This window comes from Lampris incognitus, chromosome 8 (assembly GCF_029633865.1).
Source record: "Lampris incognitus isolate fLamInc1 chromosome 8, fLamInc1.hap2, whole genome shotgun sequence".
In the NCBI taxonomy this organism is placed as follows: Eukaryota; Metazoa; Chordata; class Actinopteri; order Lampriformes; family Lampridae; genus Lampris; species Lampris incognitus.
Genome location: NC_079218.1, coordinates 56036608 through 56108696, shown reverse-complemented (window position 1 = coordinate 56108696; position 72089 = coordinate 56036608). Strand labels below are relative to the sequence as shown.

At 47.5% G+C, this 72089-nt stretch overlaps 1 protein-coding gene across 1 annotated transcript; it reads right to left on the bottom strand.

Annotated features, from left to right (window-relative positions):
* Positions 1–15497: 15497 nt before the first annotated feature.
* On the bottom strand, positions 15498–62062 carry zgc:77151 (uncharacterized protein LOC337153 homolog). The gene is made up of 12 exons (XM_056284361.1): positions 62037–62062; positions 41395–41547; positions 38731–38838; positions 31949–32153; positions 28501–28722; positions 27299–27405; positions 25949–26096; positions 24715–24767; positions 22861–22958; positions 21982–22111; positions 18677–18844; positions 15498–16985 (listed from the first exon to the last, which is right to left on the bottom strand). The coding sequence occupies exons 1-12, from the start codon at positions 62055–62057 to the stop codon at positions 15498–15500; spliced, it is 2901 nt and encodes a 966-aa protein (XP_056140336.1). The 5' UTR covers positions 62058–62062.
* Between the last annotated feature and the right edge of the window lie 10027 nt (positions 62063–72089).

The following is a 72089-nucleotide window of genomic DNA, read 5'->3' as shown; positions in this document are numbered from 1 at the left end:
CCCCCCCCCCCACCCCCCCGTTAATCCTCTCCTCAGACAAGTGTGTGCCAGGTACCTTTTCAGACAGAAGGGTTTTTGCATCCCTGCCAGCGGTGCACCCCAAGCTTCCATCCTTAACGAACAGCCATGTATACCGGCTCTTCCACTCTCTCCATCGCTGGCTGTTCCAGTTTGACAGGAGAGAGGAGCAAGAGGGGTTAGGATCGTGACCGGCCGCGGCCTCTTCCTCTGACGAGCTGTTACCTCCACCATCTTCAGCCAGAGGGGACTCTTCTTCAGCTCCTTCCTGCTGCGCTGGCACCCCGGCGGGCGGTGTGCCAACAGCGATCCCAGGGCTTGCAGCAGGTGACTCGGCCTTGCTAACATCGCTAGAACACGGTTTCTTAGTGAAACCAAAGTGAATTAAACTGCCTTGTTTCTGTTGACATGGCTAATGATGCTAACTGCGAAAAGGACATGCTAAGGACTTCCCGCGCAAATCAACGGGACTCAGCCTCCAACGTTTATATTTCTCCTACGAATCTTTGAGTTAACGTGTAAACATGAGTGGAGTTTGATTTGCACCGCAGCGCCGCCACGCCTTGGTGGTCATGACAAGAACAGCAAGTGTATAGCAAGAATAGCATGTGTAGTTATCTTTATCGAAGTGAATTGGTGTTAAATCGCCGTCATTGATGAATGACACATTCGCAATTTTACACATAATAATCCATGATGATGACGATACACAAAACTGAAATTGCATGTCAAAATAACACATTGTCAGTATTTTTAGAGACCCCCCCCCAAAAAAATTCAGAAATCACGTTTTCAGGGGAGCCCATGTCTTATCAGCTCCCCCATAGTTCGCACCATGCCCATTCCTTCAGGCTCACTAGGCTGAGATGACTGATGGGAAACGGCGACAAATTAATAATTTGTTATTCTAAAAAAATTGCCTGCATCAGCCTTAAGGGACTTCAACCTCTTCTTTCTTCAGCACCAACTTCACGTTTGTTTTTTGTTTTTTTCTCTTTTCGTTTGTCCATCTTGCTCCACACCACTACTTATCCCAATGTTGCCACTTAACAGAGACAGGAAAGGGGCAGGGCCCAGGAAACGTTAGAATGGACCGGACCAATAGTAATTGGCTTGGGGGAGAGAGGCTGACAGTGGGCCGGCAGCCCACTTGCCTCAGCCAATCAGACACACAACACTTTGGTTATTTTTATTTAGATGGGAGCCGGGGTTATTTATATTTTGAGTTGCATCGACCTCAATTGTCAAGCTCCAGCTGGCCAGATGGCCATTGCTCACGGACACGTCTCTCTAGTGGAGACAACCTATATTAACTGCAGAACAGTCATCATATATCGTCTTTGCTTTCACTGCAAATACAATAGAGCTAACTTCTAAGCTAGTCTAAACTCGAAGCTAATAACAAACACAACAGTCGTTTGAGAAAGAAAACTAGACAGTCTAGCGATAAGTGAACTAAGCACAGAACATAGCTAAATCAGAACAAATGAAGTGGTTAAGGGCAGAATATAGAGAAAAGATAGTAAGAGAATAAACAGCAGTTACAAATCTTACGAAGCCGCCTCTCATGAAGGCGGGAGGTGGAAACAGCTGGCAGTGATGAGCAGTGACGAACAGGTTTAAGAGGGGGGCGGGGTGATGATTAACGAGCAGCAGTATGGTTTCATGCCATGAAACAGTACTATGGATGTGATGTTTGCTTTGAGAATGTTGATGGAAAGCGTAGAGAAGGTCAGAAGGAGTTACAGTGTGTCTTTGTGGATTTAGAGGGTGCTGAGAGAGGAGGTGTGGCATTGCATGAGGGGAGAGGCAGAGAAGTATGTAGGAGTGGTGCAGTATATGTATGAGGGCAGTGTGAAAGTGATGAGGTGTGCGGTAGGGATGACAGATGGGTTCAAGGTGGAGGTGGGATTACATCAAGGATCGGCTCTGAGCCCTTTCTTGTTTGCAGTGGTGATTGACAGGTTGATGCATGAAATCAGGCAGGAGTCTCCGTGGACGATGATGTTCGCGGATGCCATTGTGATCTGTAGTGAGAGTAGGGTGCAGGTTGAGGGGAGCCTGGAGAGGTGGAGGTATGCACTGGAGAGAAGAGGGATGAAAGTCAGTAGGAGCAAGACAGAATATACTATATACATGAACGAGAGGGAGGACAGCGAAAGGTGAGGTTGCAGGGAGTAGAGGGGACGAAGGTGTGTGAGTTTAAATATTTTGGGTCAACTGTTCAAAGTATAACAGGGAGTGTGGAAGAGAGGTGAAGAAGAGAGTGCAGACAGGGTGGAGTGGGTGGGGAAGAGTGTCAGGAGTGATTTGTGACAGAAGGGTACCAGCAAGAGTTAAAGGGAAGGTTTAGAAGGTGGTAGTGAGACCAGCTATGTTGTATGGTTTGGAGACGGTGGTGTAACGTGCATGGATAAAGTAGACACATTAGCCCTTGGCTAACGGGTTGGACCCTGTCGTGTATCTACAGGATAACTGAATTATACAACGATCAAGGTGTATCTTGGTCTTCCTCTTTTATTTGCTAGACCGTAGTAACATTACAAAACGACTGCGTTTTGAGTGACCCTCTTGCTCTGTCTTCTTCCAAGGGCCGCGCACCAGAGTGGCGCGAGTACATTTATACAACATACACAACCAATAGACATCGAGGGTCAGAGGTCAAACATAAAATACATATTACTGCAAATAAAAACATTTGCTTTCGTGTGTATCTCCATACACTACACGCCTCCCCTGAAATCTGAACCCAGTACATTTACAGTACAACAACATTTCTTTTACATCTTTTCAACATGACATTGTTATAACAACAACTGGGTTCTCACAGATTTAACCTATCAGGCGGCTTCACATGCCGCTGCGGCCTCTGGACACCCTCGGCAACTGAGGAGGGAGCAGTCTCACTGGGTCCTTGCTGCACAACCCTCTCAGTGGATTCTGGAACGTTTACAGGCATTGATACACATGCATGTGATACATTTGGAACAACCCTCAGATCATCATCAGATTCATCTGACACGTTACAGTTCTCAATCTCAGTATTGATCATTTGATTGACATGTCTCTTGTACACCTTTCCATACACTTTCACAAGATATGTGGCAGGACCAAGTGCCTTTACAATGCACCCAGGCACCCATTTAACACCTTCCCCTCCCCTGTGGTTTCGAATCAACACCTTCTCTTTTGGTAGGAAGTGTCTGACTTGTGCCAACTTATCTGCTTGCTTGGACTGTTGACTGTCCTGTCTCTGTTGAATGGACTCTGCGAAATTAGGTTTGGTGAGAGATAACCTGGTTTTGAATTGACGTCTGAGAAACAATTCTGCAGGTGTTTTCCCTGTAGTAGACTGTGGTGTCCTCCTATAACAGAATAGGAGATTGTGTATGCAGTGGTGCAACGTCATGTTGCTACTCTTTCCCTTTTCAAGAGCTGTTTTCAGGTTCTGCACCAAACGCTCTGCAGCCCCATTAGAAGCTGGGTGGTAAGGAGAACTCTTGATGTGTTTCACCCCATTGTTTTTCAGGAATGTTTCAAACTCAGCAGATACAAATTGTGGTCCATTGTCAGACACAAGTTCGTCTGGAAGACCCCACGTGGCCAAGTATCCCCTCAAAACTTCTATGGTCTTTTCAGATGTAGTGCTACTCATCAGAGCTACTTCTGGCCAACGTGAATAGCTATCAGTGACCTCTAGGAAGTTGAACTTTCCCTTCTGAGCATAATCTATGTGTATCCTCTGCCAAGGATGGTTAGGCCAGCTCCAATTGTGAACAGGAGCTGTGGCAGGCTGGTGTCTGTTTAACTGGCATGTCTGGCAACTGTTTACCAGTGACTCTATGTCAGAATCAAGGTTTGGCCACCAAAAGTGACTACGGGCTAATGCCTTCATCTTTACCATTCCCTGGTGATTTTCATGCAATTTACGTAACATCTGTGGTCTTAACACCTCTGGTATGATTACCCGGAAACCCCACATCCCCACAGTCAGATTCAACAGTCAGTTCAGTGTTTCTTATGAAGTATGGCCTTAACTCATCTTCATTCAAATGCTTTGGCCAACCATTCAATGTGAAGTGCTTCACTCTCTGTAGTACTGCATCAGTCTTTGTCTGTTTTGCAATCTCTTGTGAGGACACTGGCACTTTATCCAAGAATGAGACCCTAAACACAGAACTATAATCTGAGTCTGCCTCTTGAGTCTGTAGTGGTAAACGCGATAATGCATCTGCATTTGCATGTTGTAAGGATGGCTTGTAACGTATATGTCATACTGGTATGCTGCTAAAATTAATGACCACCTCTGCAGCCTAGCTGCTGCCAATGTAGGCACTCCAGTCTTGGGCCCTAGTATCTTTAGGGGTGGTTTGTGGTCTGTAAGCAGAGTAAACCTTCGTCCATAGAGATAGTCATTAAACTTGGTCACCCCAAAGATGATACTAAGTGCTTCTTTCTCTATCTGAGAATAGTTGACTTCTGTTTGAGTGAGTGTCCTAGACACGTAGGCTATAGGTTTCTCACTGTTGTCTGGAAACTGATGTGAAATCACGGCACCTATGCCGTAAGGCGAAGCATCACATGCCAAAATTACAGGCAGTTTAGGGTCATAATGTGTAAGCACTAATGCGGCTACAAGCTGTGCTTTAGTACGCTCAAATGCCTCTTGACATTTTCTTGTCCAATCCCACTCTTTATCTTTATGTAGGAGCTCAGTCATAGGCTTAATCTCGCTGGACAGGTTTGGTATAAAGTTGCCATAGTAATTGAGCATGGCTAAGTACGACCTCAGTTCTGTCACATTTTTCGGCATAGGAGCTTTTTCAATAGACTCAGTTTTCTCTTTAATTGGACGCACACCTTCAGCATCAATTACATGCCCGAGGTAGGCCACACTGTTCTGAAAGAAGGTGCATTTCTCTTTGTTAAGCCTCAGCCCATGTTCTTCCAGTCTCTGTAACACTTGTTTAAGATTGCGCAGATGTGCGGTGGTGTCTGTTCCTGTTATCAAAATATTGTCTAAGTAGCATACCACGCCATCAAGCCCTTGTCATACTTCATCCATGGTGCGCTGGAAAATAGCGGGCGTGCTAGCGACCCCATATGGCAAGCGGTTGCATACATAGAGACCTCTGTGTGTATGGATGGTGAGAAACGGCTTACTTGTCTCCTCCATGTGGAGCTGAGTGTAGGCCTGCGTCAAGTCAAGTTTAGTGAAATGCTTTCCACCTGCTAAAGTGGAGAATGAATCCTGCGGTTTTGGAAGTGGGTACTGATCTACATCAAGCCACTGATTTACCGTCACCTTATAATCTCCGCAAATGCGCACTGATCCATCTTTTTGCAGAATGCACACTAGTGGCGCAGCCCATTCACTATGCTGCACAGGAGAGATCATTCACTGTTGTTCGAGTTCGACTAACTTTTTATCCACGGCTTCACGCAGTGCATAAGGCACTGGCCTCGCTTTACAACACGTTGGTACAGCATCCGGTGATACACGCAAGGATGCAGTGAAGCCTTTTGCACGGCCCAGCTCGGCGCTGAAAACTGCTCTGTGCTCTGAGCACACTTGCTCCCCTGGGTCAGATGCGGCAACGCGATTCACTTTTGACCAATCTAAGTTGAGCACTCGAATCCAGTCACACCCCATCAGCGCCGGTGCTTTACCACGGGCCACTAGCAAGGGCAGCTGTAAATGCTGCTTCCCACATTGCACATTCACTAGGATTTTACCCCACAAAGCTAACGGTTGGTCTGTGTATGTTCTCAATGTCACGTCACATGAATGCAAGTTCGACCCTTTCAGTTTGGATTTGTTCAGGCTCTCTGAGATAACTGACATGGCTGCCCCGGTATCTACCTCCATGTACATCCTAACACCACTGCATTTTACCATCACCTTGTAAGGTTTCACATACTCACACTCAGTCTTTACTGAATACAGTCTCATATCAGTTCGCTGTTCAGACCCTGAGTCCGGTTCGCGAGTTGCGTCTGCCTGGTCCACAAAGTTCACCTTCCGGGCCGCCTTTGGTCCGAGGCGGGCGGGCAGACGACTGTCCAGCAGACTGCCTCCCTTGGTCCCTACCGGTGTCGGTGCGCTGGTTCCGACAGGCTCGCTCCAGATGTCCGTTCTTTCCACATCCGCGACACCGGAAGTCTTTGAAGCGGCAGCTCCCCGGTCCGTGTCCTTTCCCGAGGCCCCTGTAGCAGTCCTGGTGGCTGTCGCTGACCTCCCTCTGGTTCCGCGCAGTCCTGGACTCTCGGTGTGGCCGCACTCCGACAGGATCCGCTCGCATATGCACAGATGACTGTCCTATCTGCATGCTTTCTAATCCAGAATTCGTGCGTTCGAAGTTGTTCGTTAATTCCACCATCTTTTGCCATGTTAATCCCACGCCAATGGCGGCATTCAGTAACTTCCGGCGCAGCTCTTTGTTAGATGTCCCACACACGAGCTGATCTCGGAGCCGCTCCTCCAGGCTCGCGCCAAAATGGCATGTAAAAGCTAATCCTTTCAAGCTAGCAAGGTAACCAGCAAGTCTCTCTAGACTGTTGTCAACGGCTTCTAAAAGCAAACCTTTCCGTCAATACCTTCTTCTTTGGCGTGTAAAAATCCCGCAACGTCTGTAGCGAGGTTGCCATAGCAACTTCACTGAACTTTTTCGGTGATATCAAGTCCTTTAGCAAGGCCAAATTCTTCCGTCCAACCACGGACAAAAATATCTTGCTCAGTTTGGTTAGCAGACAAGAGTTGCATAAGCCTTTCTTCATAATTGTCAAAGGTTTCTGCCGTTTCGTCGAACTGCAGTCCTGTATCATCTGTACTATACAGGGCCATCGCGTACGTTAGCTGCTAGGCTGCTAGCATCGTTCAAACATTACCGGTCAAGACGGGAGCAACCCGCTGCACATCAAAATAAAGAGGAAGATCCCATCCTCGTCGCCAAAACTTGTCGTGTATCTACAGGATAACGGAATTATACAAAGATCAAGGTGTATCTTGGTCTTCCTCTTTTATTTGCTAGACCGTAGTAACGTTACAACACGACTGCGTTAAGCAGGCACGAAAACACATGAGTGACCCTCTTGCTCTGTCTTCTTCCAAGGGCCTACATTTATACAACATACACAACCAATAGACATCGAGGGTCAGAGGTCAAACATAAAATACATATTACTGCAAATAAAAACATTTGCTTTGTGTGTATCTCCATACGCTACACTACCCTTTAGTCAACTGGTTAACGTTGTCGCCCGCAGTGCGGGAGATCCGAGTTCGCATCCCGGCTGTGACGGTCCGGCCGGGCGGCCCCCGAATTCTTTACAGTAGCACTGACGAAAAGACAGGAACAGGAGCTGGAGGTGGGAGAGTTGGAGATGCTAAGATTTTAACTGGAAGTGACGAAGAAGGACAGGATTAGGAATGAGTATATTAGAGGGACAGCTCAGGTTGGACGGTTTGGAGACAGAGCAAGAGAGGCAAGATTGAGATAGTTTGGACATGTGCAGAGGAGGTCAAAAAGGTTGAATCAGTTCATCTGGATACAACGAATACACGAAAACTGGCCTTGTTGTTCATAAAGACATGTATGATGACCACATACTTCATTATAAGGAGGCTCTGTCCACAGCAAAATCTTCTTATCATGCAAATTTAATTAGATCAGGTGAAGGTAACACGAGAGCCCCTTTTTCCATGGTCAACAATATTTTACAGCCACCGGACACTTGCACCTCACCTGTCTTCAATTGCTCAATGTAACACCTTCGTGACCTTTATTAAAACCAAAATTGAAAATATTCATCAGCTATTGAACTCGTCAAACAATACCGCATACAGTTAATCTTATTACCCTCCTATGTTCCCCTCTCTTCTTCACTATCTAGTTTTAGACTCCCAACTGTTGCTGAAATATCTGGTCTTATTCGCAAATCCAAATCAGCTACCTGTCAGCTAGACCCCCTCCCTGCTCAGTTAGTAAAAGCCTGTCTACCTTCTCTATCCTCTTTAATAACTGATATCATACATTCCTCCCTTATCTCTGGTCTTGTTCCCTCATCTCTCAAAAACAGCTGCAATAACTCCAATACTCAAGAAACCTGGTCCAGACCCCGACAATTTGAATAATTTTCGCCCAATCTCAGATTTACCATTTCTTTCTAAACCACTTGAAAGAACAGTCACATCTCAGGTACACGCTCACTTGATGCACAACAATCTGTTTGAACAATTCAACTCTGGTTTTTGCTCAATACACAGTATGGAGATAGTCTTGGTGAAAATCACTAATGATCTGTTGATGGCAGCTGACTCTGGGCTCTTAACCATACTTGTCCTTCTTGACCTAAGTGCGGCCTTTGATATCATCTCACATAAAATCCTCCTAGAGAGATTAGCTTCCACTGTAATAACTGGCACCCCCCTGACTTGATTAGATCATATATCTCTGGCTGCACTCAGTTTGTCCAACTTAAAATTTTGAGATCACAGTCCTTCCCTGTTACGACCGGTGTTCGCCAGGGCTCTGTATTGGGACCCCTCCTATTTATTATTTACTTATTACCTCTTGGCCACATTTTCAGGAAATTTCGCATTCAATTTCACTGCTATGCGAATGGCACCCAGCTTTTTCTATCCACCAAGCCTACCTCCACTCTTCCACCCACTCTCCTTTCTGACTGCTTGCTAGAAATTAAATCCTGGTTTTCATACCACTGCCTCAAACTTAATAGTGATGAAACCGAGGTCCTCTTAGTAGGTACTACATCTACTTTGGCTAAACCTGATAGTTTTTCCCTAACTATTGACAATTCTATAGTTCTTCCATCGCCTCAGGTTAAGAGTCTGGGTGTCATCTTGAACAGCACATTATCTTTTGAAGCTCACATCAACAATGTTACTCAGTCTGCATACTTCTACCTACGCAATATTAATCGTCTTCGCCTGTCACTTACACCTAACAGCAAGGCTATACTCATTCATACCCTGGTTACATCCTGTATTGACTTCCCCTCAAGTGTCTTTATACTCTTCAGTTGGTCCAGAATTCAGCTGCCTGTATCATTACCAGAACTCCTTCCATAGATCACATCACTCCTGTTCTTCAGCAACTCATTTGGCTCCCTGTTAAATACAGTATTGACTTCAATACGTTTCATCGCTCAACTAAGGGACATCTTCAGTCAGACTTAAGATGTCACTTAGTTGAGTTATGAAACGTATCTGTCAATAAACGTTGTATCCAGATGAACTGATTCAACCTTCTTTGATTTTCTTACCTGGATTATTGAGCATGCGTCAAGACACGTGTGGAGGAGAGATGCTGGGTATATTGGGAGAAGGATGCTGAATGTGGAGCTGCCAGGGAAGAGGAAAAGAGGAAGGCCAAAGAGGAGGTTTATGGATGTGGTCAGGGAGGACATGCAGGTGGCTGGCGTGACAAAGGAAGATGCAGAGGACGGGAAGAAATGGAAATTGATGATCCGCAGTGGCGCCCCCTAACGGGAGCAGCCTAAGTAGTCGTAGTAGCTCAGATCAGGTACAGTCATGTTCATCATGTGTCTGGGCTGCAGCTTGACTTAGTGGTCAGCAGATGTCCCTAATGTTGAATCCTCAGATCTGGTTAAAGCTGAAACAGCTCTGCGGCCTTAAATGCCTAAGGAGACACTGCCCCCTTGTGGACAGGTGTTTAAAAACATTTGGAACGAGGAAATACCGGAGACTTGGATTTTACCCACAGATTCCAATTCACAGATTTTTATTGTTTTCGTTAGTAGTTCTTCAGTTTGGCAAATTCCGGATTTCAAAACGTAAGTGTGTCATAAAGCAAGACAGAAGCTGCAGTGTGTGAAAACAGTGGATTTAACACATTTGCCTCCGACATACAGAATCAGATGTAAACATCTTATATTTTAAATCAAGAAAAAAAAAGAAGTCAACTCTAAAAAGATATTTAATAAACCAACTTAAATAACAAATGAAAAATATAAACCCTAACTAAACATGGACATCTTATATGGGATTTAGCATGCAATCTGTCTGGTTAAACATGAGAATACCCCCCCCCCCCCCAAAAAAAAGGTGTGTGTGTGTGTGTGCGACTATTTGAACTTTATGGAGAATTGTGGCACAAGTTAATTGGAAAAATAGGATTTAGCTTCAAAACAGATTTACACAAAGGGATAACTTGACAATAGCATTTGTTCTTTCTCTTTTATTAAGGCTCCCCAGACTCGATCGGAGATATTTAAAGTCACAAAACAGTCTCACTGTATCGACATGCCGTTCTGGTGGTGAACCGTCAGCTGTTTAATGCAAAATATTACTCTCAAAATCATATTTAAACAGTTATTGTGTCAAGAGGCTCTACATTATCAGGGAAAAAATTAACATTACTAAAAAGTCTGAATCCGTCAGTGCGTTTTGAGAATTTGACCCAAAAATCTTGAAGTTCGAGGCATCCGGGTGGTGTGGCGGGCTATTCCGTACCCTACCATCCCCGGGATCGCCGGTTCGAATCCCCACGTTACCTCTGGCTTGGCTGGGCGTTCCTACAGACACAATCGGCTCTGTGCGCAACTGTAGTCCACTGACTTCCGGTTTCTACTGCAGCGGTCATACCAGTTTCCTGTTGGTTGTGTGTGCTATTGACCGTGGCATATTTTTGGTGATGCCTGCAAGATTTACCATGGCTAAATGTCCACCACATGCACACAACTGTCCACACACTTCCACCTGCACCTACCAGCACACTTCCACCTGCACCTACCAGCACACTTCCACCAGGACCTACCAGCACACTCTCACCTGCACCTACCAGCACACTTCCACCTGTACCTACCAGCACACTCTCACCTGCAGCTACCAGCACACTTCCACCAGGACCTACCAGCACACTTCCACCAGGACCTACCAGCACACTTCCACCTGCAGCTACCAGCACACTCTCACCTGCACCTACCAGCACACTTCCACCTGCACCTACCAGCACATGGCTGAAACGTTTCAGGTTGTACATGTAAAGCTACGTCCACAATTCTGTCCGTCCGTCCGTCCGCTCATCGTCATAATTGTGGATGTAACTTTTCAGCCATGTGCTGGTAGGTGCAGGTGAAAGTGTGCTGGTAGGTGCTGGTGGAAGTGTGCTGGTAGGTGCAGGTGACAGTGTGCTGGTAGGTGCAGGTGACAGTGTGCTGGTAGGTGCAGGTGGAAGTGTGCTGGTAGGTGCAGGTGGAAGTGTGCTGGAAGGTGCAGGTGGAAGTGTGCTGGTAGGTGCAGGTGACAGTGTGCTGGTAGGTGCAGGTGAAAGTGTGCTGGTAGGTGCAGGTGGAAGTGTGCTGGTAGGTGCAGGTGGAAGTGTGCTGGTAGGTGCTGGTGACAGTGTGCTGGTAGGTGCAGGTGGAAGTGTGTTGGAAGTGTGCTGGTAGGTGCAGGTGGAAGTGTGCTGGTTGGTGCAGGTGGAAGTGTGCTGGTAGGTGCTGGTGGAAGTGTGCTGGTAGGTGCAGTTGAGAGTGTGCTGGTAGGTGCTGGTGGAAGTGTGCTGGTAGGTGCAGGTGGAAGCGAGCTGGTTGGTGCAGGTGACAGTGTGCTGGTAGGTGCAGGTGGCAGTGTGCTGGTAGGTGCAGGTGACAGTGTGCTGGTAGGTGCAGGTGGCAGTGTGCTGGTAGGTGCAGGTGACAGTGTGCTGGTAGGTGCAGGTGACAGTGTGCTGGTAGGTGCAGGTGGAAGTGTGTGGACAGTTGTGTGCATGTGGTGGACATTTATCCATGGTAAATTGGTGTGACCGCTTCAGTAGAAACCGGAAGTCGGAGGACCACAGTTATGCACAGAGTCGATTGGCCGTGGGAAGCCGGATGTAGGTATGTGTCCTGGTCGCTGCACTAGTGCCCCGTCTGGTCGGTCGGGGCACCTGTTCGGGGTGGAGGGGGAACTGGGGGGGAACAGCGTGATCCTCCTACGCGCTGCGTCCCCCTGGTGAAAAGAGGCGGCTGGCGACGTCACGTGTATGGGAGGAGGCATGTGGTAGTCTGCAGCCCTCCCCGGATCGGCAGAGGGGGTGGAGCAGAGACCGGGACGGCTCGGGAGAGTGGGGTCATTGGACAGGTACAATTGGGGAGAAAGAAAAAAAAAAGGGGGGGGGGGTCCCAAAAAAAAAACAAATCTTGAAATTTGGCTGACAACTTGGAGTGAACAATAACCTTGGATACACAATGTTATTCGTTAAAGTATATCTGCAAAATTACACTTAATTTTTGTTAAACCTTTTATGGCAAAATACAGAGAACATCCTTTGGGTTTGACATTAAGTTCATCTAAATATTATCTACAGTATTAAAAAAACAAAAAAAACTTCCCAACAAATTTATACACGGAAACAGGGGAAGGAAGAGTCCTGTCTCAGGACACCCAGACCCCAAACATCGGAAAACCTTCCCCTCACAGTCCACTCAGTAGACGGTCTTAAAAGCTCCGTTCTTGTTCTGCCGGAGGGGAAATGAGCTGGTAGGATGAGAAAACTTTCAGTTGTTTCCAATACGCAACTAAATCCTTGAAAGTATTTCCTTGAAATGAGGCAAAAATACAAAACCTTGCTTGATTTGAATGACACTTAAGAAGAGCTTGCAATAAGTTATGAAATTTAAATAAAGTTAATCCATCCCAGAAAGCATGTTTCAAAATTGTTTTTTGAGAAAACCAGAATTTTAAGACAAAGATTCGAAGATTAAATGACTCGCTCGAACAAACATTACTTTGCAGTGTACATAAAACTAACATTTAAATAAAAAAATACAATATGGCAACAGCTAAATATGTGGAACGTAAATGGCAGATGATCGTTTGGCATCACTTCTCAGCTCGGCTGGGCAGAACAACACGAGGACAGGGCAGGTCGTAAGAGACCGCACATATAAATACCAAAGAAAACAAACGTAAAATGATGAGACGGGGACAACCCAGGACACACCGAGACATGTCTGTCGTTTTCTTACGTGACACCAGCCGTTTGTTAGACGAGTTAAAGTAACAAAAATACTAAACGGTATAAAAAATGCTTGTGAATCATAAGAAAAAGTGATAAAATGCCTTTAACTTAAAGGTGTAATGCGTAATATTTATTTTTCTCTCATATCATAACATGTCCAGTAAATGAATAGTTAGTTAGGACTAATTCTCTTGTGTCTTTTCTCTATCCTAAATCAACAGATTTCTGCATTTCTGCAAATCACAAAAGCTGGGCCGGATGACTGGTTTCGGTGGTTTTTGACCAAAAAAGACTTCATTCATTAATTCGCAAAGCTGACCGGAACAGCTACACAACAGATGCACACAAAACACCTGCAGAACCTGAAGGGACTTGATTAACCCCATAACCATTAGATTAACTGAGTATTTCTAATCTTCCTTTCATATGAAATACCTCCCACTGTGATTTTACGGATGCTTTATAAGGTCATTTATCGGGCATCCGGGTAGCATAGCGGTCTATTCGATTGCCTACCAACACGGGGATCGCTGGTTCGAATCCCTGTGTTGCCTCCGGCTTGGTCGGGCGTCCCTACAGACACAGCTGGCCGTGTCTGCGGGTGGGAAGCCAGATGTGGGTATGTGTCCTGATCGCTGCACTAGCACCTCCTCTTGTCAGCCGGGGCACCTGTTTGGAGGGGAGGAGGAACTGGGGGGAATAGCGTGATCCTCCCATGTGCTACATCCCCCAGGTGAAACTCCTCACTGCCGGGTGAAAAGAAGCGGCTGGTGACTCCACATGTATCGGAGGAGGCATGTGGTGGTCTGCAGCCCTCCCCGGATCAGCACAGGGGTGCAGCAGCGACCAGGACGGCTTGGCAGAGTGGGGTGATTGGCCAAGTACAATTGGGGAGAAAAAAGGGGGGACCATTCCAAACACAAAAACAACAAAACAGCTTTTCATTCACAAGCAGTTGTTGCCTTCGCCCCCTCAGTCACTGTGGGGAGAAGGTCTTGTGTAAGTAAACGTGATGTATTTTATCCAGTAAGGCCACTAGGAAAGAAAGGACACAAAAAACATTTTGTTTCAAAGGTGGCTGAATGGTTGTTAGGCTGAAACGTGGTAAAGGAAGTCTGATTATTGTTAACTTCTGAACAACGTGTGATCCATGTAGTAATCTACTGTATCTCTTGCCTTATTTCACACCAAATTATCAATTTGGATGATTGACGAGTGCTTCAAAGTGCTGTCAACAGGTGAACTACAGCTTTCACTTTACTGGGCAAATAAATCTATCAACGTCTTCCTCGACAAACTGACCGGTACCTGCTGAAAGAATCAAAAAGATATGAAAAATCACAACATCAAGGTATCGTTTAAGTATTAGTAGTTCAAGGGAAGAGTACAAGTAATCACAAGCAAATTAAGGCACATGGTGTGTAGGAACAGTTTCAGTTCCAGACAATCGGTGAACTAAAACACAAGTTTAAAGAGCTCTTCACCAAGAACTCGGCATTTAAACTTCTAAAAAAAACCCTTTATCCATTAGAAAATAACTCTACAGATGTAGAGAAGAATTTTAAACAAGATAAAAAAAAAATACAATACTCTGAAGATTACTAATAAGTCTTGATGCATAGCATCATCCACTGCTGTCGTTTTGTTTTCTATGCAGTACGTTTCACATCCCGCGTTCACCTGGAACAGTGAACACCGGAACTGATAGTGTTATAAAGTGTTATGGCAGTATGTCAGAGTCACGTGTGAAGTTGTGATATCCAGGAGAAACACAAGAGGGAGAAGACTGAAAAAGGAGGAGAGTTGGAGATGGAGAGGAAAAAGACAACGGAGGAAGGACAGACGTGAGATTGTCACAAGCGACTGTGCTGTCCTGTGGACCCGCAGTGTGATTCAGGGAAAAACAGGAGGTGCTGCAGGAGCTTCCCAACAGTAAAGAAATGGGAGTTTTGAGTTTAAAATAATGTTATATGTAATGGTGGCATGGTTCAGGAGGAACAGCGGGTCGTCTAGTAATCGAAGGTCGCTGGTTTGAGCCGGCTCCTCCAGAGAGCACGTCAAAGTGTCCTTGAGCAAGACAACAAACCCCTAACTGCTCCTGATGAGCAGGTTGGCGCCTTGCATGGCAGCCTCCACCATCAGTGTGTGAATGTGTGTGTGAATGGGTGAATGTGAGGCATACACTGTAAAGCGCTTTGAGTGGTCGGTAGACTAGAAAAGCGCTGTATAAATGCAGTTCGTTTACCATTTGATGCTGAAACAAAGAATAAGAATCACATTCCTGCTCCATGTTTTCAATCAGAGGACCCGACTGGCCTTCACATTTTCATTTACTCCTCATTCCTCTTCGTTCTGGATATCTGCCGGTGTTTTAACTCCCAACGGTCTGTTGCAAATCACTTTCATCCAAAACCAGAGGCCTGACCCAGCTTCTTCTGAGACCAAAACCAATGCATGAATCTGACGCATTGTTTTGAAGCTGAGTAGGGTTCAGCTCTGCTGGACCAGTGCCAAGGGGGTGGACTGCGGCAAAATGGGGCTCGGCAGGCTGCTGGTTGAAGCCTCCGCGTCACATTCCATCTTCTCCTCATCTGGTGTCCGCTGCTCATCTGGTGTCCGCTGCTCACCAGAATTCCTGTTCTGCTCTTTGGACAGCAGCTTCTCCTCTTTACTTTGCACGTCAACCTTCTGTGAGTTGACAAGTTCCTCCTTTATGGCCACTGGCTCTTCTTCGATGGCATCCTCCTCCTCCGATTGTTTAACCATGCTGGACTCCATTTTGATAGTTATCTCATTCTCCATCTCCCCTTTCACCTTCCCCCTTTCCTCTGCTTTCTGCTCCTCCTCAGTGCTTTGGGGATTGGCAGTAGCAGGAGGTGAAAGGAATTTCCCCTTGCTAGCTTTGTTTGAGTCGTCCTCCACCTTCACTTGGAATGGTGGCAGGCCCAGCAGGAAGGCTCGGATCCTGCTGGGAGAGCTCAGGTCCGCTGGCTCCTCCTGCGCAACCATCTCCATGGCTGGACCTCCTCCACCTCTCCCTTGTCCTCCTCGCCCAGAGTGGGATCTGCCATGCAGACTCAGATCCTCAGCCTCCGCCTGCTCTGGGGCGGTGGCGGCGGCGACAATTCTAGGCTTCTTGCATGACGGCAGATCAGTGTTACCGTTCATCGATGCCTTCATTGGGTCAGGCTGGTCTGGCAGTGTCCTTTTTGCGACATCAGAGAACTTGCTGAGGTTGAGGGGCAGGGCCTGCTCAGAGGGAGGAGGGGGGGAAGGAGGAGGAGCACTCGGGGAGCAAGGGGTCTTAACGTTCAGGTCTTGGGACAGGACCTCAGAGAGACGGCGGGTGAAGCTCTGCAGTTGAGCTGAGCCCAGACGAGTCCGCATCAGCTGGCAGACTTGAACGCTGCAGTCCAGGTCCAGAGGGAGGACCCGGAGAGGAGGTAGAGGTGGCCGATTCCTCCCCTCCCGGATGACTCCCCTTTGGGTTCCCTCAGCTGTGCACCCTGAACACTGGTGGTGTTGGTGGGGAGGAAGAGGATGAACAGGAAGAGGAGGAGGTTGGGGCTGGTCAGTGTTTGGAGGAGGACAATCTGGACTTCCTGTTTTGGGCTGGGTGGCTGGTTGGTGATGGGGGAGGGGCGGGGCTGGGTCTTGGATTGTGGCAGATCTGTCCATGCCCCTTTGGAGGCCCAGTCGGGCCCTAAATACATCCAAGGGACACATGCCTTTCGTGGGACTGAAGCCACCCAGAGATCGTCCGGCGTAGCGGCCTGGCAGGGCAGACAGGACAGCGCCGGATGCAGAGGGGAGATTCAGCGACTCGCCGTTCTGCTGCTGCATTTGGTTCCTCGGTTCTGGCTGAAGGAGGAGGAGTGGGTTTGGTCTGGGAGAGACGTCCGGTGTTAGAAGTATGTTGGGAAGGAGGCTAGCTGGGTGGACAGGCAGAGGAGCAGGAGTATGGTGGAGCTGCTGGACCTACAAGGAGAAAAACATGGAGACAGTAAAACAAGCTGATGGCTGACTGGAATAAGACCAACAGAATCAAATTAAACAACGAACATGGGGGCTTGAATCACTGTGACCAACAAGAAATGGATTTGTTTGTTTCCACAAGATAATTGAGGTGAATAATAAATGTAGTATGCATTTATTATTTAGTGTGCATTAACGGCATGCAGTGGCAGTATTATGGTCTCTGCACCTTAATGGATAAAAGGCATACTACATGGCTAAAAATATGTGGACAACCCTTCTAATTAGTGGGTTTGGGTATTTCAACCACACCAATTGCCAACGGGTGCATAAAATCAAGCACACAGCCATGCAGTCTCCAGTGACAAACGTTGGCAGTAGAATGGGTCGTACTGAAGAGCTCAGTGACTTTCAACATGACTCGGTCATAGGATGCCACCTTTCCAACAAGTCATTTGGTCAAATTCCTGATATGGAAATGTCTCGGAACAGCAACAGCTCAGCCTCGAATTGGTAGGCCACACAAGTTCACAGAACGGGACCACTGAGTGCTAGAAATCGACTGTGCACTACTCACTACTGAGTTCCAGATTGCCTCTGGAAGCCACGTCAGCACAAGAACTGTTCATCTGGAGCTTCATGAAATGGGTTTCCATGGCTGAGCAGCCGCACACAAGCCTAAGATCACCATACGCAATGCCAAGCATTGGCTGGAGTTGTGTAAAGCACACAACCATTGGACTCGGAAACATCCTCTGGAAGTAATGATTGATGCTGTACTATCTGGCAGTCTGACTGACCAATCTGGGTTTGGCAGATGCCAGGAGAACACTACCTGCCCAAATGCACAGTGCCAACTGTAAAGTTTGGTAGAGGAGGAATAACGGTCTGGGGCTGTTTTGCATGCTTTGGGTTAGTTAGTTAGTTAGTTCCGATGAGGGGAAATCTTAATGCTACAGCATATAACATTTCTAGGGAATTGTGTGCTTCCAACATTTTGGGGAACGCCCTTTCCTTTTTCAGCATGATAATGCCCCCATGCACAAAGCAACGTCCATAAAGACATGGTTTGTCGAGTTTGATGTTGAAGAACTTGATTGGCCCTGAACTCAACCCCCTCCAACACATTTGGGATGAACTGGAACGCAGACTGCGAGCCAGGCCTCCTCCCCAAATTCAGTGCCTGACCTCATTAATGCTCTTGTGGCTGAATGGGAGTGAATCCCTGCAGCCATATTCCAACATCTAGTGGAAAGTCAGTAGTCATTTTAAATGAATGCCACATTATCTTAAATGTGTACCTTTGTATGCTTTTCACCTGGCTACTGCTGTAAGCCTGCATATATGGGGCGACCAGAGGGTGCCAGTGTTTTTGCTGCTGGTGTTACTTGTACCCATGTGCTGATCTGTTGTCTCTGACATATTGCTGCTTAACTGTGAATTTCTTTTTCTTTCTTTCTTTTTTTTTTTTTTTGCAGACTGGGTAGGTTGTAGAACTAGATTGCCCTTTAAGGATAAATAAAGTCATCTGAGTCTGGGTCAGAAGAGTGGAGGCTGTTATAACAGCAAAGCGGGGACCAACTCCATGGTTCTGGAATGACATGTTCAACAAGGACATATGGGTGTGATGTTTGGGTGTATACGGATGGCCATGTAGTGATTTAGTGAAGTGAGGTGGTTAGCCTGTGCAGTACCTCTTGCAGGCTGTTCAGGCTCACTTTGGCTTGCGGTCGACGGGCTGCTTTCGCTTGCTGCTGGGCTAGAAGTTTAGCCTGGGCGATGAGGGTCGCCTTGTTCCGCCGACCTGGAGGTCTTCCCCGGCCTCTCTTCACCACCACCGTGCCATCAGCATGAACCACCTGCTGGAGGGACATAAGGGACAAGATTTATTTAGAGCTAATTTCTGCAGTGTGGCAGCACTTACACACACACGGGTATGTCTGTCTTGTTTAGCATTTACACTGCGACCCACACATTCACCCCTGGACACTGTCTTGTTAGGACCACACTTCAACCAATGTAGCACTACTGTGCTTGCTCAAGGACACTTGATAAAAGTTGAGGGAGGCCAAGTGCTTGTCATTCATTTACCAAGGTCAGGTTTTCCAAGCGAGTCTGCTCAGGCGATTTGAACCTGAACAGAAGTTCCTGAGCAGGTTGAGGGTAAGATTTCGTCTCTTCCTGTCGCCCTCGCCGATTAGAAATAATGTGAAAACAAAATGGTGTTGGAAAAATGTGAATAAATTGCTTGCAGTAACTAGGTTTTACCACCAGGGAGAACTTCCAAGCTGCTAAAATGACTCAATGTCTTTAAGGGAAAATTCACAGATTTTCAACCTCATCTCTGTCTATCCTCAGCAGAGATAGCATATGAAAACACCTGCAGTGGTTCCCCGACAGTTTCTGTATCTGGCCAGAAGTAAAAGAATTGGATTTCTGCTGTCCGCCAACTGGCGTTTTGGTATCAAATCTCCACCCTAATTACGCCATTCAAAACGTCCTCTTTCTCTTGGCTGCGCTACATTTCCAACAGTGGAAATGACATCATACATTAGCACAGAGGGTTTTATGGACGCTGATAAAGAAGCTAGCGTGCACAGGGCTCCAGGGTGCCACCAAACATCTGTCAAGTCCGACTAAACATTTTCATTGGTCGCACCAGTACGCCTGAAATGTGGCAGGCGTGTATGTGTACAGCTTTATTTTTTCCCACCCACATTCTGCAAAGACATGGGCGTCCGGGTAGCGTTGCAGTCTATTCCATTGCCTACCAACACGAGGATCGCCGGTTTGAATCCCCGTGTTACCTCCGGCTTGGTCGGGCGTCCCTACAGACACAACTGGCCCTGTCTGCGGGTGGGAAGCCGGATGTGGGTATGTGTCCTGGTCGCTGCACTAGCGCCTCCTCTGGTCGGTTGGGGCAGTCCTCCCCGGATCAGCAGAGGGGGTGGAGCAGCGACCAGGACGGAGGAGTGGGGTAACTGGGGGAAAATCCAAAAAACATTCTGCGAGGACATCCTACTGCATCATACTCTGCCTCTGATTGGCCCTAAACCACCTCACTCCTCGCACCTAAACCAAACCAATCTAACCAACGAAGGCAACGAGTACTGGCCAATGAGAGGCAGAGTAGAGCGGGTCTTCAAGGAATGCAGACCGGAAAACCGTTTCAGCACCAGGCAGCGGCAAACCAAAGCAGTGAGGAATCAGACATGATAATAAAAATGAACACTGCTGACAATATAGCCAAAGAAGTGCTGCATTTTACTTAGTTTAAGCCCCAGATCATCCTTATGGAAAAGAACGGGTTAAATGTAAGCCCAGCCTGCAGCAACAGCACTGCCTGTGCCCAGTCCATTGGAGCGACCGCTGACACTTTGAAGAAAGAAAGAAAAAACACTCCTGTTCAGATTGTGGATTTGACAAAAAAGGTAACGCTTAAAATGCATTATTGTGGTGAAACATTTTGGGTGCACCTTAATTATCTGCTGCTGCACCTAAATGAAAAAGTTGGGCGCACCAGTGCAACCAATGTAAAGTTAGTCTGGAGCCCTGGTGCAGCAATGCATTCTGGTACATGTAGGTCCTGTGGGAAAGACTGTGAGCAGGGCAACACTGATATACACTGATTTACAAACACTGATTTCTCCACCAATATAGTACACCGAGGAACTTATTGCTTCAATCCACTACACTACCCATCAGTACTGATGGCACATTAACAAAACCACTGGCAAAATGTTCTTTAATGTTACTTCAAAGCTACAATCCTGGGGATTTCCATGCAAAGGATATGCTTATTATTATTTAGAGAAAAAATAAATAGCATTTAAATAAATTACATTTTATTTTTAATTTAAAACGTAAATTAAATTTAAATAAACGCATATTAGCATTTAGCAAACAGCAGTTTTAGAGTGCAATAACTGTGATGTGTTCAGGAACACCAATAATATAGATTATATTTTACACCGTGAATGTATTTCATGACAGAATCGCCTAGCAAGGGTCAAATCCAATTTTGAGATTTGAGTTTGGACGCGTTTCAGCCCTCTCACCCGTCGAGTTAAAGTGGCTGTCCATAAATGTTGTCGCGTTAAAAGATGGTCGTATTTGATGCCTTTTCCCGCTGGCATTTTCGGAGCAACAGCCATTCAACGTATTAGCGTTCTGGAATTGTTGCTCTATGTGCTATTTTTCCATTGGTGTCAGCCTCATCCGCCATTTCCACCAAGTATTCAAACAGAACAGAGCCCCTGCAGGAAATACCACAGGAGAAGAAGAAAAAGATGACGATGATGATGATGACGATAGTAGTAGCACTTGCATGTTGAATGCAGAAGAGAAAGTGATGGGCACTCAAGTATAAAGCTCAACCTTATCCAGCGTTTAATAAGGTTTATTAAATGTTTGCTATGTACTGATAACTTGTTCGATATTACGATGTCAGATGATCAGTCCTCTTTCTCCCACATACACACGTCACGCTACTGCTAGAGTATCGTGCCGGTGTTACACCAACATCTGTGACCGTTGGAACTTGTGACCTGCATGCCAACGCTTACAGCATCGATGCCCTTTCAAATGGAAGTGCGGGATTTGCGGTATGAAAAGGGACGAGTGAGGAAATTAAGGTTAGCAACTGTAATAGAAAGGCAGCCTTCACAATGCATCAGCATATAACATTCTAAAACTAACGAGACGTTTTTGATGTGGTTATTTCCCATGTTAAGAATGACCACAAGTCATTATTCGGACTATACAGCGTTACAGCGTATGCACTGGGGGCACAAAGCCGCACCAGCACCCAACTACATGGCACAGGAAACATATACCAAGGTTTCATGGAATATTGGACTTAAATTTGTCCAATAGCTGTGTCAAGACAGGAGAGCGAGGTACTTACAACAGGAAGAGGAGGTGGAGGAGGTGGAGGTGGAGGAGGAGGAGGAGGAGGAGGAGGAAGAGGAGGGGTCGCAGTCTTTTCCTTAGTTTTTGCCCCTGGTTTTCTGCCCCGGGGCAGTGGTTTCCGTCCCCTGATGCCCCTGGTCCTGGGAACTGCAGGGAATTGTGGGACTTTGAATTCTGGTCCTCCCACTCTCATGTGTTCTTCGTAGGGTAGCATCAACCTGAAATACAGGAGAGAAGACGGCTGAGTAAAGTCACGTTTATTTAAAAAACGTTTGTTTCACCGAGCTGTCCCAACACACTTTACATTACAGCAAGGAAGCACAACTCGAGAATTTATAAATAAACATCACGGTGACAAATCCAAAGAAACACTAACACAACAACAAAAATGACAATGGCAATAACCGTGACATAGGACTGGGTGATAGTGACCAAACCAAGCACTATACTGAACACCTCGATATTGACGAGGTGGTGATATTTTGGGGATGGCTATCGATGCTCAGCAGAAAATCATTTTTCAAAGGTTAAGCCTTCTTCAGGTGTCATGGGCTAAATCTACATATATGGAACAAACATGCTGTCATGTCAACCACAGTCTGCAGTGGGGGGGAGGGCGAGAGAGAGAGAGAGAAATGGGGGGGGGTGAGAGAGAGGGGGCCGAGAGAGCGGGGGGGACAAGAGGGAGAGAGGGTCAGGGAAAGGGTATTAAGAGAGGGGGGAGGGACGACAGAGGGAGAGAGAGAGAGAGAGAGAGAGAGAGGGGGACGAGGGAGAGCGAGAGAGGGAGAGGGAGAGAGAGTACATTTAAAAGTAATGTATGTATTTCTGCCTCACTGCTGACCTCTAGGGTTCAGTGATGGGAATAACAACTACAAATGAAAACAGTTCTGAAAAACAAATTGGGAAGGGGAAGAAGAAATGCTGCACACAGAAGCTTTCTAACCAGGTATGAAGGTTTACTGACCTTTCATAGTGCCGCCTTGTGCAGGTGGCTGCACTGGTGCTGCCCGGGCATCCACCCAACTCATTGTACACCACCTTCCATAGACGGTCTGATGTCACCTGCAACACAGATGCATGTCCAAAGACAGACAGGAAGATGGACAGACAGGAGGACGGACAGAGATACAGATGAGTGAGAAGACATGGGAAGACAGATGGAGACAGCTCAGTAGTTGTTGGTTCAAAGTGATGGCACTGTTTCCACAAACTTGACTGAATGTGTGCTCGTTTTTGTGTGTGTTACAACCGAGGACGAATTACTAGTACAAAGCGTCGGTTTCGTTTGTCTTCTTTTAACAAAACAGACCATTTTCTTAATATTGTGTGACAACATTCAGCGGCTCAAATTGCGGCAGTGTATTTGACACCACTGTGAGAACTACGGTTAATGACCCTGGAGGAGCTTCTACTGGTACAAATGGACAGACGTGTGAAAGTCATGTGATCATTTTATCGTTTGTGTGTGTAAATGTTGAGCCTGCGGTCCAAGTGCACATCTGTGAATCTGGTGTCTGCACCTATTGACCGCTTTCAGGTTGCCTGTCTGATTCTTTGTACGATAAAATTATTCTTTATCTGAAATAAATAAACTCGGATACTAAAGAAGATCCATCCATCCATCCATTAGCCAAACCGCTTATCCTGCTCTCTGGGATGCTGCAGCCTATCCCAGCAGTCAGCCGATCCACCTGACCTATATGTCTTTGGGCTGTGGGAGGAAACCGGAGCCCCCGGAGGAAACCCACCCAGACACGGGGAGAACATGCAAACTCCACACAGAGGATGACACGATATTTTTTACCAATAGGCTTTACTGACTTTTGATCGATCACTGATTTTTGTTAATATTGTAACGAATTCAGGGGCAGCCAGGAACCGCCGCACCCGGGACGCGAACCCGGGCCTCCCGCACCAAGGCGACTACGTTAACCAGTCGACTAAAGGGCCTGACCTGTTAGCCAAGGGCTAGCGAGTCTATTCGTCCGTGATCGTTACAGAGGCATGAGGGAGGTGGTATGCTGAAGCGTGGGGACGCACTTCCCGAAGGAGGGGGGTAGTGTAACGATCACGGATGAGTAGACGCGCTAGCCCTTGGCTAACGGGTCGGACCCTTTAGCTGACTGGTTAGCGCAGTCGCGTCCCAGCTGCGGCGGTTCCCGGCTGCCCCTTTGAATTCGCTACATTGGTGTCAGAAGTGGGAAGGTGAGACCGTGAGGCCATCGGAAGCCGGTATGCTGATGCGCGGGGACCCGCTCCCCGAAGGGGGGGGGGTTGTGTAACAATCAGAGATGACTAGTATACACAGGATTTCATGTCCAGGTGTCCCATGGGAGCAAAACCCAACACTGTGTGGGCGAGTATTACTCTGCCCTCACAACTGCGTCACACTGCATAGCTAGGCAGCTAACACAAAACTCAGCAGGCTGTACTTCATGTTGAGCAGGACTTACTGAAGCTTTGGTTGTAAAACTGTCAACACAAACACAGGAATACATGACACAGTACACAGTTAAACTGAAACATGTGCAACGATACTGCAACTTTCTTCTCCACAGGTTTCCAAAATGAGGTAAGAGCTAGTCTACGTAAGTTATACAGACCAAGTAAAATAATGTGCTACATCATAAAGCAACCTATGCTAGCTATTAGTTTAGCCTGCTTAGGCGATTAATTAGCTTGACGCATCAAACGACAACAGAATCCATGTGATATCTAAATCAAATTTTTTTTCCTCTGATTATAAAATCCAATGTGATATTGAAAGATTTTAGCATGTTGGAACTTCCTGTTAAAGCTTACTGAGATGAGCACTCACCTTTTCATAACCGCCAAGTCGTCTGACCACCGAGTACATGAGGAAGAGGTTAACTGCAAAACAGAAACAATGTTACTACTGCTACTAATAACCTTGATTTCTATAGAACTTCTTGTTACAACGTGTTTTACACCACATTGAATGATGGATTCTCAGTTTATAAAAGGTAAATCTATATGAATAAATCCAGACGGGCCATTAACTATCTTAAAACATCAGTAAAACCTTCATGGACCCAGAAGAGTCAACGTAGAGAAGATGAGGCGGAATAAGATCCGGTCTATTGGGTCTAGTTGAGGCAACAGAATAGTTTTACATTAAAGCAGTGGCGTAAACATCACATGAGGTTTTCCTCTAAACGAATCAAAGCTCTTAATGGATCGGCGGCACCTCGCTGGCTCAGCCTGAACGGGTTTCTGTGGGCAGAACACACGTTTTCACTTCTTTACTCTTATGGCTCTTCAACTTTTACCAACAAAGAAGAACAGGAAAGACTTTTTTACAGCTTCAATCATGACATCACGAGTCAGTTTTAAAAGTGGCTCGACATCACTTCCTGTAACACGAACCGACCACAAAGGACCGCTTTTAAAACGTGGCTGTCTGAACGACCCCCACCCGCCCACTCTTCATTTAAACCCTCAAAGAACGGAGTCTGTAAAAAGCCTCATTAACTTGTTCCAGCACTCACACAGTACAAACACTTCGAAGTAGTCAAACATTTGATTATAACAGTATTTATAATAATCTACCATTTATAACAATGTATGAAGGTGTAATTTGTACGACTAGAATGTATTTGTGTACAATCCACCCCGTGTTGAGGCATCAGCTAGCCGCTAACAAACCCGAGAACTTAACCACACTCGCAAGTTCGGTTTCTGTCTCAGCAGATTTAATGTGCCGTGCTTTCACATCACTAACATGTGTGTGTGTGTGTGGGAGGGGGGGGGGAAGCAACTCACAACTGCAAAGCATTAAAAAATTACATAGTGCATGGTAGCATACCACACACACACACACACACACACACACACACACACACACACACACACACACACACAAACAGGAAATGGACAATAAGGATGTCTTTGATACAAGATGGATCAAGTTCAGCAGGAAGCTATGGTTCCTGTAAACTGTGTGTGTGTGTGTGTGTGTGTGTGTGTGTGTGTGTGTGTGTGTGTGTGTGTGTGTGTGTGTGTATGTGTGTGTGTGTGTGCACATGTCTCACTTTTCTTGAAGCCAAGGTTGGGCACCTTGTTGATGGGCGAGCCGTGGCTCTCCATGAAGGAGTACAGCTGATCCAGGAACAGTCGCTCCTCGGGATGTGGTAACCAGCTCTCCTCGCAGCCCATCTCCACACTGCCCATCACGTTCTCCTGGGGAGGAAGGCCCACGTCAGAACCTCACAACTCAATTCATTAAGGGAGAAACTCTGGTTTATTTTACACCCTAGGTCTTATTTCCGTAGTGTTTTCCATCATACATGTCAGTTATGATGTCGTTTTATTCACTGTCTTCACTCGGTAGATGTTGGACATGGACCGCCGCTGGACTCCGCTTTACAGTGGTCTCTTATGGGACAAGTGAACAGGACTGCTTAAACAACAACCCCCCCTAGTGTCTCAGTCACAGTGTGTCCATGACTGTCCAGCGGCACGGTGGCACAGTGGTTAGCACTGTCGCCTCACGGCGAGAAGGTCCTGGGTTCAAACCCCGGGGTAGTCCGACCTTGGGGGTCATTCCAGGTCGTCCTCTGTGTGGAGCTTGCATATTCTCCCCATGTCTGCGGTGGGTTTTCTCCGGGGGTCCGGTTTCCTCCCACCAACAGAAAGACATGCGTGTTAGGGTTAACACTCCTGTCTGTGCCCCTGACCGAGGCCTGGCAGGACCAGCTGGAGTTGGTCTCTGGGTGCTGCACAGCTGCTGCCGCGGGCGGGGTTAAATGCAGAGCATCAATTTCCCCGCGGGATCAAATGATGAAATCACTATCTATGACTTGTCTATGGCGCTGGCCAGCTAGTTCAAGCTGGTCCCCACTACCTACGGTAAGTAGAGGCTGCTACTTCCTGCAGCTGAACCAGGAAGTAGATCAGCAGTGTCCTCCACCACTGATCATATGGGACATCTCGCATCATAACTTTTAACCTTCACTTCCAAATACCTGGTCTAGATAATTGGGTTGAACTGGACTTGCTGAAGCACGTCTGGCACTGTTCAGGTGTCCCATAAGACACCGCTGTGAAGCTGAGTCCGGCGGTGGTCCATGTCCAACATCCACTGAATGAACCCGGTGAGTAAAATGACATCATAGCTGATATGCATGATGGAAATAACTATGAAAATAAAGACAGGTTGTAATAACACGGAAATACCCTTTAATTAATGACCTACACGCATGAGGTAAATGTTAATTTCCCCTAAGTTTAGTCAATATGGACGATGACAATTTGTAAGCTTCTGAAAAACAGCAAAGGAAATGTATTGAGAAAAGGACGAGGCAGTAAGTTGTCTGGGACAGCACTGTTATAACACGGACACGCTGGAGAGTCCGTCTCCTTCCTGGCACACGGATTCAAACCTTCATTCGTTCGATCCAGGACTCGGACGGGCTGGGAGTCGGCGACTCTTTGCTGTCTCTGCCTCTTTTCTTGCGAGGTCGGCCCCTCAAACTGAGGGACGGACATCCTGGGGAAGAAAAAAACATAAAATAAATGAAAGGACAACTATAAATAAGCCGCTGAAACACATGTACCAGCAAGTACAGCAGCTCGAAAGGCCTCTCGAATCTGTATTTGTGTTTCAACAGGATTTGTTACAACTAGATTTAAATGGACACTTGAGAAATATAAGGGACAGGTAGCTCAACTAAATAACTAAGACTAATAACTAATGTTATGATGCCATGTTATTTTGGATGAGACAAGACAGTGTCGAAATAAGACTGTGGTCGACAACCCAGAACATCTTCCTCTTGGTTTGTGTGTATTAACCAAATAAGAGAGAAGGTTTAGTCGTTATTAGAAAATATAATTATCAACGTCACTAAAAATCACATGACGCGGTTACTGTTTTAATTTCAGAAGACCAGAAAATATTTTTAAGTTATAATGGCGCTCAACTCCTATAGAGGGCCTCAGACTGCCGGAGCCGGCCAGCAGGTGGCAACTGTCTTTTCCACTGACTGATACACACACACATATATATATACATATACACCATGTATATATATTTTTTCTTTTTTATACCATATATATATATATATATATATTATTGACTTGATTATTGACAGCTGAGGATTACTTATGGCATGAAACAGGATTGTACTGTCTCGTAAAGAATTTACTTGACTCACTGGATTATATATATATATATATATATATATATATATATATATATATATATATATATATATATATATATATATATATATATATATATATATATTTATATATAGCATTTTTTTCGGAAACCGTCAATGGTGTTGATACGAGTGCCCAGCTAGTGAGTGGCGGAATATCAGTATAGATGTAGGAAAAAAAACTTTTCATTAGCAGCTGATGAGTGTGCGACGCATGAAACAAGCTTGTACTGCTGTGTATTAAAAGTTTTTTCCTACATCTATATTGATTATATATATATATATATATATATATATATATATATATATATATATATACACACACACACACACACACACACACACACACACATATATGTCATGAATCCCTGATAGAAATACGGCAGTTGTGTTGCAGTGCTGGAGGAAGGGAGACCACTTACTGAACTGGGACCAGAGGCTGGTGCTGCTCTCCAGGGTTGGGTGGTGGAAGGTGTCCCTGCAGTACATCACCTGGGTGTGGGCCAGAGACACCTTGATGCCCCCAAGGGCCAACAAATGGGGGTCCTGGAGCCCTGGCCCCCCGGCGCCATCCTGAATTCGTCTCTGCATGGACCGGAAGCGGCAGTACTGGGGGTAGCTCAGCACCTTGACCCCCTGACACACTGCTGGACCATCTGACAGAACCAGAGAGGAGGCTGAGTTAACCTAAACCCCGCTCTGCACCGATACCAGTATCCATGCCACCATTCTGGCAACAGTGGCCCAGTGGTCAGCACTGTTCCTCTCAGCGAGAAGGTCCTGGGTTCGAACCCCAGGCCATCCCTGGTCCTTTCTGTGTGGAGTCTGCATGTTCCCTCCATGTCTGGGTGTTTCCTGCGGGCGCTCCGGTTTCCTCCCACCACCAAAAAGACATGCATGTTAGGGTTAACACTCCTGCCCGTGCCCCTAAGCAAGGCAAGGGAAAGAAGAAGTGGAGTTGGCCCCCGGGCGCTGCAGCTGCCCACAGCTCCCACACAACAGGATGGGTTAAACGCAGAGAACACAACCCTTGTAACCGTAGAGCGACAAAATAACGTGTCTTTCTTCCCTCTTTCCCATCATCCTTCTTCATTCACATCTACCGACTTAAATCCATCCATCCGTCCGCTGACTTCTATGCCACTGTCACAAAAACCACCCGAGGCTCTCCTGTGATGGACGGACGCCGTAAGTGACAGCTCACATGACTTTGGGGGAAGAAGAAGGGCTGTGTTCACGCATGAGATAAAGAAACAATGCCGTGTTTCAGTGTGCGCCTCAAAACAGACAAAATACAAAGTGAAACCACGACTTCTGGGAAACGGACCGGAACGCTGACGGTGTCGTCCTCCCACCGACGTCACACTGCCACCAAAATGGATGAGTTGACACGTCAAAGCAAATTAAGTTACCCGGTGTCGCTTTTACAGCCGCTTAACCACACTTAACCAAAAGCAGCTTCAGAAAAACCATCCGATGGGTTGAAGACACAACCCTACGATTCACAGGTATACAGAAGGGGTTTACTCTTCTTTGTTGGTTGCTATGACTCGTGGGAAGAACCGGGTGGCTGGATGTCACGGCCCGTTAGGTGGAATGGACGGGTAGGTTAACAGCTCAGGTGCAGAGCGAGGCAGGTAGGACCACGTGCTCAACCTGCAGCTTCACTCCTGAAAAACTGCCACAGGCGGGTTTTGTCAGGAGGAACAAGTCTTACTCCAGCAGAATCAGAACCACCCGTCAAACACTCCCGAACAGCCACTCATATCTTCATTCACCACCGATATGGGAAAGAACAGTAAAAACCGAAAGAAAAAACAAAACAAAACAGCAACCCGGAACAGTCACAACCATAAAATAACTAATTTTATGTATAAAGTGAGTTTCATTAGAAACTTCAAATGTGATAAATTGAAAAAAAACACATAAGAGTGGATTCATTATTCTAGTTATTAATGTGTGGATGTATTAAGACAGACTTCTAGCAGCCTTCATGTGTGCCGTTTAAATTAATCTGAGAGTCTGCTGGTGAAATCCCCCCCAAAATGCAGTATAAATATTACTACCATCAGCACCACCGCCACGTCCAGGCACCTCGTGTTTGGTTATTTATTACACCCCCCCCTCCCCTCTTTTTCTCCCCAATTGTACTTGGCTAATTACCCCACTCTTCCGAGCCGTACATGTGGAGTCACCAGCCGCTTCTTTTCACCTGACAGTGAGGAGTTTCACCAGGGGGGTGTATCGCATGGGAGGATCACACTATTCCCCCCCAGCCCCCCCCCCCCCAAACAGGCACCCCTACCGACCAGAGGAGGCGCTAGTGCGGTGACCAGAACACATACCCACATCCGGCTTCCCACCCGCAGACACGGCCAGTTGTGTCTGCAGGGACGCCCGACCCTGCCGGAGGTAACATGGGGATTCGAACCGGCGATCCCCGTGTTGGCAGGCAACGGAATAGCCACCATGATTCCCGGAGGCCCCCGAGCTGGTGTTTTGAAGACTTGTAGATGAACCAGTAAAGCTGTTCAGGACATTCCCTTTAATGATCATATTTTACTTCTGTCTGCTCATCACACCTCAGATGAACCCCTCGTCCCAGATGGGTTCATCTGAGAAACAACAAAAACATCGTCACCGGAACCTTCTCTATCGGCGACCACTTATTCAACAGACACATGACCGCGCTCATCAACTGGTCACACGTCTCATGGGCCATTATAACATGTGCTGTGGTCCGGCACAAGCAGATGTAACAGTAGACGTTGACCATGGCATCGTTGCTGTTGGTGTTTTACGCTGACACCATTTTGTGGAATGACACAGAGCCTTCACAGAGTCTTCACCCCCCTTGACCTTTTTCACTGCGTTTCACTTCCAGATTTTTAATGCCTTGAACTGTTTGTCCTCCCAGCACTAACACGGCGAATTCCGGCATATTTACGTCGCGAAACAATATCTTTCATTCAGGAACATTTGCTTCTGAAAAATGAAAGACTTGAATTCATGTACAGCAGCATTCATTCAGGGTTTGAAACCCACACAAGTGGACCACGCTGACATATTCAGTGTAATCTCTTAAGAAAACTGGTACACCCCGGCCAATTTATAGTGTTAATCCAACGAGGTGAATCTCTATCAAACAAGTAATTCAGTACAATTTCACAATTATAAAGTCAGCCAGTTGGTATTATGATTTTGACATTACAAAGAATTATATCTCCAACAACAGAAAAAAATCAACTAAACCACAGGGTAACGTGCATGGATAAGTAGACACGGATGTATGGGAAACTGTAACGCTGGATAAACAACCCGGATGTATGGGAAACTGTAACGCTGGATAAACAACCCGGATGTACTGTAACGCTGGATAAACAACCCGGATGTATGGGAAACTGTAACGCTGGATAAACAAACCGGATGTACTGTAACGCTGGATAAACAACCCGGATGTATGGGAAACTGTAACGCTGGATAAACAACCCGGATGTACTGTAACGCTGGATAAACAACCCGGAAGTATGGGAAACTGTAACGCTGGATAAACAACCCGGATGTATGGGAAACTGTAACGCTGGATAAACAACCCGGATGTACTGTAACGCTGGATAAACAACCCGGAAGTATGGGCAACTGTAACGCTGGATAAACAACCCGGATGTACTGTAACGCTGGATAAACTAATGGGAAATGGGAAACTAATGCTGGCTAAACAAAATGGCTGCCGTGAACGGAACGCTGCCGTTACGTTTAGGCGACACAGAAACCCCCAGAGCCAGTTTGAATTTACAGAACGTTTTCTTTTTAAACGCGGGTCAGCAGGAAAGGGGGTGGGAAGCAGAGGGATAACAAAGCAGCTCTCACCTTCCGTCTGGTCTGTCCGCAGCTCGGCGGTCGTGTCTGCGGCGTTAGCGTTAGCATTAGCATTGTGAGGCGCTTTATGCAGGCCGTTGGCTCCAGCAGGTCGCTTGTGGCTGCTGCTTCTCCAACCGGCAGGTTTCGAGCAGGACCACCTGACCAGGTCCTCCACCCTGACCACGATCTTCTTGGACACTGCCAAGACCTCATCCTGAGAAAGGACAGACCCAGATTATACAGAGATTCATCCCTAAAAGACTCACCTCTCCATGAACTGGGATGTAAGTATGAGGACTAAGAGCGCGAGCCTCCGCGCTGTGCGTCCCATTCCGTTGACACTTCTCTAGCGTGTTTCTGCAGCACCTTAGCTCTGGGCAGTATTGTCCTTTATTGTCTTACAGCGGTGTTGTAGCTGGATGATATTCAGATATTTGTGATATTGTAGAGGAGCTCAAGCAGGAGTAGTGACAACTTTCTCTTTCGGCTACACAACGTGCACCATTTATTCCTTCCACCATTACAACAAAAAACCCGCGCAGCGGAAGTGTGTCACTGTAAACCCGAACCGAGGAAACAGCAGCTGTAAACTAACGTTCCTACCAGCTCAATAAGGGGAATTATGTAGCCCCATAACCACTACAATATTGTGATACAAATTTTGTTGTCTAAAGTAATACAAATTAGAATCTATGACCTGATGTTTCTAGGGCCGGACCCGAGTATTCGGATAACCGTTCGTTTGGTAGGTATTCGGTTTTCAATTTTGGGATTCGGGTATTCGGTATTTTATTATTTTTTTCTCATTCGGCGAAGTGCAACATACATTTTGTCTGCCCATTATTGTACTATATTTATACTTTTTAATTGCGCTGTTAAAATGCGGAAATATATACTGTCTCGGCTGCGGCGCCTGACATCCCACTCTCTCACGGTAGTGACGTCACGCTTCAGTTCAGCTTGGCAAGACAAAATGGCGAAGACCTCAGCTGTGTGGCGACACTTTAAATTGCGCGATGACAAGGAAGTGTGTGCCAACTATGTGTTTTCTTGTATCCGTTCGACTCTTGTTGGGTCCAGGTTGTAAGACGTTATAGACTTAGGCTAACAGCTGACGAAATGTGGAACTGGAGTTGGCCCCGCCCACTGCTCCTAGTGTATAGGAAGGGTTAAATGGAATGTGGAACTGGAGTTGGCCCCTCCCACTGCTCCTAGTGTATAGGAAGGGTTAAATGGAATGTGGAACTGGAGTTGGCTCCGCCCACTGCTCCTAGTGTATAGGAAGGGTTTAATGGAAAGGAACTGGAGTTGGCTCCGCCCACTGCTCCTAGTGTATAGGAAGGGTTAAATGGAATGTGGAACTGGAGTTGGCTCCGCCCACTGCTCCTAGTGTATAGGAAGGGTTAAATGGAATGTGGAACTGGAGCTGGCCCCGCCCACTACTCCTAGTGTATAGGAAGGGTTAAATGGAATGTGGAACTGGAGTTGGCCCCGCCCACTGCTCCTAGTGTATAGGAAGGGTTAAATTGAATGTGGAACTGGAGTTGGCCCCTCCCACTGCTCCTAGTGTATAGGAAGGGTTAAATTGAATGTGGAACTGGAGTTGGCCCCGCCCACTGCTCCTAGTGTATAGGAAGGGTTAAATGGAATGTGGAACTGGAGTTGGCCCCGCCCACTGCTCCTAGTGTATAGGAAGGGTTAAATGTAATGTGGAACTGGAGTTGGCCCCGCCCACTGCTCCTAGTGTATAGGAAGGGTTAAATGTAGAGGACAAGTTTCATTTCAACGTATGCGAGCAGTGAGAAAGAACAAAGAAATTATAAATAAATATAAATCTTGAAAATGTAAATCTCAAATCTTAACTTTGTCGGAGCTAGTACGCTGTTTCTGCACTCCTGTTTCACAGCGCTTTCTCAGGCATTGTCTCGGGTTTGGAGCCTATTGTAATGAGCATTTATGTAGATCTATATTATCCATGATAAGAAAAGATTGTCACAAACTGTTATGTCACAAAAAGTGCACAGATAGGACCTCATTCAACCAAATGCCACGGGATTACAAACATGCATCCTGCATAAAACCCACCAAATCTTCTGGAAAATTTGTTTTTTTTTTATTAACAATTAACAATACAAACAACAATACTGTCGAATCCTTAACGAAAGACACGAGTTGCAGTGCTATGCCGTCCATTTCAGCTGAGAATGGTGAAATGTCTGACTGAGTGCCTACTTCCTGAGTCTTGAGTCCCCCCCCCCCCCCAATCTACCAACCGAAGCTTCAAATATTCAGTGTTCAAGCACCGGAGCCCCCCCCCAACAACAAAAAAAATAAAATAAAAAAGGTAATCGGGACAGCCCTAAAAATCTCTTCCAAAACGAGGTGTGAAATACCTGAAAAGTATAATATCAACTGATATTAAACTTAGTAGCGTGCTGCCAGGACGACCCGATCTCGGAGAAGCAGCTGATAATGAGAGGATATTATACTTTACATTACATTACCAAACAGCTCAATGCGATGAACCTCAGTAGGATTCTTAAAGTTGGTATTTTTGCATATGTAAGCAAATATTGTGATGCATATCAGCGTTGTGTAAATTTTGCATACCTCCAGCACTACCATGGATCAATCAATCAATCAAGTTGCATTTTATACAGTGCTTTTCTAGCTGCAACAGCCAGTCAAAAGCGCCATATTGTCATTATGAATATACCTCAATATCTCAGCCCGACATTACTACTGGTTTACTCTGACTACTAGGAATCTGAATCTGGAAATCGAAACCTCAGCTTGGGAATGCCGGTGCCATATTCTTCACATGGACTCATTACCTTCACATTCATGTTCCAATATGTGGAGTGTCTGTGTCACAGAAACTTGCATGCATAAATTCCCATGTAAAATACAGGAAAACCTGCTCATCCACTCGATAATATCCAAAAAGCATCTGAAATTCAAGTAAGAGCTTGAAGAAGCCATGTATGAAGGACACACTGAGGTGATTATATACATACCACACACCACACACACACACACACACACACATATATAGTATAAGGGGAATCAGTTTTTGCATAGTCAAGGCACATGAGCAAGGCCAGGTTAATGTTAATGGTTAGCGGTAGTTTAGCGGGTCCAGAATAAAAAGTACAGTTTGTTTATTGATTTCTAGAAAGTATTTGTAGGGATTTTTATTGATGGTCAACGACAAAAAGAACAACTGAACTTTTTTATCGTTCCAAAACGAGGCAAAAGCTAAGCGCACGTCTTGATCCTCTACCTTATTGTATACATCCTCCACACTGAATTCGTGCCCTCTATGTCCTTCTGATTTACTGAACAAAGCAAGTTTTGAAAAGCAACCATCTAGTTCCTTCTAAACGGAATAGTTGGTGTTTTGAAAAAGACAACCCACAGTCGAATCCACTTGGCCTTTAAAGAGAAGTCAGATGTGTGGGGTCGCCTCCTCCCAGCCTGCCGCCTCGCTAGCACAGTAATAATACATACATCAGCTCTCGCTTCCTTCCTGGCTGGGCTCAAAGTGGCTTTGAGACTCCAGCATGAAAGTGTGCGGCACTGAGTTATGGCCCTGCTAGCTGCACAGGGACACGAGCTAGCGAGTCCTCCTCCCATTCCAGTTTGTCGGCTGTGCCTCACGGCTCCAGGCAGAAAACAGCCGGCGCCTCCTCCCCCTCCTCCTCCCTGTGAGGCCCCGACACTTTTCAATCAGGAACCTTAAAATGCCCCACCGCAGACTGAGACTACAGCCATTCATCTTTTCACTTTACTGAGGCAGTAAAAACCAAATCCACTGGTGGCAACTTGTCCGCACTTGCTCCTTATTCGATTTTGGCAGTTTATGTATAGTCAGCAATAAAATGCTGATTTTCCCATAACCAAATCAGCATGATCTCATCTCATGGTTCTGTCTGTATGCGTTGTTACAACCTCGGATCGTTCAGGGGGAGTTGGACATTTGAACCCGGAGAGAGCTTTCTGACTTGTCTCGTCACAGAGAATATAGCAATGCGTTAACGCTGGCTATCGGGATCATTGCTGCAGGACCAGATGTTGACCAGTAAAAATGGAAAAAACGTTTTACGAGTTGATATCAAAATGTATTTTCTAGAAGATGCCATCTGCAGACTAGCCTCTATGGTGCGGTCTAGCATTTGATAACCCGTGGGTGGCCATTTTATGGAGAGAAAAAAAGAAAAAGAATTAATCATATCATATTTTGGAAAATAATTCATATATATTCAAATGAACTTACACACTGATGAGCCAAAACATTATGACCACCTGCCTAAAATGTTGGTGGTCCTCCATTTGTCAAGTCAAGTCCATTTTATTTGTATTGGCCAATATCACAAATTACAAATTTGACTCAAGGGGCTTTGCAGCAACACAACATCCTGTCCTTAGACCCTCACATCGGATAAGGAACAACTCCCTAAAAAAACACCTTTAAACAGGGAGAAAAAATAGGAAGAAACCTCAGGGAGAACAACAGTGCCATGTGCCACCGAAACGGTGCCGGCCCGCTGAGGCATGGACTCCACAAGACCTCTGAAGGTGTCCTGTGGTATCTGGTGCCAAAACATTAGCAGCAGTTCCTTCAAGTCCTGTAAGTTGCGAGGTGAGGCCGCAGTGGCTTGGACTTATCGGTCCAGCACATCCAACAGATGCTTAATGAGATTGAGATCTGGGGAATTAATTTGGAGGCCAAGGCAACACCTTGAACACTTCATCATGGTCCTCAAACCATTCCTGAGCAATGTGCCCAGTGTAGCAGGGAGCATTACCCTGCTGAGAGAGGCCACTGCCATCAGGGAATACCACTGCCAGGAAGGGGTGCACCAGGTCTGCAACGATATTTAGGGAGGTAGCACATGCCAGATTGGCATCCACATGAATGGCCGGACCCAGGGTTTCCCAGCAGAACACTGCCCAGAGCATCTCACTCCCTCCACTGGCTTGACATCTTCCCACAGTGCATCCTGGTACCATCACTTCCCAGGTAAAGGATGCACACGTACACAGCCATCCATGTGAGGTAAAAGAAAACGGGACTCTTCAGACCAGGCGACCTTCTTCCACTGCTCCATGGTCCAGTTCCAACGTTGTAGGCCGTTTCAGGAATCAGGAACAATTTATTGTCATTTCTTAGACTTACTTGCATACACAAAGAAATACAATTTCGTTTACCCCAGCCCACAGCAGTGTAACACAATAAAACATGCATCCAAGATGTCTTTTTCGACAGCGGACGGGGGTCATCATGGGCACTCTAGCCGGTCTGCAGCTATACAGCCCCATACGTAGCAGGCAGGGTGTGATGCACTGTGTGTTGTTAACATTTTGTGTCACTTTTGCCCCAGTAGACCTTCCGTCGGTTTGGACCAGACCAGATATCCTTCGTTGCCCTCGCACATCAATGGCTCATCGATGGGACAAACCACAAACCACCCTGTCGCTGGTTTGTGGTTTGTCCGTCCTCGGACCGGTGTCAGTAGGTACTCACCACTGCTGACCGGGAGCACCCCACAAGCCCAGTCGTCCGGCCATAACAATTTGGGCCTTGTCACAGTCGCTCAGGTCTTTACTCCATCCCATTTCTCCTGCATCCAACACGCTGAGAACTGGTTGCTTACCATCTGATCTACCCAGACCTTGACATGCGCCCTTGTTTGGACACAATCAATGTTATTTGGTTCACCTGTGAGTGGTCATAATGTTTTGGCTCATCAATGCATGAATAAATTGTCTCATGTGAAAGCTCTCAGCAGGATATACAGTTTGATTTTTCTTGTCTGACAATGAAAGTTTCAGTGAAATCAAGTTTGAAATGATGAAAATCTGGTTTCAGCCGAGACGTACCATCGACATGCATGTGTCTTACAGCAGGACACGTCTGGTGGGCACTTGCAAGCTTGCCCTGAAGCATGTTGACATGTGGAGACTGATCCAGTATCTGTTTGTGAATCTTTTCAAAAATACTTTTCAGAGTTCTGAGCGTATTGAGACATATCGAGGGACGCAAATTCCCATTTGTTGTCTTTTCTACTTCCAGCCTCCAGCAATTCCCACTGCGTGTAGCACTAAGTTAAAGCTACAGGTCCAGCCACTGACACAAGCCAGGCTGCCCAGCGAAGCAGCTGCAGCCCCGCAGGTTGGACCTGAGCCACCGTGTGCTCGAAAGGCAGCTCTTCAATAGTCAGGTGAAAGAAGCGGCTGGAGACTCCACATGTATCGGAGGAGGCATGTGGTAGTCTGCACCCCACCCCACCCCCCGGATCAGCAGAGGGGGGTGGAGCAGCGACCGGGACGGCTCGGAAGTGTGGGGTAGTTGGACGGCTACAATTGGGGAGAAAAAGGGAGATTTTAAAAAACAAGTTTGTACCAATGACCTTGCTCTCCTGCACGGGGATGGGCTCCGAAACCCGGTGTTAAATCATTAAGGACCGCAGCTTATCCATATAAGCTCCAACATTAACGGTTCTGCTACTGGCATTGGGGACATTAGCAAAATAAATGACCTATTTATTTTGGCTACATGAACGTTACCTTGCAACTCTGATCGCACTGAACTCCATTTGTAATCAGCAGTCAGAGTAAGACACGTGTCCATGATACGTTTTCACTAGTCCCAGTCCAGGAGAGAGACCTCTCTCTGAGCCTGCTGGATGTGAGCCGAGGGGCAGGGCCAGCTCTCTCTCTCTCTCTCCCTCTCCCTCTCTCTCTCTCTCTCTCTCTCTCGCTCTGTCTCACACAGCCTCCTCACCCACCTTGCCATGCTCCCTGGTCCGGCCCTTGGGCGTGTCCTCTGGCAGGAAGTAGAGTCTGGAGCTGGCCAGCAGCTGGTGCTGAGCCTGGTCCTCCCACAGTAAAGTCAACTGGGGAGAAGAAAAGCACAGAATTAAGAGAAGAAAAAGTAGGCCCAGATATAACCTTTTTAAAAACGACTCTCTGCTCGCAGCATTTCCCCTCAGCTTTAACGTTAGTCCCACTGAAGACAAGCCTCCTCCTGGACACACAAGATACACCGCTGCCATCTTGGCAGAAAACACCTCGCCCCTACCACACACTGTGAGATCCTCTACCGACCCCCGGCCTCTGCCTTTAACCATCCCAGCTCGCCTTGCCATGCCTTGCTCAGGGGCACAGACAGGGGTATTAACCCTCACATGCGTGTCTTTGTGATGGTGGGGGAGACCGAGGCACCCGGAGAAAACCCACCGTAGACACGGGCAGGACATGCAAACTTCACACAGAAGGACGACCCCCCAAGGTTGGACAACCCCAGGGTTCGAACCCGGGACCTTCCTGCTGTGAGGCGACAGCGCTAACCACTGCGCCACTGTGTCGCCCTTACGCGACATCGGCCCTGTAAGTTCGGCGTTAGATGATGGCATATTTATATTTGCGGACGTAGCAACAACTAATTCTTGATTCCTGAACAGATGTGTACATGTTGCAAATGAAGCCGATCGTGAAAATCAACCACGAACACACTTTGTGTTGGAAAGCCAACACAAAAACAACACGCATAACATCTTAAGGCCTTCCCTCCTTATCGGCACGTTGTTGTTTCAGCGCGCTTACTGGCGTCCCTCAAGTCGCTCGTGACAAAACGGTTTGGACGCTAAGGAGGTTCTGATAAGCAAACCACACGACGTATAACAAACCCCGTCACCCTGGCAATGCTCGCATCAGGACCCAAAGCGTTCAGCACACTTTCGGGGAGCAGTTTGTTGTTTTACACACACCCTGGCTTGGGACAGAGTTTATTTCGTATCGGAGCAGCACTTTGTCCTGCTGATCCTCCCAAGCAGCCAGTAAACCCGCAACCAAACCGGGCCCGGTCTGCAAAACCAGCCGGACTCATTATGTGTGTGTGGGAATGAAAGACTGAGAATAAAGATGATAACAACAACAACAACAACAACAATAACAATAATGCATTCTATTCATGTAGTGCTTTTCAGAATACTCTTCGCTTCCCATATGACAGAAGAAAACATAAAAGCAACATAACTAAAGCCTGAAACACACAACATGAACCACGTCAGCAGCCGCTGGGAAAAGGCGAGTTGTGGTTGGTGATCTGAATGTGGACAGAACACAGTTCACCTTAGCTGCTCACTGGTTTCACCGCCTTAACAAGCCGTTTCCGGGTGTTTTCGTGGCCGTTAGCACGAGCTAGCTGTATTTTGAAGACGTATGCAAATGAATCCGCCCCTCACTTCTGCCCCGAGAGCCTCGTGAACTTGAAAACTGACTGAAAGAGCAAGCAGGGACCAATGGAGACTCCCGGCTTGCAAAGAACTCCCCTGATTGGCTGAAGAGGAGCAGGTACGGAGGAGATTTTCGGTCAGAGGTGACAGCGCCTGTAGGGAGGCTACAGGGCCGGGTTTATGCCTCAGGGGATCTACTCACTTGGTAGCTGTCGGGATGTAGGAAGAGCTTGACCCAATATCATAAGCTGGGTAGGGATGTACCAATGCCAGTGTTGGGTATGGGGCCGATGCTGTGCTCATGAACTCATACTCGTACTGGTAAAACTACTCCAACACAACCGCGTCCAACACAGTTCCCCAGCAGTTCCCCAACACACTAGACAGTTCAAGAGGACATTGAGAAAAGTGAGCGGTGCATTTTTGTCACCATTCGTATGGGAAGAGGAGGAGGAGGTGGAGCCACACAGATGAAGAAGACGAACACGTTGATGTGTCATTTGTCCAAAAAGGACGACGTTATAACGTGTGTAACTGGCATGACTGCAGACAGTCCTGACAGACGAAAGCACGACGGAGCGTTTTTCTTACCCCCCTCCCCCTTTTACCCCTCCCCAATTGTACTTGGCCAATTACCCCACTCTCCACCCCCACCCCCTCTGCTGATCCGGGGAGGGCTGCAGACTACCACATGCCTCCTCCCATACATGTGGAGTCACCAGCCGCTTCTTTTCCCCTGACAGCGAGGAGTTTCACCAGGGGGACGTAGCACGTGGGAGGATCACGCCACCCCCCCCCCCCAGTTCCCCCTCCCCCCACCCGAACAGGCGCCCTGGCCGACCAGAGGAGGCGCTAGTGCAGCGACCAGGACACAGACCCACAATCCGGCTTCCCACCCGCAGACACTGCCGATTGTGTCTGTAGGGACGTCCGAGCAAGCCGGAAGTAACGCGGGGATTCGAACCGGCGATCCCCGTGCTGGTAGGCAACGGAATAGACCGCCGCGCTACCCGGACGCCCATAAAACCTGTTTTCAAAGTCATTGTTGCAACTGTAAAGGCATTATTAAGTACCCATATTGGTACTCAGTACACATAAGTACCCAAATGTGAGTACTTATACTTGGTCTGGAAAAAAGTGGTATCAGTGCATCTCTAACAGCCGCTTTAACACAACACCAAAGCCATCTGAGTTCTAAGGTAGTGGAGGTCTTACCTCGGCGATGCAGACGGGTTCCTGTGGACCACAGCGGATGTAGTAAAACTCTCCAAGCTTCCAGACCTGCAGCGGACCGCCGGGCTGGGATCTGCTGCTCACCAACTTGTAGAAGGCATAGCTGCCTCGCCGCAAGGAGGGAGCACCCAACCACTGAGACAGACCAGGACAAAGAGGTCAGGTTCACAGCACACTGGACACAACACAAACAGGGATGTGGGCGTTTTTTAAAGGTCGAGCAGGGCGTCTGGTAACCGGAGGTTTGCCAGTTCAATCCTTGGCCACTTCTTGCAAAAAAATGTCAAGGTGCCTTTGGGCAAGACACCTAACCCTAACTGACCCCAGTGAGCTGGCCGTTACCTTGAATGGTTGACACTGCCGTCGGTATATGAGTGTGCGCGCGCGTGGGGGAGTATTAGGGCTGGAACCGAATATTTGGCTACCGTTCATTGGGTTGGTTTTGGGATTCTGATATTTTTTTGTTTTTTGGGGGGGGGGGTTGGCTAAATACAGGCTGTCAATAAAGGCGAACTGCAAAAATACATGTTGTTGGGCACATTCTTCCACTGTATTTATACTTTTGCACTGTTAAAATGAGGAGGTACTATATACCGTCTCAGCTCGGGCGCGTGACATCCATTTCACGCACAATAGTGACGTCACGCCTCAGTTCACCTCGGCCGTTAAAGAGGAGACAACATGCAGGAGGAGCTCAGCTGTGCTGCTGTTATTCTAAACACGCAAACCTGTTCTGTTTATTGCAGTTGGTTCAATTGTTTTTCGTTCTTTGATTGGTAAAAAAATATATATTTGTATTTGAGTGATTTGTGATTTCTTTGTGAGAAAAATTGCTGTCCATCTCAGCCGAGAATGAAGGAATGTCTGGCTGACTCCTTCTCAAGTCACCCCCCCCCCGCAGCTCCGAATTGCTCCCCCCCGCAGCTCCGAATACCCCCCCCCCCCGATTATGACCAACAGAGCCCAAACAAGTGGCATTGCGGACAGCAGCAGCCCTGTGAGGCGTCCGTTGATTGTAAAGCGCGTTGAGCGGCTGTTACAGCTAGAGAAGCTCTAATGTCTCCCATTGACCTTTTACTGCCGCTATGTTATACCTCCTGTAAGTATGTTATAGTCCCTGGACTGTAAGTATGTTATAGTCCCTGGACTGTAAGTATGTTATAGTCCCTGGATTTTAAGTATGTTATAGTCGTTATAGTCCCTGGACTGTAAGTATGTTATATTCCCTGGACTGTAAGTGTGTTATAGTCCCTGGACTGTAAGGATGTTATAGTCGTTATATTCCCTGGACTGTAAGTATGTTATATTCCCTGGACTGTAAGTGTGTTATAGTCCCTGTACTGTAAGTATGTTATAGTCCCTGTACTGTAAGTGCGTTATAGTCCCTGGACTGTAAGTATGTTATAGTCCCTGTACTGTAAGTATGTTATAGTCCCTGGACTGTAAGTATGTTATAGTCCCTGTACTGTAAGTATGTTATAGTTCATGGACTGTAAGTATGTTATAGTCCCTGGACTGTAAGTGCGTTATAGTCCCTGGACTGTAAGTATGTTATAGTCCCTGTACTGTAAGTGCGTTATAGTCCCTGGACTGTAAGTATGTTATAGTCCCTGGACTGTAAGTGCGTTATAGTCCCTAGACTGTAAATTCGTTATATTCCCTGGACTGTAAACAGTGCGTTATAGTCCCTGTACTGTAAGTATGTTATAGTCCCTGTACTGTAAGTGCGTTATAGTCCCTGGACTGTAAGTATGTTATAGTCCCTGGACTGTAAGTGCGTTATAGTCCCTAGACTGTAAGTTCGTTATAGTCCCTGGACTGTAAGCAGTGCGTTATAGTCCCTGTACTGTAAGTATGTTATAGTCCCTGGACTGTAAGTATGTTATAGTCCCTGGACTGTAAGTGCGTTATAGTCCCTGGACTGTAAGTATGTTATAGTCCCTGGACTGTAAGTGCGTTATATTCCCTGGACTGTAAGTATGTTATAGTCCCTGTACTGTAAGTATGTTATAGTCCCTGGACTGTAAGTATGTTATAGTCCCTGTACTGTAAGTATGTTATAGTCCCTGGACTGTAAGTGCGTTATATTCCCTGGACTGTAAGTATGTTATAGTCCCTGGACTGTAAACAGTGCGTTATAGTCCCTGGACTGTAAGTATGTTATAGTCCCTGGACTGTAAATAGGGCGTTATAGTCCCTGGACTGTAAACAGTGCGTTATAGTCCCTGGACTGTAAACAGAGCGTTATAGTCCCTGTACTTTAAGTGTGTTATAGTCCCTGTACTGTAAACAGTGCGTTATAGCAGCTCCTGCACACATGTGCAGCGGCCCGACCTTCTCTTTTTGGTCGCTTCATGCGTGTTTTCATTTGTCTGTTCGCGCCAACGTTAAATTTAGTCGCGCAAATCCCACCTACAGCCGCCACGATCTTCTGATTTAGGATCGCAGAGTAACCAGGCCGTTCCGGGCGAATTTCTGCACTCACGCAACACCGGGGGGGGGGGGGGGGGGGCGGGACACCGGGCTCTCCCTGGACCGCTGTCAGCTCCGGCAGGCGTTGGAGGCAGAAGAGACGCAGGAAGCAAAAGCGTGGATACCGGTCCGGCCTACTAGCTAGGCTAGGCTAACGTTGCTCTTCCCTGCTCTCAGCGCCCAGTGACCACCTTTACTCGCACGGCAGTCGTAAAAACACGCACAGGGACACCACGTACTGGCCTTGACAAGTCTACTACTACTACTACTACTACTACTACTACTACTACTACTACTACTACTACTACTACTTCCGGCTGCTCCCGCTGGGGGTCGCCACAGCGGATCATCACACTGGCCTTGAGAAATATGCTGTTGTAGAGGAGCTCAATCAGGAGTATTTATTATTGACACCGTGACTTCTTCCCTAAAATGTATTTGCTATCTTATTAATGTAAGACTTGAAAATGGGAAATGCAAAACACAAGTGCAGAAATGGTAGAGACAAGTTTATTATGCTGTTTATACAGATATGGGTAACACTTTAGTATGGGGAATATATTCTAAGTAAAAAAAAACTTAATTACTAGTGAATTAGTAATGATCAAGATGTCACTTTAGTATGGGGAACATATTCTAAGTAACAAACACTTAATTTAGAGTAATTTAACACTATGAACACTTGTAGTTTTGTGTGTTGTTATGTAAGAACAGACCATATTCATTAAGTGTTAGTAAGGCAGAATAACTCTTCTTGTGGTACTACCACCTTATAAAGGCCATACTAAGCAAAGCATATTGAGATGGTACTACTAATAAGCAATACTTCTGAGGTTATAGAGGGAAAACTCATAGTTAATGGCTTACTGGTTGTATAATAAGGCCATGCAGAATAAGGCATTAATGAGTACGTAATAATGACCAATTAAGGGCCACTATGTTGCTAATTTGCATGCTAATAAGCACCTAATTAATGGTGACTATGTTCCCCATACTAAAGTGTTACCCAGATATGTTCAATATGTTCAATATTCTGTTTACAAGACTTTAACCTAGGGGGCGCTGTGTCTTGAGCTGGTTGGGGGGTAGAGAGAGAAGATGAAGAAAAGGGGAGGAGAGAGATGGAGACGTGATTGAGTGGACTGCTGTCCTGCTGTGTCGGAGCTCGCTAAAAGTTATGAGAAAGACCCAGAATGTGTTTGGACTGATTTTATTCCTTTACACACCCACGTCGCCTACACTAACTTGCTAACATTACTTCCTGCTGTCGCTGCACTGCTGCATTCATGTTCGCGCCGACCCTCGACTAGATTCACACACACCAGAGCTCTCCCTCTCCCTCTCCCTCACCCTCTCCCTCTCCCTTGCCCTCTCCCTCTCCCTCGCTCCACCACTCCCACACGCTACGTCAAAACACTACGCACTCCCTATTCTCCTAATGGAACTACGCTTGCTATGCTGCTCCTGTAACACTAAGGAGACAACTACACAAACCACTGCTACCCAGCATTTTTCTGACAAATGCCAGAGCCATCGCCAACAAAATGAACGAACTGAATCTACGGACCCCTGTGAACATAATCATTAACGGATTGTTGTATTCTGTTAATAGCAGTTTACTCGTCTTGCTACACTCACTTATCCCAGACACAGCCACTGAGCTTTGAGCTTTGAGTGGGGTCAGCCCTCAGCCCTATGCTCCCTCAGCCCTATGCTCCCTCAGCCCTATGTTCCCTCAGCCCTTTTGGTTAACTATCGAATAGGTTAGCTATTGGTTAAGGTTAGGTTAAGGTAAGCATTGGGTTAAGGTTGGGGTTAGGTAGAAGTTGAGGTTTAAGTCCAGTTAAGGTAGGTTAGGTTAAGTTCAGTGAAATAGGGTTGAGGGAACATAGACAGGGTAACATAGAACATCCCCCACTGAGCTAGCAGGCCACACAGCATTTCGCTGGGATAGAAACAAAGACTTCGATAAGAGCAAGGGTGAGGGGGTTATGCATTTATGGACACAGCAACTGGTACACTAATACCACAATAATATAGACCCTGTTCTGATTTGGGAGTACCTGGCTGTTAAATGGAGGCCTATTTACCTTCCATTTGAGCTTGGCATTGTTATAGTCACAGCTGTTTACATTCCATCAGATGCTAATGCTAGCATAGCTTTTAGCCTACTTCCTCAGTGCTATAAAGTCACAACAGAGCACCTATGCCGAAGAAGCCCGTATCATAGCCAGTGATTTTAACCATGAAGATTTAAAGGCAGTTCTCCTGAAATTTCAACAACACATCAAAGTGCCACTCGGCAGAAAATACACTAGACAAGGTTTATTCAAACAGTAAGAACAGTTTTAGGTCAACATCACTACCACACTTAGGCCAGTCAGCTCACATATCCTCAGGAGAAAAGCTCAACCCACCACAAAGACTGTTCAGACATGGCCTGAAGGAGCTTCCTCACAGCTACAAGATTACTTTGAAAGGACTAATTAGGATATTTTTGAGGATCGGGCCTTGGAGGAGTACACATCAACTGTACTCTGCTACACACAGAACTGTGTTATTCATGTCACCGTTGAAAACACACATCCGGATGTACCCCAACCAGAAGCCCTGAATGACAAAGAAGGTTAAAACTCTCAAGGTCTGTAACACCACCTTCAGAGCCCTATACAGCGCTACTGGAGCCAACCTAAAGCGAGGCACCAAGGATGCTAAAGCAGCCTGTGTTGCCATTAAAGCATTGTTTGTTTTCTCAAATTACTAACTAAAATAATTTGTTGGTCCCTATGAGAAGTTGAACATTATTTGACAGTTTATTAAACGCATTGTAATACTGATATTTTTATATTTGCAGCATTCTGTGATGTCAATTCCCGTTTAGTTACTTCTGGTGTGGTCACTTCCTGTTTAGCGTCTCCCTGGTTCTGCAGAGAATGAGACAGACATGCATGTTCCAAAGATCCACTCCCATTAGTTGTAGAGCATTATAGATGCAATGACGTAAGCAGATTTATTTTACATTAGACAAGTTAAAGACTGTGTATTAGTAAGGATTTTGTTGACAATTATGTTTGATTGGTCATTTTGAAAACAGTTTGTTGTGTGTAGCAGTGTGTTTTCATATTTACATCTGTGTACAGAGTATTTTATATTGTTTGGTTTGCAGTTTTCACCAAAATGTCAATGAGGAAGTGTCAGTAAATGAACAGTAAACAGCAACTGCATGACTGTCGAAAGTGATGCCTCACTGGCAGAGGAACTTAATTGTTTCTTTGCTGACTTTGAGATGAAAGCAGCAAAGATAGACGCAACACCTCCACCTGCCTCCAACAGCCGCTTCCTCACTGTGTGAGAGCACGATGTAAGGTGTGTGCTCAGAGCAGTGAACCTGAGGAAAGCTGACGGCCCTGATGGTGTGACAGGACGGGTGCTGAAGGAATGTGCAGACCAGTACTCTGAGGTCTTCACAAAGGTCTTCAACCTGCCCCTGTCTAAATCCATCATCTCACTTTTCCTGAAGTCTGCCACAATCATTCCATTGCCGAGAAAGACTGTCTTCAGAGGCCTCAACAACTCACACCGTTTGTCATGAATTGCTTCAAAAGGCTGGTCCTGCAGCATATCAAAGCCAGCCTCCCACCCACACCAGTTTGCCTACAGAGCAAATAGGTCTACTGAGGATGCCATCGCAACTGCTGTTCACACAGCACTGACCCACTGTTAACAACAGGGGAGCTACGTGAGGATGCTTTTCACTGACTTTAGCTCTGCCTCTAACACCATCATCCCGGGCAGACAGGTCACTAAACTTACCGACTTAGAACTTTCTCAACGCACCTGCCAGTAGATCAAGGACTTTCTGACCAACTGCCCCCAGACTGTTAAACTAGGCCCTCACCTGTCCTCCACCTTTACACTCAGCACTGGCTCCCCACAAGGCCGTGTGTTGAGCCCCTTCCTCTATGCCCGGTACACTCATGACTGCGCCCCCCCCCCCACCCGTCCCACCAACACCATCATCAAGTTCACAGACAACCCGACTGTGGTTGGACTTATCTCAGGGGGAGGCGAGACAGTCTAAAGGGATGACGTCCAAAGACTGACAGAACTCATAATAGACTTCTGGAAGAACGGACCCCAATCCATTATACATCAATGGGGACTGTGTGGAAGGGGTCCCTGTTTTCAGATTCCTGGGTATGCTACGCACATCACTGAAGATCTCTCCTGGCCTACAAACACCACCGCAGTAGTCAAGAAGGCACAGGAGCAACTCCACTTCCTGAGGATACTCAGAAAAACCAACCTGCAGGAGAAGCTGCTGGTATCCTTCTACCGCTGCTCCATTGAGCATGTGCTGGCGCACTGTATCTACGCATGGTATGCCAGCTGCTCAGCAGCGCAAAGGAAGGAAAGCCTTTCAGAGGGTCATCCATACTGCCCAGAAGATCATCAGCTGCTCACTGCCCTCTTTGGAGGACTCATTCAGCTCTCGCTGCCTCAGTAGAGCAGCCAGCACACTGAAAGACCAATCCCACCCTGGATATCATCTGTTTGACCTGCTGCTCTCTGGTAGACACTTCAGGTCCATCAAAGCACGGACAAATAGACTTAAGAACAGCTTCTGACCCAGAGCCGCACGAGAACTGAACACTGCCAAACACTGACACTGACAGTCAGGGACCTGTGTGCCTGTCAGTACTACAATACCTATAGTTACATTTATAGAACATGGCACAGATGTCTGCATTCCAACTGCATCTTTGTATGTGTATATTCCTGAAGGCCCATAGGGCCAAGGGCTATATGGCCACTGCAATTCAGCAAGTGTGCAATATCTCAGCTGCTAATATTTTTTCTTTTCTTTTTTAATGTAATGTTTTATATCTTATTGCTTTGCAGGTTACAGCATAGTTCAGTGAGTTCAATGAGTGTTTCTTTTAACAAAGATCTCTAATTTATATATTTAGCTAGTTTGAGCTCTTTTCTATTTTGAATTGCTGCGTGTTATGTGTGAATGCACCAGCAGGATTGCTTGTACTCTATGCAATTACGATAAAGGAGTTCTGTTCTTTACAGTAAGGATGTTATATTTCCTGTAGACAGTACTATAAGTATGTTGTAGTTCATGTACTGTAAATGTGTTATAGTTCACGTACTGTTGCCATGTTATAGTTCCTGTACAGTACTCTAAGTAAGTTAAAGGTCATGTCCTGTAAATATGTCACAGTTCATGTACTGTATGTTATAGAAGTTGCAGGGAGAACTGGAAGTACCTTGAAATTCATGTACTAGAAGTATGTTAAAATTCATTACTGTAAGTATGTTATAATTTCTGTAGACAGAACTGTAAGTACGTTGAAATTAATTTACTATAAGTATGCTATAGTTCATGTATTGTAAGTATGTTATAGTTTCAGCAGACAAAACTGTATGTTGAAATTATGTACTGTAACTAAGTTAAAGTTCACATACTGTAAGTGTATTGAAATTCGTGTACTGTATGTATGTCATAGTTCATGTACTGTAAGTATGTTAAAATTTCTGTAGACAGAACTGTACGTTGAAATTCATGTACTGCAAGTTAAAGTTCATGTACTGTAGGTATGTTGAGATTCCTGTATTGTAAGTATGTTACACTTTCTGTACACAGAACTCTAACCCAGTCCCAATTCTGCCCCACCTGGACCTACCCCTAGTTTTAGAGCGCCCTCTACTGGGTAGTGTTCCTTCAGAATGGAGCTACAAGGGGTAGGGGGTTTGAAATCGTTACCTAGGAAACGGGACGTCACTCGTTACGTCATCGCCATCATAGTTAGGCCTGCTGCTCAGAATTGTATTAGCTGCCTGGTTTGCTCAGGACATGGTTATAACACTCAGTACTACACATTCTATATTAAAGCCTGCTGCTTGCAACCAGGGACAAATCTGACCACGTTTGCAGGACAGAACAAGACAGATGAACCAGTCAGTATACAGAAGCATGTTATAGTTCATTAGCTGTATGTATGTTATAGTTTCTGTAGGCACAACTATTCTGTAGCCAAGTGTTTTCTTTTGTGTTGGTGTTTCAATGTGAACGGTGAACATTTTGAAAAGGATCTGAAAACACTACTGCAGATGGAAAACTCTCAGCCCATTTATGACGTTAAGATGTCGTTTTCAAATGTGGGCAGATTAGTGTGGACGTAGTGTAAAAGTGAAAGGAGCTGAAGGTTCTGTTCCCTGTATAGGTCAGTGTATGTGTAGGTCAGTGTATGTGTAGGTCAGTATATGTGTAGGTCAGTATATGTGTAGGTCAGTGTATGTGTAGGTCAGTATATGTGGAGGTCAGTGTATGTGTAGGTCAGTGTATGTGTAGGTCAGTGTATGTGTAGGTCAGTATATGTGTAGGTCAGTGTATGTGTAGGTCAGTGTTTGTGTAGGTCAGTGTATGTGTAGGTCAGTATATGTGTAGGTCAGTATATGTGTAGGTCAGTGTATGTGTAGGTCAGTATTTATGTAGGTCAGTGTATGTGTAGGTCAGTATATGTGTAGGTCAGTGTATGTGTAGGTCAGTGTATGTGTAGGTCAGTGTATGTGTAGGTCAGTATATGTGTAGGTCAGTATATGTGTAGGTCAGTATATGTGTAGGTCAGTATTTATGTAGGTCAGTGTATGTGTAGGTCAGTATATGTGTAGGTCAGTATATGTGTAGGTCAGTGTATGTGTAGGTCAGTATATGTGTAGGTCAGTATATGTGTAGGTCAGTGTATGTGTAGGTCAGTGTATGTGTAGGTCAGTATATGTGTAGGTCAGTATATGTGTAGGTCAGTATTTGTGTAGGTCAGTGTATGTGTAGCTCAGTGTATGTGTAGGTCAGTATATGTGTAGGTCAGTGTATGTGTAGGTCAGTGTATGTGTAGGTCAGTATTTGTGTAGGTCAGTATATGTGTAGGTCAGTGTATGTGTAGGTCAGTATATGTGTAGGTCAGTGTATATGTAGGTCAGTATATGTGTAGGTCAGTATTTATGTAGGTCAGTTATGTGTACGTCAGTGTATGTGTAGGTCAGTATATGTGTAGGTCAGTATTTGTGTAGGTCAGTATATGTGTAGGTCAGTGTATGTGTAGGTCAGTATTTGTGTAGGTCAGTATTTGGGGAAGTTCAGTGCTGCCCAGGGAAAAGGGCTGCGGCCTCCATTTTGAAAAAGGGAACATCTGCATATTGTAAATGCGGTGATTTATTTCGGTGGAGCTTTGAGGGTTTCGGGTGTTGCGACGCTACATAGAGGGAAACATCCCCGGCACTACTGCCATGTTATGAACTAGTAGAACAAAGTCACTGTCTTGTTTAAAAGCAGGCACACACCTAGCAGCAGCAAGCTAGCTTGTACAAGCTAAGAAGCTTTACACAAAGGCTGACGAGCACGTTGGTTTCCAACACAATGAGACCATTTCCTGCTGAGGTGAAACTGACTTTTTCTTATAGTCTGCATTTCTTTTTTTTTTTATCCTTCAACGAGGGTACTGTCAGTAAATTCAGCATCATCTCATTTTAAACCCCGTTAAGAGAGCGAGACCAGTCACACCCTCAACCTGACAAACCCCTCCGACCATCCTGACGTGAAGCACTTTTCTCCGGTTCAACGTCACTGATGCAGCCCATTGTGGTGTTGTTTTGCAGAGGACGTGTTAAAAATTAACCCCTGGCCACATCCAGAATGGCAGAAGCATATCTCAAACCACCACCATTAATACTAGACTTGCAGGCAGGTATTAACGGGGGTCCAAGTCCCCTGTGCGAGTGGGGCCTGCAGGCCCACGGGCCCGCTGCACCCTGCAGGCAACACGCAGGGGTTAAAGGTGGTGAGGAGCGAGGTTACGCAGCTGCACTACGCCTGGCACCTAGCCTTTGTATTGGCACGAGCAGAGGCTGAGAGTGCGACAAAGCGTCACACAGGATATGACTCGTACAGGTTTCAGTAGTAAGGTCACTAGGTTTCATGAATTGTCAGGTGTTTGAAGGTAAAGCTGCCGTTGCATTTTTTTTTTGTTGTTGCTGTAATTCTTCTAATCTAGCAAAAATGTATAAATGGCAAATGAAGTACTGGAAATGCTTCGACAGCTAAAATCAAATGTTTAGTGTAGCTCGGCAAGTTAATGTTATGTACACCGAACAAAAGGGATTTGAACTAAAATGTAATTGTTAATTTCTGGAAATAATGTTTAGTGGTTGTGCTGTGTTCATGTGGTTTAATTTTGTTATAAAAGGTAAATTGGATTAGTGGAATTTATACATATATATATACGTATATGTATGGTTAACTTTAGACAAAGCAGTGGTGTCATTAAAAAAGATTTTCTCGGCTGGCCAAGCATGTGTAGCCTTCAGCTGAGCGACATCTTTAGAAAATTACTTTAAGATTTTAAAGTCACTGCCATATATTCAATAAATGATATTGACCTTTACTTACAGAAAATGGAAAAATATATTGAGGTGCCATTAACAAGATCAAAATGTCTTCTCTCTCTCTCGCTCTCTCTCTCTCTCTCTCTCTCTCTCTCTCTCTCTCTCTCTCTCTCTCTCTCTCTCTCTCTCTCTCTCTCTCTCTCTCTCTCTCTCTCTCTCTCTCTCTCTCTCTATGTACACACAACAGACCTAAAACGTGATCTCAGGATGTTGGACGCTGAAATAATTTGTATTTACAGAAACGTGGTTACAAGACAATGCACCACATGTTAATATTGCAGTCCCAGGGTGGACATTTCGTTAGATAGTCACGTCTCCATCAGACGACAACAGGACAATCTTCTGCAGAACATTACAGAAAGAACAACATGGCGGTGCTGGCTTCTATCACAGAAACCACAGCATTCGTAACACTCTAGGTGTACCATGCACTGACTTGGAAGCCATGGTTCATGTTCAGCATATGAACCACAATTACATAGTGCTGTATAGACCGCCACCACACAAATGTGGCCTATTAAAAAAAACCCTAATGACTGTAGTTTGTCATTTTAATCAACATTCAGGAGGCAAAATAATAATGGGTGATTTTAATGACAAGGCACTTTGTTTCGAAATCAATAGAAAACGTCATGCAACAACAAGGTTGCATAAACTGTAACCACGCCAACGGAAAATAGGCCAGTAATTGATCACATTTACATAAACGACATTGATCCAAAGTTGTCCATGTGCAGACGAAACGCCTTCTAGTGTCCGTTTGGCACCAAATTCTGCACAGCGCCTCAGTGAGACGACAAACTACTGAGCTGAGTTTCATGTTAATATGACTGATTGTTGTCGAGATATGCAACACTTCCTGTTTTGATTGCAACCTAGAGGAAGTTGCTCCTTTATAACTTTTGCATTTTTTTTTGGATTATCCAAATTCTTTCAATAACCTTTGATCATGACATATACGGATATCACGGATATATACCAAGTCTAGTTGCACTCGATTCAATTCCTTTGAGTACTTTGATCACGAGGGTCCTTGGATTCTAGGCGCAACGTTTCGTGCAGAGCACACTCACAGCCTAGGAGGAGTTTGAAAAGGAAGGTTTCGCATATCTCGCAATGTTGAAAAAATAAAATAAGGGCGTACATGGGCACCACATCTCGAGATTCAGCTCAATTCAGGGGACGTGTGACTACAAACTGAGACAAGTTCGACAAAGAAGGTTTCGCTGCGAAAAGGCGCCACCTCGTGGCCAATTGGCGCCAAATTTTTCACAGAGCTTTAGCGAGACACGAGAAACTACTGAGCCGAATTTCATGTTAATAGGACTGATTGTTACTGAGATATGCAACGCTTCCCGTTTTGACTGCAACCTGGGGGAATTTGGTCCTCTATAACGTTCGCATTGTCGGATTGTCCACATTCTTTCAATAACAATTGATCATGAGGGTCCTTGGATTCTAGGCAACAATGTTCATGCAGCTTGTACTTACAGCATCGGAGGAGTTCGAAAAAGGTTTTGCATCTTTCACATTTTTGCAAAAAATAAATAAATATACATATAGGGGTAAATGGGCGTGGCCCATATCTTGAGATTCAGGTCAATTCAGGGAAGGCGTACGTACATTTTCTAGTACTTAAAGTCGCTTTGAGTACTAGAACAGCGCTATATAAGATTTATTTATTATTATTATTATTATTATTACAAGCAAACTAAGACTAGTTTGACAAAGAAGGGTTTGCATATTTTGCAACGTTGTGAAAAAGTGCCACCCAGTGGTCGATTGGGGCCAATTTTTATATATAGCCGTAAATGGGCGTGGATGCGGTTCAATTCAGGGAACGCGTGCCTCTAAGGTTTTTGAATGCGCAATGTACAATGTGTCAGTTACCGGACTTAACGCAGCTACCTCGATTATAGCGCCACCTGATGGTGTAAATGTGCCATATTTGGTGTTTGACGTGTGCACCATTCTATGCCTCCTCTGAAAACTTCACATACATAACTTTTACGCTGTATGCTGCAGTAACACATTTACTGGTGGAAGAATAACAACATAATGAATAATTAATTAACTGACTAATAAATAATAATAATATGATAATAATAATCATAATGTGAGCGACTACCACAAGCTTCCCAGCACCGCTGGCCCTGGGAGTCCCGGGCTCTGCATGGCGGGGCCAGCCCCCCGGGCTTGGACCCGGGTGAGGGCTGAGAAGAGCTGCTGTATTTGGAAAGAAGAGCAAAACAGTGAGGAACGACTGATGATCTGAAGTGTTCCTGGGAAAGCGAGTCTCATCCATTCGATGCACGGACACCCTCCCCTCGGGGGAACGCGGGGCAGGATTCACCCACACGAGCACCGACGAAACAGTCTACGGACATCAAACCAGGTTTTGCTAGGAAACCTCCGGGTTTCCGAGTGCCAGGCCTGTGGCCTGTCTAGTTTCCAGACAACCCGGGCCTGGTCCCGTCCTAACAAACTGCCAGTTCACTTCGCCAGCTCGACGAGAGCGACTGGACAGGAGAGGAATGCTGGGAGAGGAGCGCGAGCACCTGTAGCGACTCCCCCAAACACGGAGGGCGACGTTTTTAAAGAGCACGTGAGTATAAAACCACGACAGAAAGCGACGCGAGGTGTCAGGAAGCCTTCCAAACCACTCGGACGAGACAACGGGACAGGACTTGAACGGGGCAGCACTTGAACGGGGCAGGACTTGAACGGGACAGGACTTGAACGGGACAGGACTTGAACGGGGCAGCACTTGAACGGGGCAGCACTTGAACGGGACAGGACTTGAACGGGACAGGACTTGAACGGGACAGGACTTGAACGGGGCAGGACTTGAACGGGACAGGACTTGAACGGGGCAGGACTTGAACAGGCCTCCCAGCCTCTCCCAGCGTCCGTCCTGCGGGTTGGTACTGCACACTATCACACACATAACGTCTGGGTGAAACAACTAGAAATGAATAGAAGCAACCCAGCACGTATCAAAAACCCAGAGCTGAAAAGAAGCGAGGACCGAGTCCCACAGGCTTGGACCTGCAGTCACGTGACAGCCGTGATCCACATCCACTGAGCGCCAGGTTTGCTGCCCTCCTCCTCCCTCATCGTTCACGTCCCTCGTCACACAGGCCGGTGTGATGAGTGGCTGATTTCCACAGGTCTATCGACCCTCTTTCAGAGGCCGTCACCGGCAGACTCACCCCCCAGCACAGAGTAAGCGGCACAGACGACCCGGTTTGTGCCGGTCTCACAGGTCTCTCCAAGAGCCGGCTCATTCAGGTTACTGCGCGGCGATACGGGACGTGTGGTCATCGTGATGGTCATGAGGGGCCTTACACGGTAGCACTGTACATCACCACATCCGCTCACGCGCGTTTCAGAACCCGGCTGAGGCTCGCCAGCCCACGTGTCTGGCCATGTTGAAGTATGGTATCGAACCCGCGCTCGTTTTCCAATATTTCAACTGATTTTGTAGATTCTCATCATCATTCATTTAGACAACAAAGTTGTGTATCGTGACATGAAAATATCCCAAATGCACCCCGGTACCCGGTACCCCCCCCCCCCCCGAGGCGCGGAGCGGGTGCTGGGGTGTGAGACGGATGATGTCGGTGCGCACGTGCGAGCGGGAGCGCCGCCCTCTGATGGAAATCAGGTGGAGGGTCTTTACACCTTCAGGAGCTAATGGCTGACAGACCACATCACCCTTATCAGCGGTGCCGCCGCCGCCGCAGGTTTGATCCTCACCACATCTGTTTCTACTGGAACACGACTTGTAAATCAACGTCACAGGTCCGAGTTAAGAGTCTGTGGTGCCGTTTCATGGAGGTGGGACGTCCGACAGCTCCCTGCCGGCGGGGTGTGATGACCCGGGATGTACGTTAACCCCGCCCCCTCCGGAGCACGGCGGGGAAGGAGTCTCCCCGTTACTCGTGACCTTTTGAAGCCGGAGGCGGGTCTGACTCCCAGTGAAATGGGGCGGTGCATGGATGGAGCAGCTCCGCTGCTGATGCTGACGGGACTCCGCAGACAGAGTTGATGTCCCCTGAGAATTAGCCCCGGTCACGAGGGAGGGGTACTGCCAGTGACCTCAGGTGCGTCTCTTGTAATGTCGGTTTTGCTCAGTTAATAGCGTGTAAATGCTCCATAGTGGGGGGGGGTTATATTTTATTGTCTTTATCAAGTTTATCTTATTGTGTTTCTTATTGTGTGATTTTACAGACTTTATTCCACACTATCTCCCTGCGGCGTTGTTATTTATTGTTTGTGTTATTTGTTTGTTTGCATCTTACTGTGTTTTGTGTTCACGAGCTTCTCCAAACAAACTGCCCCGAGCGGGGTTAACGACGTTGTTTGTGTTGTATCGTAAATTAAAGTCCTCGTGTAGTTTCCGCAATGACATCACGCTTGTTAGAGGAACATATTCTGATTCAAGCCTTGCAGACATTAAAAAACATTTTAAAAAACAGTCAGCAAACATTAAACAGTCTGCAACATTAAACAGTCTGCAACACTAAACAGTCTGCAAACACTAAACAGTCTGCAACATTAAACAGTCTGCAACACTAAACAGTCTGTAACATTAAACAGTCTGCAAACATTAAACAGTCCGCAAACATTAAACAGTCTGCAACATTAAACAGTCTGCAAACATTAAACAGTCTGCAACATTAAACAGTCTGCAACACTAAACAGTCTGCAACACTAAACAGTCTTCCACATTAAACAGTCTGCAAACACTAAACAGTCTTCCACATTAAACAGTCTGCAAACACTAAACAGTCTTCCACATTAAACAGTCTGCAACATTAAACAGTCTGCAAACACTAAACAGTCAGCAAACATTAAACAGTCTTCCACGTTAAACAGTCTGCAAACACTAAACTGTCTGCAACACTAAACAGTCTGCAACATTAAACAGTCTGCAAACACTAAACTGTCTGCAACACTAAACAGTCTGCAACATTAAAAAACAGTCAGCAAACACTAAACAGTCTGCAACACTAAACAGTCTGCAAACACTAAACAGTCTGCAACACTAAACAGTCTGCAACACTAAACAGTCTGCAAAATTAAACAGTCTGCAAAGATTAAACAGTTTGTAACATTAAACAGTCTGCAACATTAAACAGTCTGCAAACACTAAACAGTCTGCAACATTAAACAGTCTGCAACACTAAACAGTCTGTAACACTAAACAGTCTGCAAAGATTATAGTCTGTAACACTAAACAGTCTGCAACATTAAACAGTCTGCACCATTAAACAGTCTGCAGCACTAAACAGTCTGCAACATTAAACAGTCTGCAAAGATTAAACAGTCTGTAACATTAAACAGTCTGCAACACTAAACAGTCTGCAACATTAAACAGTCTGCAAACACTAAACAGTCTGCAACATTAAACAGTCTGCAACATTAAACGGTCTGTAAACACTAAACAGTCTGCAACATAAAACAGTCTGCAACACTAAACAGTCTGCAACACTAAACAGTCTGCAAAGATTAAACAGTCTGCCACACTAAACAGTCTGCAAACACTAAACAGTCTGTAACACTAAACAGTCTGCAACACTAAACAGTCTGCAACATTAAACAGTGCAAACACTAAACAGTCTGCAAAATTAAACAGTCTGCAAAGATTAAACAGTCTGTAACACTAAACAGTCTGCAAAGATGAAACAGTCTGTAACACTAAACAGTCTGCAAAGATTAAACAGTCTGTAAAACTAAACAGTCTGCAACATTAAACAGTCTGTAACAGTAAACAGTCTGCAAAGATTAAACAGTCTGCAAGATTAAAAAACAGCCCGACAGCTTGACAGACTGCCTCAGCAGCGTGCCTCCTGTGTTATCACACAATACCAACAGCACAACGAGCACGACACCTCACCCGACAACACTCTGCCCACAGCCTCCCAACCAAAACGCCGTCCTTCAATCAGTGCTTCCCTTTACGCAGTACCCACAAGTGGTATTTGGTGACCAGACGTCCATTATCTCACAGCCAATGAATGAACAAATCAATAAAAATCACAGTTTCCAGAACGCCAGCTGCCCTGACGTCAGGAGGGGGCGCCCTGTTTTGGCAGCGTCCTGTGCACGAGCAGCATCACCTCCCAACGCCACCACGTCTCTCGGCCTGCAGCTCCGCCAGCCACCACAGCCCCGCTTCATGACTGGCGGCCGGGGGGGGGGGCTGTGGGGCTGCTGCGACCCCAGACACGCCTCCAGCAGCGGCATCAAGACCCGCTATCGAACCTTGTTACGGGCCGAGTCTCATCACCGCCGCTGGGCCCGTGAAGCTGATCCAAGACGCGTGTTGCATGTAAGGACGTAGTTATGGCTGCCAAACACGTCATTCACCCCACAGAGTGGTGTCATACCTCAGCCTCCTCCGACATGCTCCACAGGAGCTCCACAGGAGCTCCGCAGGAGCTCCGCAGGAGCAGGGCCTTGTGGGAAAACCTGACTTGACGACCTTTGGAGCCACGGCCTTTCACAACCGCCTTCTTATCGCTTCTGAAATCCAGCAGAAGGGAAACCACGGCGCTTCTGTTCTGAACTGGCCCCCATGTAGTAGTTTCACGATCTATTTTGGGTCCCCAGCAGCTTCAGAAACCCGGCCAGTATCAGTCTGCTGCACCACGACCCGCGCCACACGCGGCACAGCTCCCGAGCTCCACGCCGGGCCGCACATCCCTTTTATTCAAAGGCTCTTGAAAAATAAAACACAAAACCACTGAGCAGAAAGCCCCGCTAGAGATGAATCTGACCGAAGCTACCGCCGCTGGCACAGCAGAGGTCAACAGGCCGTCAGCAGGCCACCAGCAGGCCGTCAACAGGCCACCAGCAGGCCGTCAGCAGGCCACCAGCAGGCCACCAGCAGGCCGTCAACAGGCCGTCAGCAGGCCGTCAACAGGCCACCAGCAGGCCGTCAGCAGGCCACCAGCAGGCCGTCAACAGGCCGTCAGCAGGCCGTCAGCAGGCCACCAGCAGGCCGTCAGCAGGCCACCAGCAGGCTGTCAACAGGCCGTCAGCAGGCCACCAGCAGGCCGTCAACAGGCTGTCAGCAGGCCACCAGCAGGCCGTCAGCAGGCCACCAGCAGGCTGTCAACAGGCCGTCAGCAGGCCGTCAGCAGGCCACCAGCAGGCTGTCAACAGGCCGTCAACAGGCTGTCAGCAGGCCACCAGCAGGCCGTCAGCAGGCCACCAGCAGGCTGTCAACAGGCCGTCAGCAGGCCGTCAGCAGGCCACCAGCAGGCTGTCAACAGGCCACCAGCAGGCTGTCAACAGGCCGTCAACAGGCCGTCAGCAGGCCACCAGCAGGCCGTCAACAGGCCACCAGCAGGCCACCAGCAGGTCATCAACAGGCCACCAGCAGGCCGTCAACAGGCCACCAGCAGGCTGTCAACAGGCCATCAGCAGGCCACCAGCAGGCTGTCAACAGGCCACCAGCAGGCTGTCAACAGGCCATCAGCAGGCCACCAGCAGGCCGTCAACAGGCCACCAGCAGGCCGTCAACAGGCCACCAGCAGGTTGTCAACAGGCCACCAGCAGGCCACCAGCAGGCTGTCAACAGGCCACCAGCAGGCCGTAAACAGGCCACCAGCAGGCTGTCAACAGGCCACCAGCAGGCTGTCAACAGGCCACCAGCAGGCTGTCAACAGGCCATCAGCAGGCCACCAGCAGGCCGTCAACAGGCTGCTCTTCACTTACTCACCACAATGCAACCCAGCTAAAAGCATTCTACACGCACATATGCAAATATTTATAGAAATGCGTGGCGACCTATTTTAGAATATCGTCAGCAGCGTCTCCCAGTAATAATAATAAGGAGATTCCAGAATAACTGTTCATGTGATCCATCGTCTCTCTATATTTAGTCGGGGCATTTCTAAAATTCACCAGCTCCTCATTCAGCCCCCTCCCCGCCATGTCTCTGCAGCCTAAATGTGGAAAATTCTCAAATTCTCACTCTCATCCACCCCCTCCCCCATCCACCCATCTTCACCCCCCCACATACACCATCATCTACCCCCATGCACCCCAACCCCCCCTTCCTGCTGCTGCAGAGACGTGCACACGTCAGAGCAACTGCGCCAGCTAGTGGCGAAACGGGGGAAGGACCACATTTAAACATACGGCAGAGCTCTCTCTCTCTCTCTCTCTCTCTCTCTCTCTCTCTCTCTCTCTCTCTCTCTCTCTCTCTCTCTATGTGAATATAGAATTTAAGATGGAAACCCTAATCTGCACCCAGCCTACGTCAGTTCTCGTGATGTTTGCTGGAAAAAAAAACGCAATAGAAGCTGAAGACTTTGACACTGTCAGCAGGGGGAGAATGGAAGAAGAAAAGAGCAACGTAGAAGGGAGAAAAAAATTGTCTCTTAAAATGAGACAAAATAAATGTATTCATAAATCGATATTGACCTTGGGTACGAGCCTTTTCGTATTTAAATCCATTCCGCTGGCCCGGGGAGGGGGGGGGGAGGGGGGAGGAGGGGGGGGCTCACCTCTAAAATGTACAATATGTTATTCGGAGGTTTGTGTTGTTCCAACCGCGACTTTGTAACAGCAAAACCGTGACACCGGACCGGTGAAATCCGCCAAACGGCACGGGCCAGCCGCCCCGCTGCGTGCGCGAGGCGGGGGCACGCGATTTCGACAAATGTGGCCGTAATATCGCCGCGTCCTCCGCGAGCAATATTTGGTTTGTGTTGATTCAGACGCAGCCTCCCTTCCTCCCCATATCGCACATCCCCCACGTAAAACGGCGGCCAAGATGTCGGAGGCTGGACGGCGATGTCAATATAGGCTGCACGTTATGGCCCCACAATATAATATAATATCACATCATATCACATCATATAATATAATATCGCTGCTGCGGCGGCCGCGGCGGCGGCTCGAGCCGAGGAGCCCGTGCCCCGCTCCGGATCACCAGCCTGCCCCCCGCCGGATCCGGCTCCCCCCCGTCCGCTGCCCATTCAAAATGACGCCTTCGACTTGCTGCGGCATTTACACGCTTTCGGTCAGCGTGCGTGAGAAAAGTTCGCTGGTTCGATGCCGGCAAACGGGCAGAATAAATTGTATTCGGTGGGGAAGCGTGGGGTGGGGGTTGGTAAGCAAGGCCAGTCTGGGTCTGTCGACACGACACACAAAGAAATTAATCATTAACGGCGCGAGCAGCAAATTAGCCAGAAAGCTCGGACGCGAGCTGCAAAACCAGGGATGTGGAAACGAAGGTGGCGAACAATGCCAGGAGTGGGAAGGTGTGTGTGTGTGTGTGTGTCTGTGTCTGTGTGTGTGTGTGCGCCCGCCCGCCCGGTGCCTGCCTGCCTGCCTGCCTGCCAGCCAGCCAGCCAGCCAGCCAGCCGCCCGCCCGGTGCCTCGCCGGGGAAAAGTTGAGGCTGCCTCAGAGAAAGTTGCCGCCGCGGCCAGCAGCGACTCGGCGGCGCGGCGCGGCGCGGCGGGAGGCGATCGCAGCTCCGCGAGCCAAATAAAAGAGACCCGCGCCGCGCCGCTCCGGCTCGAGCACACGGCGCTACGCGGACGTGTGCGTGCCCTCGGACAGCAACAGGTCCGCGAGGCGCTCGCCCCGATGCGCCCCGCGGACCTGAAGAGACAGAAACCCGAAAGGAGAGTAGCGGCGATTAAAAGGAGAATAAGGCGGCGAGCCGGAGTGGCTTTACCTGTACTGCATTCTGCTCCATGGCAATCCTGCATTCCCTCTCTCCCCCTCCGCCAGCCCCGATCAGGTTACACAGCCGGGACACACCGGCACGCAAACAAATGCACACCAGAAGAAAAGCTTTCTTTTGGGGAAAATAGGACAGGATCTAGGTGTGGCCAAAGTTTGCCAGAGAGAATAACTTATTGTTAATATTAAAACAACCATTTTTTTTTTTAATTTTCGACACCTCTCTCCTCCCCACCCCCCCTCCCTAAAATCACGTATTTATTTCATGGGTGCACGCTCGCTCGATTCCCTCGTTATGCGAGCCGGCGACACGTGAAGGAAACTGCTTTTTTGGGGCTTTGTGACATTAAAATCGCCGAAGCCATCCGGGCTGCGCTCACGGAGCATGCGTGGCTCGCAACGCGTGGCGTTGATTTCCACTGATCGCCAAATCCTCCTCCGCAGCCCCTATCAGCCGCCTGTGCGTGGCACACATATGGGGGGTACGCTATAGCCCCCCCAGACCCCGGGGCTGCTACGGATGTCTTCAGTGACGTGTCCCGGACTCGCCTTTCGCCGCACGGTGGCCAAGTTTGGACGGTATTTGCAAGCCGCGTCCTCATTCATACAGCAGCCGTCTGACTTGGTGGCGAGCCCGCAGGACCCATGTTGCAGAGGGGGGGAGACGTGTTGCAGCTTGTGCTAACTTAGTCTGCATCACACCAAGTACACACTCAGCCCTCCGACGGCCTGGAAGAGCAGCAGAAACACCTCAGCATTACATACACACACACACACACACACACACACACACACACACACACACACACACACACACACACACACATACACACATACAGGGCTGACGGGCACGTTATATACACGGTATTGTTTTGCAGTACCCCGTAACAGGGAAGCAATACTGACATCACAGACACACGTCCTCGTTAAATGACGCCCCTCGACGGCCCGGTGACGTGTTTGTGTAAAGAACATTTTAGAGGAAACATGACAGCCAGTGTACTTTTGATTTGATAACCTGCAGTATCAAGTTGACTCCGCTAGGGGGCAGCTGCCGTGCTTGCCGTGGTTCGCTCAGCATTGTGGAACCTCCAAGAGGCTGGTTTACCAGCAGGCCTTAAACAACAACAACAACAAAAACAACAACAACAACAATAAAAATAATAACGATAATAATAATGGTAACAATAATAATAATAGTGATAACAACAATAATGATAATAATAACAATAATAATGTGGCAGGAATGAGGAAAAACACAGGAGACCAGGGCGAGTTTGATGTTTATTCCTCAACTCCAAAAACCAACTGCAGCAGGAACAACCCTGCACCAGCCAGTGGCGTAACTAGGAATATTTTTTTTAGGTGGGCCTGAGTGAAAATGGGTGGGCCAAAATTTTCCAGCAATAATCCTTCAAACAAGACGCAAATTCGAACACATTACAGCAGTAAACACACAACACAGGTTTTTAGTACGTGACCAAGAAACATACTAAAACTTTAATAAAAGCCCACTTAAACAAATACCACCCCAGTCATTCTCGCCAGGCTCTGCACAACCATTTAAACATCACTGAGGAAAACAGCCCGACTCGGTCTAAAAGATCATGACACAACATGTAAGCTATAGGCCTATAGTACACGTTTTACAGCACAATGTGTAGACGCCGAGGGCGAGCGTTGAAGATCGAGATTATTTCATCATAGTCCAAAGAGTCAGTAAGTTCCCTTTCAAAGGACAACAGGGATAGATTGTTGAGGCATGCAGGTAGCATGGAAGATCTTAGACATGTTTTGATACGGCCTGTAGTGGAGAAGAGTCTTTCAACAGTACATGAAGTCAGGGGAATGGGGATCATTGCCCTTAACAGTCTGTTCATGTTTGGGAAAACGTCAGAGTTGCAGCTGTCCAGCACTTCAATGAGGGATGGGTAACACTGACCCCTCTCCACTTTACGACGCAGTGCCTGAATGAAAACGGTCCATTCCGAACCCTCAAATTTACCAAGTGCAATACAATGGGGGGGGGGGGGGTTTGCTAGCCTGATGTTTCGAGCATGCCTGGCAGAGGTGCTTCCAATCTACAAACCCGCTTCGAAAAACCGTGTTTTCCATATGCGGCTCGGGGAAATGCCTACACATTTTACAGAAAACAGCGTTCCTTGCTGAGCTGTATTCAAGCCACTTAAATTCTTCATACCACTTATGGGAAAAAACGTAATTTTCCTGAAATGTTGGTTGCGGGGAACACTAATTTAGGCTGCGAGGGTGGCTCATCCACAGCAGACACATCTGACGGTGGCATGGTCAAGGGAATCGTCTCACCGTCGTCAGAGGGGGGAGGAGAAGCTGCCTGCAACGGAGAAGCTGTAGCCTCCTCTGTCGTTCTCTCCGGCGGTATCTCACTCTCATTGGGCGGCTCAGTCGGTGCTGGAGCAGGTGTGCTTTCCTCCTCCTCCATCCGTGGCTTTTTAAAAAAGCGGAAGATTGAACTTTGTTTCGCCATTCCATAAGTTATGGCTAACTGTTGGCTATTGGCTAGTTAGCAGCAGTGAAAATTACAGAGCGTGATGGTATGCGCGCTCAGATTTTGCAGTTCTACGTACGTAAAAGGGGCCGGCCTACGTGCTTGTAAGCCAGCGTGATTGGGTGGGCCTGGGCTTGAAATGGGTGGGCCTGTGACAGGCCAGGCCCACCCGTGGTTACGCCCCTGGCACCGGCGAGTCCGGGAACGTAAACCACGCCCCCAGCTCACAGTCCTGCTGGGTGAGAGGCATAGCCCCTAGTGTCCGCCACACACACACCCCCCCCCCGAACACCCAGAAGGGACTCCTGGAAAGAAAATCAGTTTCTCACTGGAGGCTTAAGCAGCCTGCCATAACGGCTGCGCCGTCCCTCAGCCGAAACAGTAGGTGAAACACAGTCCAAAGCCGGCTGAGAAGCAGAACGCTGAACCCGTGAAGACACTGCCGGGGTCCTGGAAGGAGGACGACCCCGACGGGGAACCTGGGCCGGAAACACAACTTCGCCTGCCACCCTGTGCGCCGGTTTAAGCCTATCAAGCGTGACACGCTCCCTACGCCCACCCATATCTAGCACAAAACCCTTAGGACCCATCGTATAGGGGTTGGAGGGGTGAGCGGTGAGCATCATGCCGTACAAAAACAAAACAAGCCGACATGAGCTCCGCAGGCACGAACGACCGCGGAAAACAGTGGTGAACGGGGCCTGGAACCCGAGTGCTGTCGGACAAAAAAGGATAAACGGCCGGACGGGGTCGAGGAGCGGAACTCCCAGGCAAAAATTCCCCAGGGACGCGGAGCGGCTGACCGAGCACCAGCTCAGCGGGTGACACGTCGAGGTCCTCCTTAGGAGCCGAACGCAACCCGAGCATAACTCAAGGTAAACGCTCCACCCAGTTACCATCCGAGAGCGCAGCGCGCAGCGCCGCCTTGAGCGACCGGTGAAAACGTTCACACAAGCCGTTAGCCTGAGGGTGATACGCGGTAGTGCGGTGTACCTGCACACCCAAGGATCGCGCAAGTGCCGACCAGAGCTCTGACACGAACTGGGGGCCCCTGTCTGAGGTGATATCTGACGGAGTGCCGAAACGGGCGACCCAGGAGGAAAGAAAAGCGCGTGCAACATCCGAGGATGTTGTGGAGGATAGAGGGACAGCCTCTGGCCACCTGGTGGTCCGATCTACCATCGTGAGCAGGTGCGTAAAACCCTGTGAAGAAGGTAGAGGGCCCACCAGGTCCACATGCACGTGGTCGAAACGTCTGGCCGGGATCGGAAACGGTTCGAGGGGCGATTTAGTGTGCTGGTGGACCTTAGCGCGCTGGCACGCTGCACATGCAGCTGCCCACCCCTTGACGTCCTTGCGGAGGCCAGGCCAGACGAACTTGGAACCGACCAACTTCACCGACGCCCGAACTCCAGGGTGCGAGAGGGAGTGAATCGAATCGAAAACTCGACGGCGCCAGGCCACTGGAACAACGGGGCGGGGACGGCCGGTGGAGACATCGCAGAGGAGGGCAGGACTGCCTTCCTGCATCACAGCGTCCTCTAGCTTGAGACCGGGACGCGTTGACCTAAGGGCAAGGACGTCCGGGTCGCTGGGCTGGTCAGCAGCCATAGCAGAGAAATCCACACCGAGGTGCACAGGACACACAAGCACACGCGACAGACAATCAGCAACAGGGTTGGACTTCCCGGCCACATGCTGAATATCCGTCGTGAACTCGGAGATCGCCGCTAAGTGGCGCTGTTGACGAGCAGACCACGGCTCAGTCACCTTGGACATGGCAAAAGTCAGCGGTTTATGATCCTCATAAGCCGTGAATGGGCGACCCTCCAGCAGGGAGCGGAAATGCCGGGTTGCAAGGTGCAGTGCCAGCAACTCCAGGTCAAAAACGCTGTACTTGCGCTCGCTATCTCGCAGTTTGCGGCTAAAAAATGCGAGTGGCTGCCACGCATTCGCCACACGCTGTTCAACCACAGCCCCCACGGCTATGTCAGACGCATCGGTTGTTAAAGCTATGGACGCCGTGGGTGTGGGATGGGCGAGGAGGGCAGCGTTAGCCAGGGCGCACTTAGCTCCGTCAAAGGCCTGGACCCGTTCGGGAGTCCAGTCGACAGGGTCGTTAGCCTTCTTAAGCCGCAGGGCTTCGTAAAGTGGCTGAAGGAGGTGGGCAGCGCGAGGGAGGAAACGGTTATAGAAATTCACCATGCCCAAGAATTCCTGCAATGCCTTAACAGAGACTGGGCGGGGAAATTCCGCCACCGCTTGCACCTTAGAAGGCAACGGGACCGCGCCTTGCGGCGAAATGCGGTGACCCAAGAAGTCAATCACCGGCAGTCCAAACTGACACTTGGCCGGGTTGACTATCAGGCCGTGTTCGTCCAGACGACGGAAAACCTGTTTCAGGTGCGCCAGGTGCTCTTCAGCTGACGGACTGGCCACTAATATGTCGTCGAGATAAACGAACACGAAAGCAAGGTCACGCAACACCGAGTCCATCAGCCTCTGAAAGGTTTGCGCTGCCCCCTTCAAGCCAAAAGGCACGCGCATGAACTCAAAAAGCCCAAATGGGGTGATCACTGCGGTCTTGGGCACGTCCTCTGCGCGCACGGGAACCTGATGATAGCCGCGCACCAGGCCCACCTTAGAGAAAATAGTGGCACCTGCCAGGCGTATGGAAAAGTCCTGTATGTGTGGGATGGGATAGCGGTCATTGGCGGTGACGTTGTTCAGGCGGCGAAAATCGCCGCAAGGCCGCCACGGCCCATCCGCCTTGGGCACCATGTGAAGCGGCAAGGCCCACGGGCTGTTGGAACGCCTCACTATACCCAGACGCTCCATGATGGCGAACTCCTCCTTGGCTTTAGCCAATTTTACCGCGTCGAGGCGCCGCGCGCGCGCAGAAACTGGCGGTCCCAGAGTGGGAATGAAATGTTCTACCCCGTGTTTAGTAACCGCGGTGGAAAAGGCAGGCGTAGTCACCGATGGAAAATCCGCCAGCAAACGCTGAAAAACATCCCCTAATGCTAAAAAGTTAGCGTGTGTTAACGGCCCGGCTCCCCCTGTCTCGCACGGAACAGTGGCAAAAGACACATCATCTATTAAACGGCGGTTTGCAACATCAACCAGCAGACCATTAGCACACAGAAAATCCGCGCCGATAATAGGAACAGTAATGGCGGCCACTACAAAGTCCCACTCAAAATGGCGCCCGTGGAAGCAAACAGTCACCAACCTTGTGCCAAACGTCGCAATGGACGAACCGTTAGCTGCACTTAACTGTGGGCCGCCGCCTTCGGCCGACCTGTCTGTCTTGGCAGGAGGGAGTAGGCTCTTTTGCGAGCCGGAGACCACCAGAAACCGTCTTCCTGACATCGTGTCCTTGAAGAAGAGCAGCTCACTACGTCCGCCAGCGCCCACAGCTGCTACTGAGCGCTGCCCTGGAGTTTCCCGCCGCCTCAAACAGGCACGGAGGGACGCAGCGCCTCGCTTTGCCGCCGAACCGCCGGTGGAAGAAACAGAGGCCGCTCCCGCGCCGTCTCCGGGCAGTCACTCCAGCCACCACTGCCGGGTCCGCGTCCTGCGACGTCGGCTGCAGAGGCTCCGATGCCACACGCTGCACAGAGAACCGTCTGGTAGCCAGCAGGACCCGATCGGCCTCCTCAGCCAAACCTCGGCAGTCTCCCGCGGCCAGACACGGGGAGTTAGCCAAAGCCGCGCGCACAGGAGACGGGAGCTGGCGCAGGAAAACGTGCGGGAAAAGGAACCCACCTTGGTCTGAGCCTAGCAGCGACAGCATATTGTCCATGAGATCCACAGCCGTCCCGTCACCCAAACCGGATAGGGAAAGGATTCTATCTGCCCTCTCTGTGGCAGATAGGCTGTACCTCCGGAGCAGAAGATGTTTGAGGGCGACGTATTTACTGTGTTGCGGGGGGGGGGGGGGCGCAACAGCTGCATGGCCCGGCGTGTGGACTGCTGGTCCAGCGCAGCGACGACCAGATAGTATCTGGAGTCGTCCGCGGAGATTCCACGCAGGTGGAACAGCGCCTCGACATGCTGGGACCACGAAGCCGGGTCGCTCTGCCAGAACTCTGGGAGCTTCACAGCCGCGGCGAGAACGGCCAGCTGAGACAGTTGGGGCGGCGTGGCCGAAGTGGATTCACACTCATCTTCTGCTCCAAACATGTTCAATTCGGGGTCACCAATGTGGCAGGAATGAGGAAAAACACAGGAGACGAAGGCGAGTTTGATGTTTATTCCTCAACTCCAAAAACCAACTGCAGCAGGAACAACCCTGCACCGGCGAGCCCGGGAACGTAAACCACGCCCCCAGCTCACAGTCCTGCTGGGTGAGAGGCACAGCCCCTAGTGTCCGCCACAATAACAAAAATAATAACAACAACAATAATAATAACAATAATAATAATGATAATAATAATAATAATAATTAGCAGCTTTGTTTAAAAGTGCCAGGGCTTGAGCAAATGACTTTCCAAATACACACATTTGTACCACTCAACATCTTCTCCACATGTGAATTAGAAAGAAATAAAAATAAATAAATGGTCAAACGTCAGCGCCTCTCTAGAGAGACGGGAGGTGCTGGAAGCTTCTTGTATCGGGAACTGAGCAGGAAATATTTCCCTTTTCTTCTTTCATGAAGTCTACTGGACCTTCCCCGTCACACGACATGTACATGACCGCGTCTCGTCGCCCCCACAAGTACGAATCTGTGTACTCAGTGGACAAGCCACAGGACATCACTGGTCTGATCCCGGAGTGTGTGGTGTCCTTCAGGTCCTCTGGCCTCCTCCCACAGCTCTGACGCACTTACAACATCACTGCACACCGGCAGTGATGTTGTAAGTTTTATTTATTATTTTGTGTACTTTATTTTGTATAACCCATTATCACAAATTACACATTTGCCTCGGGGGGCTTTAGAGCAACACAACATCCTGTCCTCAGACCCTCACAGGGGATAAGGAACACCCCCTAAAACCCTTCAACAGGGAGAAACACTACTAAGAGAGCTCAGGGGGAGCACCGGAGGAGGAGGAGGAGGAGGAGCTCTCTCCCAAGATGCAGAGCTCGCAATGATGTTGTGTTCACACAGTTTACACAACACAACACCGAAAGAGGATAACACAATTATGACGGAATTATAAGATATATGAAGAATATGATGAGGAGGATGCCAAGCAGTGTCAAGACGCCACCGGAACAGCCCAGGCAGGACCCGAGCCACGAGACCACCGTCACCCTGTACAATAAATAAATAAAATAAAATCAATCACATCATAACGAGAGAAGGATTATATCCTATAATAGGTGTTATGTCCTATCGTCGGTGTTATGTCCTATCATTGGTGTTATGTCCTATCGTCGATGTTATCTCTTATCGTCGGTGTTATGTCCTGTCATCGGTGTTATGTCCTATCATCGGTGTTATATCTTAATATGTCCTATCATCGATGTTATGTCCTATCATCGGTGTTATATCCTATCGTCGGTGTTATGTCCTATCATCGGTGTTATGTCCTGTCATCGGTGTTATATCCTATTAAAACCGGTTATTTTTTTGCCCGGTGCGGGATTCAATACGGGGTGTACTGCACCACAAGGCGACATCACTAACCGCTCGGCTACAGGGTCAGACCCGTTAGCTAGGGGCTAACGTGTCTTATTAGTAGTTTACACTATCATCGATGTTATGTCCTATCGTCGGTGTTATGTCCTATCATCGATGTTATGTCCTATCGTCGGTGTTATATCCTATCATCGGTGTTATATCCTATCGTCAATGTTATGTCCTATCATCGATGTTATGTCCTATCATCGATGTTATGTCCTATCGTCGGTGTTATATCCTATCATCGATGTTATGTCCTATCATCGATGTTATATCCTATCATCAGTGTTATGTCCTATCGTCGGTGCATCGATGTTATGTCCTATCGTCGGTGTTATATCCTATCATCGATGTTATGTCCTATCATCGATGTTATGTCCTATCATCGGTGTTATATCCTATCATCGATGTTATGTCCTATCATCAATGTTATATCCTATCATCAGTGTTATGTCCTATCGTCGGTGTTATATCCTATCATCGATGTTATGTCCTATCAGCGATGTTATGTCCTATCATCGGTGCTATATCCTATCCTCGATGTTATGTCCTATCGTTGGTGTTATGTCCTATCATCGATGTTATGTCCTATCAGCGATGTTATGTCCTATCATCGGTGTTATATCCTATCATCGATGTTATGTCCTATCGTTGGTGTTATGTCCTATCATCGATGTTATGTCCTATCGTTGGTGTTATGTCCTATCATCGATGTTATGTCCTATCGTTGGTGTTATATCCTATCATCGATGTTATGTCCTATCGTCGGTGTTATATCCTATCATCGATGTTGTGTCCTATCATCGGTGTTATATCCTATCGTCGATGTTATGTCCTATCATCGGTGTTATATCCTATCATCGATGTTATGTCCTATCATCGGTGTTATGTCCTATCGTCGATGTTATCTCTTATCGTCGGTGTTATGTCCTGTCATCGGTGTTATGTCCTATCATCGGTGTTATATCTTAATATGTCCTATCATCGATGTTATGTCCTATCATCGGTGTTATATCCTATCGTCGGTGTTATATCCTATCGTCGGTGTTATGTCCTATCATCGGTGTTATGTCCTGTCATCGGTGTTATATCCTATTAAAACCGGTTATTTTTTTGCCCGGTGCGGGATTCAATACGGGGTGTACTGCACCACAAGGCGACATCACTAACCGCTCGGCTACAGGGTCAGACCCGTTAGCTAGGGGCTAACGTGTCTTATTAGTAGTTTACACTATCATCGATGTTATGTCCTATCGTCGGTGTTATGTCCTATCATCGATGTTATGTCCTATCGTCGGTGTTATATCCTATCATCGGTGTTATATCCTATCGTCAATGTTATGTCCTATCATCAATGTTATGTCCTATCATCGATGTTATGTCCTATCGTCGGTGTTATATCCTATCATCGATGTTATGTCCTATCATCGATGTTATATCCTATCATCAGTGTTATGTCCTATCGTCGGTGTTATGTCCTATCATCGATGTTATGTCCTATCGTCGGTGTTATATCCTATCATCAGTGTTATGTCCTATCGTCGGTGTTATATCCTATCATCGATGTTATGTCCTATCAGCGATGTTATGTCCTATCATCGGTGTTATATCCTATCCTCGATGTTATGTCCTATCGTTGGTGTTATGTCCTATCATCGATGTTATGTCCTATCAGCGATGTTATGTCCTATCATCGGTGTTATATCCTATCATCGATGTTATGTCCTATCGTTGGTGTTATGTCCTATCATCGATGTTATGTCCTATCGTTGGTGTTATGTCCTATCATCGATGTTATGTCCTATCGTTGGTGTTATATCCTATCATCGATGTTATGTCCTATCGTCGGTGTTATATCCTATCATCGATGTTGTGTCCTATCATCG

Bases quoted from the DNA above. Each gene is read 5' to 3' on its own strand.
- zgc:77151 (XM_056284361.1), bottom strand. From the start codon at position 62,057: ATGGAGCAGAATGCAGTACAG. The intron at 28,723-31,948 runs GTGAGAGCTGCT...ATGGTCCAGCAG, and splicing joins GCGGACAGACCAGACGGAAG to TGTGTCAGGGGGTCAAGGTG. The intron at 27,406-28,500 runs GTAAGTGGTCTC...TTTCTTCCCCAG, and splicing joins CAGCCTCTGGTCCCAGTTCA to GATGTCCGTCCCTCAGTTTG.